The following is a 60,948-nucleotide window of genomic DNA, read 5'->3' as shown; positions in this document are numbered from 1 at the left end:
TTTTCCATTTTTTTTATTCCATGATATTAAAAGCAATACTACATACATAGTTCTTCTTGGAGTTCTAGAGTGATTAATGACAAAGGTTTGAAACGGCAAGGGTTCTTCCATTCTTAAGAGAGACGTGACTGAGGTCGATCACTTAACCGTCTTTGGAGATTATCCAGTAGTGTTATATTCCAAGAAGTATTATTAGTTCAGCTTTAAAAGGGTACTAGCAAGGACAGATCTGAAGAAGTTCTCTACTCTGATGGGGTAGCAATCTCTTTCTGTAGCAGCTGAGCTCCAGCATACCTGCAGTTTGACCATTGCAATCACTCCTACCCGGTTAGAAGTTCAGAAATACTAGATTGCTAGGTTGAGCCTGGGAGCAGGGCCAGATGGGCCTGGTAGATTATAGGAGAAGCCTGGCATAACATGGAACTTGCTTTATTGGTTATTTGGTTAATAACTGGTTATTTCAGAACCAATAACAGCTGGCAAAACAATGTTTACTACTCAGATCAACAGAATGCTGACTAACTGGCAATCAGGAGTGCCTGGGCAGTGAATATGGGGATGCAATTTTGCAGATTTTTGTTGGATACAGTAACATAAAATGGTTATTTTCCTTTTAGGCTGCAATAGTATTTTAGCAAACTGTTACATGTAGACAGTGTTCCAGTCTTTAAAACGTGAACCTTGGGACACCTGTTGTCCCAAGTGCCTGAGGCAGAACTGCATCATCAGCCCAGAGGGCACTGGGTGCAGAGATGGGAACCTTCCAGGGTTTATTGGGGGTGGATCCCCTGCAGTAGGGGAGAGGGCAAGTGAGTTACACCTTACCCCTATTGCCCTTAAGGATCCAGGATGCTAGGAAGTCAGCTTTGCACTCCATTACCTTAGAGAGAATGGAGTCTTTAATGACAGACTCAGCTGGCTTGCATGGTTTTGTTTTGTTTTGTTTTGGTTAATTTATTGCATTTACAATGTTTGCAAAGTCTCTTGTAAAGGATTCAGAAGTCGAGGAAAACAAGACCGTTTCGGTTAGGGAAGAAGAGGAGAAAAATGCAGTTTGGTTCTCAGTGCTTTGATAAAGACAGCTCCAATTCTCGCTACTACGCATGTGTTTTCCCCCCTGGATAGGGGCCACCTCCTGCTCACCATCAGTGCTCATGACAATCTGGCTTTATTCCTCCATCCATTATACTATAGCCAAGTCAGTCTTATACCACTTCTGGACATAGTCAGTGTTTTCTGCATGATGTTTAGCATGCCCTCAGTACAGGGTGGACTGAGTTCAAATGAACTTCAGGTTTTGGTTGACTGGTTGCATTTTTATCCTTATATGCTCAAGACAGCACATATAATACTCCCCTCTGATTGTATCATCATACTAACCCGTCGGGGAACTTGGACTGAGAGAAAGGGTTCAAAGTTCAAAGTCATCCAGTTAGTTTCATGGCTAAATGGGAACTTGGATCTTCCCAGTCCTAATCCAGCTCTTTTATCATTACACCAGACTAGTTCTCTATCATGTTCTCTTTCCCCATCATGCAAGGAACACTGAATCACAACAGCAACTACAAAAGTTTGAGTTTTAGTGCCTAAATTATCTTGACTTTCTGTTCTCCCTTTGCACCATTTCCTTTATAAATTATAAACCATTGAACAAGGAACTCCCTTGGTTAAAAAGCTGGTTAATCCCTACTGCATTTTAGGCATTCTAGATCTTAATACAAACAATAAGAACAGGGCTGGTCTCCCCATGTTCCATGGGGAGAGTCATAGAATAAACACTGTCACAACAAAATGGCACTCCTTCCACTATTGGGAAATAATGATTTCCCAGAAAACAGGAGACTGTTCCAGGGACCTCTAAGTGACCCACATACCTTTATGGGGGATTCCCAACTGCAGACTCTGAAAAGAACACAGGGCATCTCTTTTTCCATTCACTGATGCTGGCCTTCCTTTGCGTGTCAGCTGGATAAAGAAAAGAAGTGCTAACATTGTTGCTGCTGCTGCTGCTGCTGCATGTTTGAAGGAAAACTGAGGGTTCGGGAAATTGAAATGCAGCACGGAGGAGGGTTTTCCCTCTTAACCAAGCAGAGCTACCCTCCCAATATTTATGCAAGGCCTAGTGGAACTCAGGGCTTCAAACTACAAGAGTCAAGGCTTCACATCCTTATTTTCTTCTGAAGTTTGAGCTTACACTTCAAACATATGCTGTGTTGCCTGCATTTCAGCTCCAAGCCAAGAGATTCCTGATTTAATTCTTGGGCAGTGCTTGAAACTGAGTGATGAAAATGTTGGTGTGAAAGGATAGTCATAGTTGTTTAGCCCACCTGTGAACCATCTCTCTCATAAATATCATGGCCAGCATGTCTGTCACATGTACATCTACTTTTCTAGAGGTTAAGAAGTGCAGTCAGTGAGTTTCTAACAGGGACGTGAGACTGCTAGGGGGTTGTTTTGGTGGATGGGTTTGCTGACAACAGAGGCTGTCAGCATGGCATGGTGGACGTGCCTGCTGAGGTAAAGGACCAGGAAGAAAGTAAGCTAAGAGAAGGAGAGGAGAGGAGAGGAGTAAAAACAGCCACCCAAAGTTAAGTTTCCGAATGCTCAGGAGATGTCCAGGAGAGAGAGTAGATGAGGGAAGTGAACAAAGTATACAGTACATGGTGATGAGTACATTATTGAGAGCAACTGATCCAGCATGCAAGAGATGTGGAAGGAGAAACAGCCAGAGCAAGGACCCTTGGGGGAGGGGAGGAAATAGTAACAGGTAATAGAATCTTGCAAGTCAGAAAGCTCTTTTCCCCCTCCCCTGCCTTTACTTTCCAGAGAACTAGGGAGGGTCCCTTCTGAGATGCTTTCTCCACCCCATCCCTCCTTTGGACTCTTATTTCTCTTATCAGCCTGTTGTCTAGGCTGTGGCTCTTCGTCCTGTCTCCCAAGGTTATTCTCACAGCCCATTAGGCATCTCTAAAAGAACCTGTGACGTACTGTGGCAGGGGTAGGGTGGTGTGACCCTGGTGAAGATACAAACCAATAAAGGAAGAATTTAATTAAGACTGAACTCCCACAGCAAGAGGGACAGAAGTAAGCCTCTATTACTTTCAGAGTGGCTTGGGAGAGATTAGAAAGGGGGAGGGGAGGACAGCCAAGCCAGTTAGTATTATGGCTCACAAACCTAGTGGCTTTGGGGAGAGGAAGCAATAAAAAATAACCAGCAATAGTATGGTGATGGATACCATCTCAGCTGACTGGAGGAGAGTGCTAGAAGCTGTGCTGCATTGTCAAAACTAGTGGCAAAAAGGGGCATAGTAACAATGGGAGAGGGGTGGGGAAGGACTGCTGGAAACTCTGTCCTTATGATTGTCGTGGGACAACAGACTTCATATTTCATTCATACTTATTCATGACATTCACTATCATATCTATTACTGTACAGTACTGTATTGTTGTTTTGCGAGCTGTTCTGATTTTTTTCCTGTTTCCAAGGAGTTATACAACTACTTTACATAAATAAATCTACAGAGAATAACTTCCTTTTGTTACCTGGACCCTGTTGCCACTCCTGGAAGACTGAGATTCAAATTCATTCTCAGCCATGAAGTTTACCTTGGACAAGCTATTATTTTGCAGACTAATCTACCTCGAGGGGATATAGTAAAGATACAATAGGGGAAGGCATTATGCACACTGGGCTTTTATGAGGAAGGGCAGGGAAAAATGTAACTAAATAAAATTCTCATCACTCAATCAAATATGTGACTAACAGACCTTGCACTCATCAAATAATGAACATTACTCTGTGAACTGGTCCCAAGTGATAGAGAGGTAAGAATTTGCAGAATACACATGCATTTTGAGTTGACCCATTAGAATCTGAGCATTATTCTAACTGAAGCTGAAATGGATCCCAAAGTCATCAAGTCCAAATCTTGATTACATGTAGAATCAACCTAGGCATATAGATAATGGTATGTCAGTAGCAGAAGAACAGAGTTGATGACGGTGTGTCAGGCTCTGCCTGCGATCCAGTAAAGACACAGACACTAGCGTAGGCTTAGGTTCTGGCTTTATTGAGGAACAGAGTGCATGCCTTTAAAAAGCTGAGAGTGAGGGGAGCGTGCCGGAACGGGATTTAAATAGCCCGCGCCGGTCAGCGCTCCACCCCACCTTATTCCAGGTGCGTCCCACAAGTCCCACCGGTTCCGTCCCTGTCAGGTGAGAGGTCGTTAAGCCCCTCTGCGCCCTGGGCGTCACCTCGATCGCCTTCCTGAACGGTAATGAGTCATTGCCGGGCGATCAGGCTCTTAATCCTTTGACAGCTCGGGCGCGCCTCTCTTGTTGTTTAGTCAATTGCTTGTTGGCAACTTCGTATCGCTGTCTTCCATGCCGCCGGTCTCGGTTGTTACTTAGTTTCCTGCACCTGTTGCTTTCTTTTGTGTTTCATAGTTGCCTTTGCCTTAATCCGCCAGGGACCCATTTCCCTGCATTGTCATGCGAGCCGTTGCGATGTCACAAGCATCGCAACGGTGATCATGACATACTGCCCCCCTTTAGGAAATCGCCGAGGGTTTGGAGGGATAGGCGGTATGGAAGATGCGGATCAGGTCGGGAGCCTGAATGTCACGGGCAGCGACCCACTCAGGGTGTGGGAAGTATTTCCATTTGACTAGGTACTGGAGGGAGCCCCGCAGCTTGCAGGAGTCTAGTACCTCCTTGACCTCAAAGTGTTGCTGTCCGTCTAGCATCACTGGTGGGGGGGGGGCGTGCATGGGTGCCACCGGGAGGGGTCACTTGCCGGCTTAAGTAAGCTGCAGTGGAACACCGGGTGCAGCCGCTTTAAATTATGGGGCAGGTCCAAGCGCACCGTGACTGGGTTCACGATTTGTGTCACCTGGAATGGCCCAATAAATTTGGGGGCCAGTTTCTTAGACGGTTGCAGTGATTTGATGAATCTGGTGGATAGGTAGACCAGGTCCCCTACCTGAAACATTGGTTGTTGGCACCAGTGTTTGTCCGCTAGCAGTTTGTATGCGGTTTGCACCTCTTTAAGTGCGTCCTTGATGACCGGCCAGGAATCTGTGAGTTTCGCACCCCAATCACAGGTGGCCACTGCTGGGGATGGGGGCTGGGGTAGCTCAGGGATGGGGACGAACTCCCGACCCAACACCACCCCAAAGGGGGTTTGTCCTGTGCTTTGATGTATCTTGTTGTTGTATGCGACCTCTGCAAACGGGAGTAGGTCCACCCAGTTGTCCTGGTGGTAGTTTATATAGGAGCGGAGGAATTGCTCCAGTGTGGCATTAAGGATCTCTGTAGATCCATCCATCTGGGGATGCCAGGAGGTTGACAGGGCTTGCTGGGTACCTATCAGTTTCAAAAAAGCCCGCCAAAACCTCAAGGTAAATTGTGTGCCCCTATTGGTCACCAAGCGGGAGGGGCAGCCGTGGAGGTGGTACACGTGTACCAGGAAAAGTTTTGCCAGCTGTTGTGCTGATGGGATCGAGGCGCAGGGGATGAAATGGGCTTGTTTTGAGAAGTAGTCTTTGACTACCCAAATGACCATTTTCTTTTGGCTAGGCGGTAAGTCCACAATGAAATCCATTGAGATTTCATCCCAAGGGCGGGAGGGTTCAGCCACGGGTTGCAGCAGCCCCTGGGGTTTACCAGCTGGTTGCTTGGCCATCGCACACACCAGGCAGGACGCCACATACATTTTGACGTCCTTCCTCATCAAGGGCCACCAAAACTGTCGCCGAGTTAGGTGTAGGGTTTTCAGGAACCCGAAGTGACCAGCCTGTTTGCTGTCATGCGATCTGCTAAGGATCATTGGTCTTTGTGAGTCAGGGACATATAACCTTCCCTCCGCCCATGCGAGGTCCTGTTCCATAGTTACTTTGTTAGGGTTGGTGAGGAGCCAGGGGTCAGATTTTATTGCTGTTATAAAATCTGCCCGTAGCCCACCTGGCATCTGTGGTTGCCTGCGCCTTGGGGCGGGTTGCGCCAGAGTCGCTTGCAAGGGGGGGGCAGGCTGTCCCCGAGCGTGTCCCCGGGTGACAGCTGCCAGGCCCAGCTGGGAGTCAGAGAGCACAGTCCCGACGATGTCGGAGATAGGCTCCGCATCCTGGGGTAGTCGGGAGAGTGCGTCTGCAGGAAATTCTTTTTTCCTGGGATGAACTTCAGCTGGAATTTGAACCGGCTGAAGAACTGAGCCCAGCGTATCTGTTTGGGACTGAGGCGCCGGGGCATACGGAGTGCCTCGAGATTGCGGTGGTCTGTCCAGACCTCAAACGGGCAAGTCGCCCCTTCCAAAAGGTGACGCCAAGCCTCCAGTGCTGCTTTAACTGCAAAGGCTTCCTTTTCCCACACGTGCCAGCGCCTCTCTGTCTCTGAAAATTTCCTAGAGAGATAGGCGCATGGCTTCAGGATTCCAGCGGAATCCTTTTGCAGTAGGATGGCCCCAATTGAGAAGTCAGAGGCGTCTGCCTGCACCACAAAAGGCCGTTCGGGGTCCAGGTGGGACAGGATTGGCTCTGCTGTGAACAGTGCTTTTAGCCTGTCAAAAGCGGTTTGACAGTCGGGAGTCCAGTTAAGCACGGCCCCTGGGTTTTTGACCTTGTGTGTCTCCCCGACGCCTTTGGTCTTTAGTAAATCGGTTAAGGGCAGGGCAATTTCTGCAAACCCCCTTGCGAAGGACCTATAGAAGTTCGCGAACCCAAGGAAGCTTTGAAGCTGGCGCCTGGTGCGTGGGCGTTCCCGGTCAAAACTGCCTGAACCTTCGCGGGGTCCATTTCTATGCCCTTGTCAGAGATTCTGTACCCTAAGTAGTCCAAGCGTGACTTGTGGAATTCGCACTTGGACAGCTTAGCGTAGAGTTTGGCTTTTCGGAGCTTAGCGAGAACTTGTCTCACTAATCTCTCGTGTTCCCTCTGAGTCCTTGTGTAGATTAGGACATCGTCTAGGTAAACTAATACTCCCTTGAACAGATGTTCATGCAGCACCTCGTTGATGAGTTGCATGAAGACCCCCAGGGCCCCCGCAAGACCGAAAGGCAGTACCTTGTACTGGAAGGAGCCCAAGGGACAGTTGAATGCCGTTTTCCACTCGTCCCCCTCCCTGATGCGAATTCGGTAGTACGCTTCGTGGAAGTCGAGTTTGGAAAACACCCTTCCCTTTGACAAGTGTGCCAGCATGTCTTTTACGAGGGGAAGGGGGTATTTGTTGGATAGGGAGGTGGAATTTAATCCGCGGTAATCTGTGCATAGTCTCAGGGTGCCGTCCTTCTTTTCTTGGAATAGGACGGGCGCTCCAACCAGCGAGTTTGCCAGTTCGATGAAGCCCCTGGAGAGGTTTTTGTCCAAAAATTCTCGCAGCGCTGCCAATTCCCTCTGGGTCATGGGGTAGATTTTGGGCTTGGGTAATGGGACGTCTGGGACCAGTTCGATTGCACAGTCCATCTTGCGATGGGGGGGGGGGTAATTGGTCCGCCTCCTCCTCCCCGAAGATGTCTGCAAAGTCCGAGTATTGCTCCGGCAGTCCTTCTGGGGGGGGGGGGGCGTGGGTTTGGTCGACGATCTCTGCCCTCCCCACAGTCAGAGCGAAGGATTTCTCCTTTGTTGGTGCTTGGTAGACCCCGGCCTCGAACGTTATAGAGCAGGTCCTCCAATTTATGCAGGGGTTGTGGCGTGCTAGCCAGGGGATCCCCAGCACCACTATGGGCTTCCCCACCGGGGTTACCACAAAGTCTATGGACTCCCTGTGGGTGCCCATTTTCAGGGTGACCTTTCTCGTACCCTGGGTTGCCAGTCCCCCCCCCCCCCTGCTGTGGAGCTGTCGAGTTGTCGGAACACCAGCAGTTTAGGGAGGGGGGAGCAGGGCAGTTTTAGTGCAGTGACAATGTCTGGGTGGATTAGGTTTCTGGAGCACTCAGAGTTCACCAGAGCTTCGGCTGCAATGGCTCTAGATGTCATGTTCATCGTTCCAATGGTTTGAATACATCGTAACGTTTCACATGTCACTTTCCTGTTCCGTGTCTGTCATTTGCGGGGAGGGGAATTTCAGCCATGCCAGGCTGTAATCTCCTTGCTGTTCTGCAGGAATGTATGTTTGGGTTATGACATGTATTCAAGGTTGCTTTCCCAGGCCGATGTGTGACGGTTGCCAACACCTGGGAGGGGGTGGTTACTATGGTGGGGTGAGGGGCGGGATTGGGTTTGAAGAGAGGGTCTTTAGTTTGTATTTCGCGCGCTTTGGCTCATTCTCAGCTTTCTCTGTATTTGCATACTATTCCTTTAATAAATCAGTTATCTTTAAGCCCGGGCTTGTGAGACTGAGTATTTGGGATTAGGCAACCATTACACTAGAGCTGTAAGTCAGTTCGATTTTCCCTGCCAGGATGGAGCAATCTTCACTCACCCTGGGGTTGTCACGCCCCTCCTTTACCACCTGCCCGGCAGCGCTGCTTAGGGCAGGTGGGAGGCGTTTCCCGCTGGCTGCTCCTGGGCGTCAACCATGTCCCCTGCGAGGTAGGCGTCTGCTTCCTCATCCAGGGTCGCTAGTGCTCCTGTCAGCCATCTGGGAGGGTTGGGCGGCTTGTGCGGCACCTTCTGTGTTGGTCTGGGCGGGCGATCCATCATCCTGTCCTTGAAGCATTCAGCTGCCTGGAGGCCCGTCTTCTCACACCTGGCACATTGCCCACGGGCAAACCGCCGTTGTTGCTCTGCGTCCCAGGTTGGGCCCGACTGTGGGACTGGTCCTCTCCCACTGGGAGGGGTTCTGTCGTTCGTGGTTGCTAGCATGAAGGTGCGCTGGGTGTGCTCAGCCTTTCCGGCCAGACCAATCCACCCATGTAGGGAGTCTGGGTCATCCCTATAGAGTGCCCATTGTAGCACCTCATGGTTGAGGCCATCCTTGAACATGTCAATCAAGGTGGCCTCAGACCATTCCGGGATTTTACCCGCTAGGACCTTGAACTCAAGAGCGTAGTCTGCCACCGCTTTTTTCCCTTGGCGAAGACCTTTAAGGGTACTCTTGGCCCTTTCCTTTGCCAGGGGGTCTTCAAAGTATTGTTTGAGCGTGGCTAGGAAGTTGTGAAAAGTGGCCAGGGCTGGGGCTCCGGACTCCGACATCTGGACGTACCAGTCCTCAGCCCTGCCTTTGAGTTTCGTGGCCACTGCTGAGATTTTGGACGCTTCCGTCTCGAAGCAATGTCCATACTGGGCCATGTAGTTCCTGGCATTCATCAGGAAGAATGACAGGTTCGTGGGGTCTCCGTCAAACTTCACGGGGAAGTCCTTGGCGAATCCCCCAACTTGCGAGACCCCCACTGGTGGGTGGTTAGGGATGACCCCCACCAGGCTGGGACCACGAAGCCCTGCGAAAGAGTCCCATGCTTGGCCCCTTCCTCTCGTGGTTGTCGATGGGGTGGGTAGGGTGCCCCGATCCCCTCTTGCCCCCTGTGCAGCAGCAGTCTTTGTGAGTTCGCTCACCACCGATGCCATGGACTGGAGCATGTGTTCCAGGGCTCGTACCTTGGCTTCTGGGGTGCTGACCCTGTCCGGTATGCCAGGGTCGTCTGTCCTCAGTGCTGCCGGTTGCTGCCCGATCGGCAGTCCTGCGACTCCTTGCTCGGGCATTTGGGGGTAGTGGAGTCTCCAGGTGGTGTAGGATGTCCCTGTCTGGGGTCCTGCTCCGCCGTCCCACGTGAAGAGTTGTTGGCCCCTGACTTTGTCTTCCATCGGGGCTCTCCAGTCCAGGCTGGAGCTCCAGGTCTGGAACTGGGGTGCAGTGTGGGCAGGGAGGGAGACCATGTCCCATCTCGGGTGCGCCGACTCTAGCAGCTGTCGGGTCGTCTCCCCCTCTTGCGTTGCATCCTTCGCGCCTCCGGTGTGAAGCACCAACTCCATGGCCGTCCCCGGTTCCGTCATCACCGGTGTTTTCTCCCGCAGAAAAAAAAAATTTCACGGTGGAGACTGGCGAGGTTCATTTTTGAGACTCTCAGCTTTATGTCAGGCTCTGCCTGCAATCCAGTAAAGACACAGATGCTAGCGTAGGCTTAGGTTCTGGCTTTATTGAGGAACAGAGTGCATGCCTTTAAAAAGCTGAGAGTGAGGGGAGCGCGCCGGAATGGGATTTAAATAGCCCGCGCCGGTCAGCGCTCCACCCCACCTTATTCCAGGTGCGTCCCACGAGTCCCACTGGTTTCATCCCTGTCAGGTGAGAGGTCGTTAAGCCCCCCTGCACCCCGGGCGTTGCCTCGATCGCCTTCCTGAATGGTAATGATTCATTGCCGGGCGATCAGGCTCTTAATCCTTTGACAGTTCAGGCGCGCCTCTCTTGTTGTTTAGTCAATTGCTTGTTGGCAACTTCGTATCGCTGTCTTCTGCGCCGCCGGTCTCAGTTGTTACTTAGTTTCCTGCACCTGTTGCTTTCTTTTGTGTTTCATAGTTGCCTTTGCCTTAATCCGCCAGGGACCCATTTCCCTGTATTGTCATGCAAGCTGTTGCAATGTCACAAGCATTGCAACGGTGATCATGACACAGTGGTAGTGCCAAATTACCTACAAAATAATGCTCTAGATTACCCACAGAAGTCAATTAACTCGTTAATTGCTATCATTCACGAGATGATAATGTGTTTTAACATAAAAAGTAAACAACCAATCCATCTCATACAAGGAAGATGGAAGATCAAGAAAGATGTCAGCTGGGGGAATCCTGGGTGAAGGTTAGATTGCCGCTACCTCAATTAGGTGTGATTTAACATAATTCTGCTGTGGTTTTGCTGCAGCAATTAACATACAAGCCCAGGCATTCTAGTGGAATGACTTCCTTCTCCTCTCTCATATCATTTTCTTCTTCACCTCAGGCAAATGTTGAGAAACTGCCATACAAAACAGAATGAGAGAATCTTCTGGCATCTTAAGGAATAATCCATTTATTACGGCCTCAACTTTCATGGGCCGGGCAAGGCTTATGCCATAACAAATTAAAATCTTTAAAATTTCATAAAGCTTTGTTCCTAGAGATTAAGAGCACAATGGCTCTTAATGGCTCCAGGAAGAAGAGTTCCAGGGGCTGAAAGACCAGATCTTCTCCCCTCTGAGTTCAAGAGGCCAATGTTGGAGGGAGAAATACAATATTTGATTTTCATTCCCAACTTTTCACCAGTCTCTCTCTCTCTCTCTCTCTCTCTCACACACACACACACAAACACACAGCATATGACTGCAAGCAAACTGGGCAGGACTGAGGGACTGCTGGAACCTACTGTATATCTCTGGGACCATCCACCATGTCTCCAGCTCCAATGCAATGTGGCCTATTTAGAGCTTACCTAAAATTATTTGTCTCCCACTGTATCCAATGAGAGGAAAGTATTTTTTCAGCCAAAAGGAAAACACTTAGCTAGGTAAGGATGGTTGGAATACTTGGGCCAAATAAAAGAATTGCTCTTTATTTTGGTGACCACTCTGGAAACTGTCATAGTTAAAGCCTTCATCAATGTTCATGCAAAGCAGCAAATATGGAACAGTGAAGAGAAAGCATTTTGCTGAAGTTCTATGGCCTTGGGGACCAGGACCCAGATTGGCTGGATTTCCCCCAGCCCCACCCACATTTTCAATAAAAGTGTGTGCCACTCTAGATAAAAGACACTCCTCCCTCACTTCATTTCTTCTGGCATGATTGCTATAGATGCAGTGACCATACATCCTTTATTATAAAGGGCAGTCCTTTATTCCAGAAAACTGCCCTTCAGATTTATTTATTTTTCAATAACTCACTTTTGTCCTTTATTTTGGTCATTTAACTTTTATCGTACAAATGGAACCACTTAATACACAGTCTGTCCCATTCATGTGAAAAATATGGAAATGGAATTGTCTTTTTAAAATAAATTTACATATACTGTTTGTCATGCCCCCGTCTATGCAGAGTAAAGCACTGACGCTGATTCGTGCGAGAGCAGGTTCAGTTTTATTCTTTACATAGTAACGGTTCCGAAAAAAGCTGAGAGTGACAGGAGCGCGCCGGTGCGGGGTTTAAATACCCCGCGCCGGTCAGCGCCCCCTCACTCAGGGTTACGTCATCCCCCCTTTGTCCTGCATGCTGTCTTGCCGGTAGGTGAGGGGTTGCGAGGCCCCGCTGGTGCTCCGGGATCGCCCATCATCGGTTTCCTTATTCAGCCGGTGATTGCTGTCAGCTGGGCGATCTCCGTTGCGCTGGTGCTAACAGCTTGGGTGTGCCTCGCGATCCGCTTAGCCTTTGTCTCTTCTTCTTTCTTCTTTGTGAGCTGATGGCTGCTTATCTTGAGCCCCTTCCCCTGCTTCCTCGTTATTGTCATGTGTGCCATTGCGCTGATGTCTTCAGCTCAACGGCACTCATGACACTGTTTGATTTTAGATATTTTTATTAGTATATGTGTTTTTGTAATTTTTCTTGTTTTGCTCTTGAATGTTCCTTTGTAAAGCAAAGTTATAAACATAAACAATTGCAATTTTTTATCCTTACGAACCTTTTTCAGATTTGCCTCTTTTTCAGGTTTGTCCTTTATTTTTTCCAAAATATGGTTCCTGTACCTACACAGCATTAGGTCCAACCATTTGTCTCACTCTGGATCAACTAATTTGCATAAATACTCTCTCCTCCTTTCTCACTGTCAAAATAGATTGCATCATTCTAAGAGCCTGCCATTTCTATTTTATTAATCTGAAGTATACACCGTGTTTCCTTAAAAGTATTTTTAAAGAATAGCATGCATTTAGCAAAGACAACGGATATAATAATACAGAAAACAGGTGCATGTGTTCAGGATGAATCAATAAATTTATTCTGAATAAAATATTTTCATTTTGTGCAACATGGACAACAAATACCAGAGATAACTGGAATTTTCCAAATCTTGGAAAGTGGTTTAAACATGGGGTTGCTAATTAAAAAGTAGTATTGATACAGAAGAACTATTCATACAGAATACAGAAGAGTGGGGGGGAAATCCTTTTGTTCAACTATTGTTGATTCCTGGATTTTGTTTATGTGCATACATTAGGGTTACCCACTGGGATAGATTTGAAGTAATCTGCAAAAACATTCCAGTCAAGACTCCCTGAATACTACTGAACAAAATGATATTGGACCTAAGTTTTTTGGTTTTGTTTTACTGTTTTAAATAATGCGTTCCTCCATGCAGGTTACATAGGAGCGGATTTTAAAGCATACTGTTAATATCTCCTACCCATCAGCCATTAGATAGTATAACTTTTGTGTAAAAGACCGGCTGTTTATCAGTGTTCAGCAAAATCAGGAGAGTCCTGTTTCTGGAATAATTATTACTGAAGAAAAAGAGAAATGGGTGTTAAGATTCTCCAGATGAGATGTGAGAAACCATGTTCTTCGAGTCACACCATTAAAGTTATATAGTCACCAGAAAAACAAATACACCATAAAGATAACATTGGATGAAGAGCTGAGTTTTAATGTAAAGTTTGTATTAAAAATGCACATATTAGTAAAAAATTATGATGTAACTTACATAGAAATAGATAGCTATAGGTTGTTTCTCGAGAGCTCATATCCACTGGGATTGTCCTAACAGGCAGGAACCACGCTGAGACGAGGAATAAGTCTCAAGTGTTTTATTACTGCTACATTAGACAGAAAATCCTAACAAACTGAAGAAGCGTGGGAAAACCCATACAGATAAACCCCAAAGGTTAAGGCGGGTCTGATCTGTGTCCCTTTGAATGACTGCTCAATTCCTCGCTAGTATGCATGTATTTTCCCCCCTGGATAGGGGCCCCCTCCTGCTCACCAGCAGTGCTCATGACAGGGATTTTCCATTTGTTACTAGTGGCATTCAGAGCATGCCCTCACTTAGTTATAAAGCTCAGTTAATAGAGTTTTGAAATGGTTTTTGGCAACATAGCAAAGTCTTTGAAAAATTGCTAATTCATTTGCCCCAAATATCCTGGTACCCCATTAATTACATCATAGATGAAGTGAGCCATGGTGCAGATGTAACGATTGCCTATCCTAATAGACTCAGACTCACAAGCAGGAGCTTAATAATATCTGGTTTATTAAAGAATAGCATGCAAATACAGAGAAAGCTGAGAATGAGCAAAAGTGCGCCAAATACAAACTAAAAACCCTCGGTGCAAACGTAATCCCTCCCCTCGCCCAACCGTTTCAAATTCCCCACCCCAGGTGCTGGTAACAAGTTCTGCCGATCTCCTGGAAAGAAAACCTTGAACACACTGGATAACCCAAACACATTCCATTCCACTGAATACAGATAACAAACCCAGCAGAAGGAGTCCTCACAGCCCCTCCCAAATGGAACACGCGTCAGCAACCTGACATGCGAAACATTACGATGTACAATGCACGTTGAAACGGTGAACATGACAGCAGATCCTTGTCCAACCATTTGGGGAAACTGCAAGACCTATGCCAGCTGGAGAAATGACTATACTTTATTAGCCCCTAGGGGATTTCTTTAACTAAGACTTCGTTTGGGAAGAATATGAAGTCAGAATATTAAGACATGAAATGAAATTACCTTCCAACTTCCTTAAAGCATCACAGATTACAGTTTTATACATGTGCAAATTGTATTTTCACAGACATATAGTGCAAAAGCCACAAGTCTATAAAGGAAATACATGTAACCATGACTATCAAAGACTACTTCAGTTCATCACAGTGATTTAACGAATCTTCATTCAACTTCGACCTGAAGAGGTAGCTTCCAAACTTCATCCTCCTCGGATAAAAAGGTTCTCCCCATTTCTTCTGTAGAAATCCTCCCCTCACCCCAAGTCTGTCAGTCACTGGAGTTCAGAGGGGGCAGAGAGGCAGCTTCAGGGTGTGCAATCAGTTCACATGGTGTCCTCCCCATGCTCATTGGTCTCTTTGTTGCCCTCTTGTAAGTGAAGGTATGTCTGAGAACACACTCATAGCTTGCTTTTGTCACCGCTCAACAAAGGGCAAGATCACTAGCAGCAGGACCACCTGACCACTACAAGAAACCCTAAAACACAGCTGGAAACTCCTGAGTTGGAAGACATTTGTGCATAGAAAATGCATTTTTGTTATGGAATGAGAATCAAGTCAGCTCGTCCTTGAAGGCCAGAGCCAAATTTATGCAATAGTAGATCAAGCAGGAATCACATTGTCAGTGCCTGATAATTGTCTGCATGATTCTTTGATGCTGCATAGCTCAGGTCAACGTATGTTGGCAATGGAAGTACAAATAATAAAAAAGCACCTGCTTTGCTCCATTTTATATTTGGAAAGACCTTCTTTTCAAGTTGGATCTGTAGGAAAAGTCTGAACCATCACCTTGGAAGGAGAAACTATGAAAAGCCCTCTGAAACATTTCACTCAAATTAACTGTGGTTATTTTTGGCTGAGTAGAAACTTTTAATATCACTCTGGATTCTACTTCAAGCAAATCTTGATCCTTTCTTAGGGATACACGGTACTCTTTGGAAGAATTTTGTAAGGCTTTCATCTGCTAAGTTAGACTTAAAGTTAGGGTTTTATTTAATTAGGGTGCTTCTTTTTTTTTTCCATATTGGCTTTAAGCAAAATTCTGAGACTGTATAGTAGCTGTCAGACAGGACCAAGAGTGATAACAGGCTTGATTCCAAGCCAGCAAAAATAAACAGACAGCTATATATTAATACAAATAGGTTTGTAAACCTTTTCTCCACTCCACTCCCCAAGGGAAACATTAACGGAATTCTATTCAGCCAAGAAAAAGGTCCTATCATATTGGCTACAAAAATTCTACCTGGGATAAAACCCCATGTCACCTATTTAGCTTAAAGTGCATTGGAATCCTATATCAAAAAACAATAACCTATTCTACCCCTTTCAGTGGAACAGTACAGGAAAAGTGATAAACTGACCCTCAGCCTCTTAAAGAGCTTCTGGAACGCTAGGTGTTAGCTGGTTTGCAGAGTTTACCATTTTTCTTGTTTTAATCCAAATTTTCCCCAGAATTGGTCCTTCAGAAAAACCGTTTGGTCTAGTGGTTAAGGTGCTGGGCTAGAAACCAGGAGACAGTGAGTTCTAGTCCCGCCTTAGGCAAGAAAGCCGGCTGGATGACCTTGGGCCAGTCACTTTCTCTCAGCCTAACTCACCTCACAGGGTGGTTGTTGTGGGGAAAAGAGGAGGAGGAAGGAGTATTAGGTATGTTCCCCACCTTAAGTTATTTATAAAAAATAATAAAGGTGGGATAAAAAAAAAGATAAAGGGAAAAGATGAACTTAGAAAGACTGAAGTCATCCTGAACCCTGATATCACTGCCCCTAAATCCCGCCAGCTACTGGAAGAATTTGTGAAACAGCACAAAGCACCAGTAATGTGACCAGTCACTCAAGAGTATATCAGACATGGTAGACCTCTTCTTCCAAAGCATGATTCACTTCCCCACAAAGGTGGCTGAAGGTGTTGTGCCGCAGGATTTGCCAACCACGGTGGAAACTACTCAGAGTAGTGCTTCGTGAGACTGATGGAGATGCTTCTTTCTTGAATTGGAAAGGTTCAGCTTGGCGTAGTTTCCTAGAAAATTTATCAAAATCCACCTTGTCCTGGTTTTTAAATGCCTCTGCATAGCGTAACATCTTCTGTTTGCTGGAATCCAGACGCTCTTCCACTCTGAAAATGAGAGAGAATAAATGCAATGACTTTTCTTGTTTGTTTATTTTAGAGACCACCCAACTCCAGATGAGTCTGGAGTGGCTTACATGATAAAATAAAAGGCAATAAAAACAGAAAGGAAAATAATGAAAAAAAAAATCCTAAAAGGACATACGCCACACTCACCCCCAAAATCACAAAACTGACATGCCAGTTTTAGGCAAGAACCTTCATTATGAAGGGAACAGGTTCAAGGGCCAGAACTAGAATAAGTGATCAACGTCCCTCTCCAACAAGCATTAGAACTCTGGAGCCAGATTCCAGGTTCTGCTGCCATCAATAAAGCTCTCTTATCATCCAGGTCTCCAGGTCTTGAGCCACAAAAGTGATGGTTTGAAGCTGGGACCCAGTTTTTATAGAACAACTTGGGAATGTGTGTACACCTGCCTGAAGGGCATGTAAATCTGGACTTTGTGATGGTTAGGCAATTTGAATCTGTAAAGTAGAAAGCTGTAATAGAGTTACTAGACCTGGCTTGTATTACTATCTTCTGCACTTCACATTCTAGTGCCAGCCTCAGTTTCTGTTCTTAGCTGGAATACATAATTTCCAGACTGAGATTTAGTTATGATATTCCCATATAGAATCACAAAAAGCCTATGTTTGAAAAGCGGGCTATCAGTTTAGCCTGAATAGGCTAGTGGTCTGAATCTGACTGGTATAAACAGCTTCCTATGTTCCTATCAGTCAGGTACCCAGACATGTTTTAACTAATTTTATTAACTACACTGGAGTTTATTCCTGTAGGCAATGATACAACTAGGTAAAAGGAGTTCACCTGAGAAACCACTTGTCTCCTAGCCCATACTCTTGCCCACAAATACCAGAGCGAGGCCAAAGACATCGCGGGAGTTTCCGTTCAAGCATGACTGTAGTAGCAACAACCTGCATGAAAGCAAGGGATTAGTTCAATCCTGCCACAAAACAAAACCCAGCACTGATCAACTTGAAAAATCTGTATTAAAAAATAAAATGGAAAAACAGTTCAAATTCATACTTAGATTTAATTTATTAGAATTAGATAGCCGAAAGCAAAATGAAAAAAAAAAAACAAAATCATACAAATGGGACCAGCCACAAAATCAAAAGCAACATTCTATTTTACAGTACAATATTCTGTGAGCTACAGAATCACAGAAGGTCCAAGGAAGGTCCAAGTGTTATTTGGGAGTCCTGATCATCCCCTGGCTAGGTGATTTTACCGTGCTGTATGTGGGGTCAGCCTCTGGATCATCCTGAAGCAACAAGTGGTCCAGAATGCGGCAACAAGATCATTGGTGGGTCAGCCCCATCCTTGCACAGTAACATCTCTCCTGAAGTTGCCTCTGGGCCCAATTCAAAATGCTGATAATGACCTACAAAGCCATGTAGCTCTGTGTTATATCAGGCACAGCTTTGTCAGAATTGAATTCACCCATCTGGTGAGAATATCTCAGGGAGGCCTGTGAAGAGTTCCCCCTCAAGTTGAAGTCAGGGGACGTGGACAAGATGGCAGCTCTATATCCCCTGATGTTTGTAAAGCTCTCTCCCTCATGGGATTTTGATGATCACTGGACACAGTGCATTTTACTAACCCTTCAATCGTAGTTAAATGTTACTGGTGTCCAGAGTCTTTTGATTTGGGTAGGTAATAAAACTGTTAATCAATAAATTCTCCACTGTGGTGGAGGCTATAGCCTTGATTCAGATTTTCTAAAGGAAAGCTGAGTTATGGGGAAATGCCCATAATACAATCTGCACACTGCCTCACAACACAATTTGCCAAACCCTCTCAGCAGCTAGATGCAGGCTAATGGGGCTCCTTCCACTTCAAAATCATGTTCAGTGGCAAATGTAGTCGCATTTGAATTGGTTTTCTGTTTTAAAGAGTGAAGTAACTCTGTCTTTACAGTATTTATTTCATATAAACTAAGTTAAACAGGTCTTCACATTTGTTTGATTTTGAATGCGCTGAATAAATACTGAATTCTGTTAAAACTGCAAACTAACAAGTTAAATAAAATAAAGTTTCATGTATAAGAATTCTCATTGAGATGTTCAAATTGTAGGCATATCATTTCAAACTGAAGATGTCAGCTCTGTATCCCCAGCCATACACAAGAACACCCTGAACTTAGAATAATCCTTTTGTGCGTTCCAAACTCAGAACAAAATACTGCATATTCTGAAGTTTTGTCCTGAGTGAGAGTGTTCTGTGATTGATTAGTTTCTTTTTAAAACTCCTCCAAACCAAGAAATCTGGTTAGCTAATATAGCAGACAAAGGCATTATTCCTGCTGCCTTTAGCTAGAGTTGGCGGATGGAAGGGAGAAGGGGTGAGGGAGAATTAGTTAAGCACATGTTCTGAGATTAAGTTACAGTACATGTTAGCCCCTAGGGCAATTAGAGTTGATGGGTGGTAATAGAATATTGTTGCCCTGGGGTGTCTTAGACATACGTTATGCAACGATTGTGCATGTGCACTTCGCTGCTATACTACTGAGCTTTCAGATTGCCAAATGCAAACATCAGGTTGCCTTGATGGTTTGTTGAGATTTGCAGTGGGTTGCCAAGGGCAAAAAGTGTACCCTGCTCATGTGCATTAAGTATATGTATATGTATCCCAGAGAAGTATGTTTTTGCTTTTGATAATGTTATTTACGGGCTGTGTTGAGAAGAATCTATTGCTCTTGATTCCTTTCTTGAGTTAGTTCTGTGACTGTTGTGCAGATCAGTTCTGAGGCTTCTGTTATGTGTTATGGGAGTTCTTTAAAAAATCAAGTGGTCAGTTTTTCTGTGGGCTTGATGATAGGCACTCAGCATGAATTACTACTCTATCTAAATGAGTGCTCCTAGGATGAAAAATAAGGGATAGAAGGGCTTGCTTTGAGTTTCTTTGTTCCCTATGTCAGAACAGTCAAACTGATTCATATTTTACTGGTTTTTGAACACAGCCCTCTCAAACTTCCTGATAGAACATTCTTATTAAAAATGTTTCATTTTCTCAAGCTCAAAACAATTTTCCCCCTTTCATGCACACGCCAAGAAATCAAATGATTTTCTAACATATAAAATAATTATCTGTACTTAAAAAAACTATTTTTGGGGGAAAAGGGCAAATTAGACCTTATTTTCTGGATGGCTAATTAATCTGTAACAGAAAAGAATCTGAATGACAGAGCATGTTACCACATGAACTGGCATCTGCAGTCTGAAGCATAGGGCTGTCTCAATAGGAATGAGTGGGGGAGTAATCCTGGCTGTTTCCTTATTAACTGCTGTACCTTGGTTTTAGCTACAATTATTCAACAAATAATCTCAATATTATTTTGTGCAATTATGAACAAGTTGAAAAGCTTTTTCGGCTAATAAAACTGCACATTGCCTATAAGCAAAAAGGAAGTGGATTTGAATGTGATCTAATATGTTTACATGGAAGTGAGTTCCATCATGTTTGTTGTGAGCTAACTCAGTGTTCTAGACAGGATTGCAGCCTTGATTCCAGAACCTGTTTGTGAGGTCTTTAGATTGTTCCTGGACTCAGTTCTTTAAACATCTTTAATCTTCTTCCCTCTTGAGTAACCATACATCCTCCAGTGGGAGGAGGTGGGTGGTGACGAATCTGATTGATTGATAAATAAATAAATAAATTGGCAGATCTGTATCCTGAATTTTTTCATTTACACCTGCAAGTCTGTATGCTCAAAAGTACACATTCATTAAATGAGATGAAATGAGTTAGAATACAGAGCAATTTAGTGTCTGCCTCTAGCTGAGAGTGATGATGGTATAGCTTATTGTCAACGATGCAGAACATAATTACTTTAAGAAGAGAGAGCATTACATTAGCTCCCAGCTAACAGCAGTGGCATCCATAACAAATCTTTGTAGTATAAGCACACATCAGTATTACAATTCTATCTTAACCTAAACTAGTTTATTTCATGATCATGATTTCTTCCAAATATATATTGAAGAATTATGAAAGACTAAGAATTCTAGATTACAACACCCCAGTCCCTTTTAGAGTCACAAACCCCAGAAATGCTTCATTAGGAGCCATGGCAACTGCTCCTAATGAAGCTGCCAAATGGTCTAAATTTCCAGTGCAGACATGTCCAAAGCAAGAACAGATGACTTCTCAATAGACACTGCTGTACTGCACAATAATAATCTCACCTGTGCTCGCCAAAGCTCATCCCGTTCACTAGCTACTCGCCAATGAGTGTCACCCATCATGGCAATGAGCAGGTTGAGCATGAGCAAAGCAGCAATGATGGCAAAAGCAGCATACACCACACTGTACATGAATGGCAGATCCACATCATAGTTGGCAGGTCCATCTATGATGGTAAGGAAGAGCTCAAAGGTACTGAAAAGAGACATGGGATAATTGTAGAATTGTCCCAAATTGCTTGGATTTTCTGTTTGGAAGATGATGTAGAAAGCTGGTGATGAAACAAAAATGAGCAGTCAGCTACATATACATACACACTAACTCACATACAACCAGATAATGTCATCCCCATCTTACTCTATTCCTGTTCTTTCAACCACTCTGCCACTAGAATCTTTTAATTCATTAATCCTCTTTCTGCTGATGTCTTCTCTGTAAGTTACTTATCCTGAAAGTTAATAGCCTCTCTTAATTCTCATGAAAATTCTAAGACGGGCATGTAAATTCATTTCTTCTCTTCCATAGCTTGTGTGAGCACATCATGACACCATAGTCAATGCTGTGGAAGTCTCACAAAAACAGATGAGAGGCAGGGGATTTTAACCATGTGATATATAAATACAGATATGAATAAAAGGAGCAACAACTACCATTAAATGTGTTCAGTAGGCAACTGTGCAATAATGTATTTTCTAAAAAGTTATGGAGCAGCCAGAACAACAGGAAGGCTCAGGGTAAAGCATCATTTAAAACAGTGGCTTTTAAACTTTGTATCTTCAGGACACTCTGTTCATAAAAAGTTATACAAGAAACCTCAATACATTGCTTATAGAATCTGCAAAAGTAAGAACCATGCTGGCTTGGAGCAAAAAATCTGTTCCAATTTTAACAATGGCCACCAAGAGACTGACAACAATCTCTTCTGCTGTTTATCCCTCCCTTTCTTCCACTAATATTTAGGAGCATATTGCCCCAAAATTATAATGCATTTTGGGATGAACTTCCTGTTCAAAGAAGACACCAGCCAATATTGCTAAGCTAGTGTATTGTCCAAATTCACGGAACCTGAAAGCTGGCTGGGTGACTTTGGGCCAGTCACTCTCTCTCAACCTAACTCACCTCACAGGGTGGTTGCCCTGGGGAAAATAGGAGGAGGAAGGAGTATTAGGCATGTTCGCCACCTTGAGTTATTTATTAAAAAAAAATAAAGACAGGATAAAAATAAAATAAATAAACAAACAAACAAACAAACATATGCCCAGCACTTCCATCTGCATGGCAGAGAAAACTCAGCAATGAATAGCAAATAATTTATTTTTTAGATAGCATTATCTACTAATATTGATTTCTTGCTATGGCACTCCTTTAAGCTTCCATAAAATTCCAGGGTTCTCATGAAAGTCACTGCTACTATAAAAATGTGGGTATAATTTAAAAAAAAAACCCCTGGAAATAGAAAGAAAATGAGATTTTTCACTGGAGAAGAAACATCTCTTCATAATAAGGACATTATAAACAGATTCTCAGACTACACATTCAAAGAATACTGGAATGATCGTGGACCTTCACATCTTTCTTTAGGTCTCACCTGAGGCAAAGCCAAATATCACAACAGCCATTAGCCCACAGAAACGTATAAGGTCCCCAAATATCATCTGTAGAAAAGATAGAAGAGAATGTTGTAATATCTAACTTTTCCCCAGCTCTACTTTTCCCCATCCACTGTTGTCTGACCTTTAAACTCTCAGTTCCAATTACTGGAAAAGATGCGCTTCTGAGAGAAATAGAATTCTCTCTCCATTTCCATTTCAGAATTTAGTTATATTTTCCTTACCTTCTGTATCATGATGGTGAAGGGCCCAAGCATCTGAAACCCTCGTGCAAAATACATGACGTTGCACCAGCCCAACACCAGGGCAAAGGACATGGGGACCACTTCTCCTTCTGTGCTTGTCAGTCGCATTACCATGGTTATCAGGATCACACAGGCATATGTGATGCTGTAAATGAAAAGTATAATTAAGTGCACATAACTAAAGATAATCCTCAATTAATTAATTAATTAATACAACCTAAAATTAATTTATAGCAGAATTGAGTCCCTAAAATATAAGCAAATGATACATGTGAATATACAGTATGCTGATGTGTATTCATAGAGTGAAGAGAGAGTCCCTTTATTCCCTTGAGCTGGAGCAAGGCATTTCTTCTGAGAAATTGATTGCTGTCGATTTTAATGCATTCAAGATTTATTTTCTCAAGTTAAAACATCTGCAGAATTTCAAATTTCTCAGGAGATTCAGCATAGCTTCTTGGGTTGTGCATCTGATTTTGCCTGAAATAAAATTTGGATGTGGGGATTCCTCCAAGTATTTGAGGAATGTCAAAGGAAACCAAAAGACTTAAAAAAAAAACCTTAAGGAGATAATGAAAAATGAAGGGTAGCAGAAGACAGCCCCCATAGATAGAACTTAAACAGATGTTAGGAAACAAAAACTTGCAGAGGAAGAAATCCAGGGCTGAAGCAGTTAGAAACAGAAGAGAAAAATGGTGAGAGGAAAGTAACAATGGCAGAGTATGTATTAAAAAAAAAGAATATTTGTGACTTTTGGAGATTTGGACTCTCACATTATTATGTGGAAAGGTCCTCCCAGGACGGTTTGTCCAAAGTACTTTGTGGCTCCAACTCTTAGAATATCTGGAATCTATAAAAATGAATTACATATCAAAAGCTTATAATCATCAACCAGTTCAACTGAGGGCTGAAATGACCAACATGCTCAGTCCACTCCTAGAAATTGACTCAACATTAGCCAAGGAAAAAATAGAGAAAGACCCTTTATGAGGACAATGCCTTTAATACCTGATACGATCTATAAAGGGAAACCTATGCACTACAATGAGTAGCAAGCAAAAATGTCACCTATTTTTTACTAGTCAGCAACACCCTGATAAGTCAGTGATCTAAACCACTTGCTAAGCTTTTTATTTGTGTTAAATCAATGGTTTTGTAGAATGAGGACATTCAAAAGAGAGGTATTTAAATACTGGTGATTAAACAGGCAAATGGTGAAAAGATGCTAAAATTGGAGAAGTAGGGTAGAAAGACCATGTGTTGGGGAAGAAGCAAAATATAATTTAAATTGAAGGGTTCAAGGAAAGTTAGGAAGAACTAGGGCATGAGATGAAAATGTATTGGAGGGATATGCTCCATAAAGGGTACAATTTTAAAATATAAAATGGTCTAAGCCAGTAAAATTTAGTAAGGCAGTGATTTTAAGAAATGAATTCAAACCATAATATTGATCAATTATTTTATTATATGCAGATCCTGCTAACAGTTACTGGCTATGTTCCTCCCCAATCAGCTCATCTGTAATTATTTAGTTTAACCAATTCCAAAACTAACTTTAACTCTGGATACTTCCCAATAGGGAAGCCAGAAATATTGATAGTGTTTGTAGCATCATGTTTTTTCAAGACAGTTACGTTGGTTTCAGATAACGCATGATTCCTTAAGTATACCTTGTCAAAACACAGTGTCTCTCAAATGGCAGATGAAACTGCCAAACTAGTATTGGTATACTTTAATGAAGTTCAGTTCAATAGAGCTTTATTCTTTTGTCCTTACCTCTAGGAGTAAAATTGCCATGGCTCCTATCACTGTAATCAACTCCCCCACCAGCCTGAGTTGATCCTCATATGTCAGATACGATTCCTAAAGACAGGAAGGGACCCTCGTTAAGGAGAAAGTCCAGACAAACGTGGAACTGGTGTCATCCAGACATTTAATTTAGTTTAATTTAGTTTAATTTTTTATCTTTTGGCAGCATTAAACTTTGCCTTGATAGTAAAACTGTTATTGGAAAGATGAACCACAAGATGGCCTTGCACAAGTAACATGCATCCCTCCTAAAATCTTTCCTGAATACAGAAAACAAATACTGTATGCCAGTGAGAGAACTAGAGTAAAATCTTTCCTATGCTACCTTGATTTTAGCAGGGAGTGTTGTAAAAAAAATAATAAAACTAATTTCAATTTTCAGACTGAAGAGGTACAGCCCAATAACCTCTATTGCCCATCAGAACATCAGGAAAGACCTTCTTTCACATTTTCATCTTTCAAGAAATTGTATCTATTTGTCTTTGGATCAGACAATGACACTGTAGTTGGAGATGATTCATTCCAGAAAGGCAAGTGAAAGCCAGAGCTTCACTGGCAAATTTAGTGAAAATCTTCTCATTTTTAAGGGGTTCTTAAAAGTGTGGCAGCCTTTTTCTTCATGGCCTCTGGAGTTAGTCTATTTATATAATTGTAGTGTTCATTTTATAATTTAAATATAGACTGCACCCTGGACCTCACTCAAAGATGTTAGTTAGGTTGTTTTATAAATGTACTTTAATTTTGTCTTAAATTTTAATTTATCTATTATCTATTAAGATGGATTGATATACACTCACTGAGCACTCTGCTTGTACTGGTCTACGACCATAATAAATTGAATTGATTGATTGGCCTCTTGGAGCATTTTCAAAAAGAGTTTTTGCAAAGTTTAAAAAATTATTTAACTTTGTCAATTCTTCTGTACTGCGTTTTGAAGAGAGTTGTTTTACTATTTGCCTAGATTCATGGAGAAACCTGTTTTTACAGACCAGTGTACCTGCAGGGTTTTCTGCACAAGGATGGTGTTATCCCGCATGTCTGTCTGATTGTCTGGACGATTTTTCAGTGGTCTATAAACACAGCACATGGTGAAACAAATCATATAGAGGACATAAAATAGAGCCAGGAAATAGAAATAAGGACGCCCGTATGTGTTCCACTTCAGGTTCACAAGTTCCTTCACAGGAGTAATGTCTAGGATACGACGAGCCTGCAAAGAAGAGGCAGAAAGGAAAACTGGGATTTAACTGTTGAAGTCCCATGTTTCAAAAATCTGACACAGGTGAATTGATGTCCTAAGAAATAGGTTCTTACAAAATTATCTTAATGTTATGTATTGGGGGCATTTATATACCACCTTCCACAAAGAACTCCAAGGCAGTATTCCAAGAAAAAATGGGGGAAAACATCAAAAACAGGACAAACATGTTTGAACGTTAGTTCAAAAGAAAGCATATTCCACAACTGGAGAGCAGTTGGGGGCAAATAGCTCTTCATGTGCTCCAGAGAAAAATGTGCATCTTCTTTCAAAAGGCCGCTCCTGAAGATCTTAAGAGCTCAGCAGGTTCCTAACAAGACATGAAGCTTTAAAGATGCTTTGAATTAAGTCCCCAAACCACTGGCAAATCGTTGTCTTTTAAAATCAGAAGGATGTAATCACTGGACAAAATAATGAAACTGATTTTCATTCTGAACTAAAGTCTTTGAGGAAAATAAGTTCTTTGTAAATATTTGGCTGATAGCTTCAAAAGGCGTGAACACAAGAGCTATATTAAATTATTGATTGCAATGGGACAGCTTGTATTGATTAATGGGATTGTGGAGTGGGGAGGTTTTACAGTACCCAGACTTTCTTTGTTTGCTTTCTTTTAACCATGGATTTTTTTGGTGGTGACTATCCTTTGCCGTACATAATGCTTACATTTCCATCCCTTTTGTTACGCTGTTTCTGGTACATTTCTGCCTAACATCTAGATTGTAAGCACTTTACACCCACGCATATTCAATCCATACCAACAAAAAGAGCTATATTCAATAATACCTTTTGCAAAAACCGGCACATCAGTAGCAATGTATATTTAGTCAATATACACAATGTCAGTATATGCTAGAAAATGACCCATAAATGAAAAATCATGTCTCCGGAATTTAAACTGAGTAACCTTTAGCCCATATTCTTATTATACCCTTCTGCAAATGAATGTGGAATTGATTAAAGGGTCAAATAGTTCAGTCCTTTTAGCCAGTTTTCTGCTTGAGTCTTTCTAAAAGCAAACTCTCCTATAGCTTATCCAAATATTTGTGTACTGACAATCTTCAGTGTTTTCCAATGTACGGCTACTTTACAGTTTGTACCTATTAATAACATTGCATTAGATTGATCTACCATTTCAATTGCACATCTTATGGTAAGAATTCAGCAACTGTTAGATAATTGATCTATTTGTGAATTAAAGAGCCCTTTGTCACATACCTCATCTAGCAAATTGGTGTTACCTTTGAAGCCTTTTTAGCATAGTTGGTTTGATCTGTAAAGATACCACACTTTTTCACCAGGGATATCCCCACTGGGGTTCAGTTTATTATAAGTTCCTCTATTTCTCTCAATATTTTATTGATTGTAACAAGTTAATACGTATTAAAGTCTCTCCCCCATACATCTTCAGATCAACTGCTTGTCTATATGTTGCACTGATCAGCCAATGATAGATAAGGGAAATCTGGTCTTTGGTAATATTAGATTGAGCAACCTAGATTTTCCAATTATTCTATGATCTCTTTCTGCCTCCTTAGGAATTTTATAGTAATGATTAGTTATTTCTTTTGAAATCATGACATTCAGGATACCAGTGAGAAAACTGTATTTTGATAGTTTGATTTCCATTTCATAAATTATGTAAAATATCCCTTTCTTTCTATGCATCTTTAAAATGCTTTTTAAAAATGAAGAAAAACATAAAACCCCTTTTAGGTTGCTGACATTTTAAATCAGTAATTGATTTCTATGAGCCACACTGTGATCTTGGCAGCCCTGGGCCAGGTGGCTAACTCCTCCAACCTCTAACATTTACTTTAAGAGATTGGAGATTATTTATTTCCTGAGTCCCACTCTGACCCTGCCTTCTGATCGGAATTTGTTCTTATTATTTTATTGCATTCAAATGTCTATTTATTTGTATAACATTTAATTCATATCATATTCAATATGGGTAATATTGTAGGGCCTACAATCTGACATTTGTATATTGCAATCATATTACTTAGCATGATCCATTATTTTATCATCCTAGGTCTCCTGAATTCAGGGAAGGCAAACTGGCAGATCATTGGTTTATATGGAATTGCTTACTTTAAGAATCATGCCAAACCATGGCTATGAAACTTAATTAAGTTTGAAGTAAAATCTGGATTGCAAAGCCATAATTTGCCACTGACCAATAAACAGAATCAGAAAGCCTAACTGGAGGTATATTTTCTAATCACAGTTTGAAATGGCAAATTATATGATTGTTGCTGTGCTGCTGGAAGTCCAAGCACCATTACGATCAGAATCTTAACGGGATGGATGATGAAAGCCATCTTGTGACTTAGAATTAAATGTGAGTCAACCCAGTATATCATTATTTGGTATGATGCTAGTATTAAACTAATTGGATCATTCACCTTTATTCTGCATTAGTTTTAGGATTAACTTTGATGTAACCTTAGAGAGAGAAGGTAAAATATAAATGTACTGCTGTTAAGAAGATTGAAGTCACTTCTTCGTTACTTTTTCCTTCTTTTCTATCTCTTTTTCTTTATTTTTGTCACATTTCTATTACTTTATTTCTCTTACCTTTAACTTAAAATTTATATTGTTTTTACTCTGTGGAAAAACTTCTTTAATAAAAACTATATATGTAAAAAAGAATTTTAGGGTTAACTTACTGCATGCCATACTATGGATCAATAAAACAAATATTATTCACTGAACTCAGTCATACTTGTAAAATGTACATCCTTTGCCTGACATGAGAAGAGGGGGTGAATTGATTCTATTTCAAACAAACAAACAAGTACGTTTGCCTGCTTCCGATTAAAATATTAAAGGATATATGTTGCTGAGTTCACACATTATGCTAAGGGGTAATGTGGTTTGCTTGTTTTTTTTCAGAAAGTCCTAACTGAAACAAACCAAGGCTTATGGCAACCTGTGAGTCCAACCAGTACAGAGCTATAGTCATCTATGGATAGTATCTGAGGCCTGTAATGACAGTCAGTGATCAGTCCTAAACTTGAAATTGCATAGAATGGTGGAAAGATTAACGTTTCTTTTAAGATTTGGAATGATCCCAAGTGCATAAGGAAGTATATAAGAAGGAAGGACATTTGGAGTATATTGCCTCATTACTCAAAGAGTGCTACCATCTGTGAATTTTAACCAAATCCAGCCTTTTTTTTTCTGATTATGTTTATGGTTCAAAGAAATCAAGTGATGTCAAATGTCATCTGTAACCATCACAAAGGTAAAGCTGGGAATTGCTGTTATAAAGTCAATGAATGACCCTATTTTGTGTAAAAAAAAAAAAACAACTTCCCATATAACACACAGGCCATTAAATTTAATATGACGACTGCCAGATAGCATATGCAGAATCCAGTGAGGTTAACAAGGTCTTGGTAGGTGAACAATTTGTCTCCATGAGAATGGACTTGTTTTGTCAATTACAACCAAAGGTGGAATGAGAAATGACAAAGTGGCAAAGCTGACTAACAATGGCTTACTAGGATTTGAGACAGGAGTGATTCTCATCAGCACTTGCATCATGCCAGGGTTTAAAGCTGGGAACTTCTGAATTCAAAGTAAATGACCTATCTCTGAGCTACATCCATTGCCATCAAACAGAAAGAGGGGGCAAATGTTTGCTTCTTCATCAGCTGGACAAGAAGTTCCTAGACGATGCAATGTATATAAACATCTAGGAAGAACATTCAAATTCCTTGTTCAATAATAGCAGCAGTCATCGTTCTGCCCAAATAAAAGTATCTGAGCTCCACAGTACCTCTCTTTTCTTTGTTGATACAACAAGTTCTAGAAAAGATTGGTCTTCACCCCAGGAGTCAATTTCTGTAAGGTCATAGAGAATGGTGGTAGTAGGCCCCAAAGACCACATTATTTGCTTGCGCTTTTGCATGAGATGCTGGAACATCTGAAGAAGGAAAACAGCACAAGATTGCTTACAACAGATTGGTGATGAGATTCAGGACTAGAATTTATTTAAGAAGCCATTGAGTTTGAAAAAACTTCAAGTCTGGATGTTGGAATTGGGATGAAAATGCAGATTCTAAAATACACCCAGAGTGGTTTAAAGGGCTACTAGGTTTTAGGATCCAGAACTCACTGATTTTGCCACCTGGACTAGAAACTGGGAGACCTTGAGTTCTAGTCCTGCCTTAGATATGAAGCCAGACCTTCTGAATCGGGCTTTTAGTCTTATTAGTATTTAGATAGGTAACTGCCAGGGAGCCCAATATAAATGTCTAGGACTTTTCTGAGGACAAAACAAGATACTGAAATAAATTATATCCCTACTTTTTTTTTCAGAGTCTCCCCACAGAGATCAGTTGGGTTGTGTGCTCACCACAGTGTTACCCTCAACTCCAGCCAGTTTGAATGGAGTGAGGCCTTCATTGTTGGGAATCAAGTCCAGAGGTTCCAAATTCCCTTCTTCTTTGTCATAGGAGAGGATGAGATTATACATCTGGCATGCAAATGTTCTGTTTGGTTGAAGAACTAGAATGTGAAGAACTGTGTTTCCTGGAAATGAAACAACGTAAGGACTATACTCAGTCAACTGCAGAATTGGTTAATACTTGCTGAACTAGTCCAGCTTAGTAGTGTCTCACAAGCATTATTCAGATTCAGTTATTTGCTATTTTATAATTGGATATAAGTTCCAGTGCTTGATTAACTTATGGACTTACGATTTTAAAAATGCCCCCATCAGCCAAAAGTTGTATTATAAGACAAAGAACGTAATTCCTCTTGATTATAGTTAGATTTGTAGACATGTAATCTTTAATTAGACCTCTTCCACCACCAAATTCAAACCAGGTATAGTTCCTTATTGTTTCTACCAAAAACAACCCATGTTTTTACAAGAAGGTGTCCTGGAATAAGTTGACGGTGAGCATCTTACCTAGAGAATCTTGTGCCCTGATATCAGCTCCATTTTCAATTAACAGACGAACAATTTCCTCATGGCCCATACAGGCTGCAAAAGATAAAACATGCTCCCCTATGGAAGAATTTGAGAGAGAAAACAAAATTAAAACAAGGCTCAAGCAATGAAAAAAAATCTGTTCTCAGACTCAGGATTAGGGTTTGCTATTTAGCTGATTCCATTTATGTCTGGGGATCAATGAACAAGGTGTCCTTGATCAATCAGTTTTCATTAAATAGTGTTCTCTTGTCTGGTACTTTTATTACGACAGCAACTGCCTTCATAGGAAAGCCATTCCTCTGCATGCATAATCTAAAACCAACATATATTTTTAGAAAAGTAAAATAATGAGTTGAATCATTATTTAGGGTTTACTGTAGTGGGATTTAAGACATTATTTCAAGGACTCCTCTTTAACTGTGGAGTCCTTGGTGCTCTCTGAGCCTTGTTTTCTTGCAGACATTTCATTGCCAGGCTAGGCAACATCTTCAGTACGAACAGGGAGTGGGCCTTGCTCTCTGTTTATATACTGTCCAGCTTGTGTTGGTGGAGGTGTTGTTCTTTAACTATGATTAAGCATGGATTCATCCCATTGTGTTTATTCATATGCAAATAATATCAGTCTACTAAGATTTCTTTACTAAAGGGAGAGATCCATCAGCAACAAGAAGGATGGGAAAGAACTGTTCAGGAATGGTGCTGACTCTGTGGAGCACTAACTTTCTTCTGCTAATCAAAGTATCTCTGCCCTCAGGAGCAGCAGATGGAATCATACCAAAATAGAAGTGATGTGAGGAGTTATGCCTGAAGAAGTGTCCTGTAGCTCGAGGAGTAGAGACGTGAGCCCCCTTTTTCAGCAGACATTTCACTAAATGTACATTTTGATTAACTGCTGCAATGTGGAGTGCTGTTTGTCCTGCAATTCATATTAAAAACGAATTAGGACACTCTTTGTACCCACTGTTGGCTTGTTTTCAATTATGAAATGCTAACAAACTAATTGACCAACAATTTTAGATCTGTTTTTCAACAGGGAGTTTAGAAAGAACATCTTTCATATTCTGCAAAACTTCCCTACTTGACAAGAACGAATACAGAGAGTTCAGACAAACACTCAGTTTGAAATGAAAGCCAAAGCTCTGGTTAAACTAGATAAGTCATTAACCACATCTGTGAATCCTATGATTGGGATTCCCCTCTTTTAAATTCATAGCCACAGGGCAAAGATCACATCTGGGACTGCAAGTAGAAATAAGGGGTTTTTAAGCATTTCCTTCTTTATCTCTGCACTGAAAATCCACTTCCTTATGCAGTTGCTCTTTGCTGCAAAACGTAAGATTTAGGGGAAAATTTTAGCTTTGATACAGATTTTCAGGCAGCAAATAATTCAGGAAAAAGGATAAAAACATTCCCATTCTTACTATAGACCCAGCTTTTTTTCTGTGATCTATCTTGAATTATGATTTAAGGCCCCCAAATTCCTAATATACACATTATAATACTGCATATTACTGTTCAAACATTTTGTTCCCATTATCATTTATTCTGTATTAGGATTTGAGATCATGAGTATCTGCAGCAAGAGCAAGAGGGGCCAAAAATCATGTGTTACCATAAACTCCACCACTAATATAGTTTCGTTTGTGTGACACAAGGATAAAAGGGCAGAGCTTGCATCATGACATTGCACCCCAAGTCATTTTGGCATCATGGTTAGGTATGACACTTCAGTTTGAGTTCTCAAATATTTTAAGTGTTTGCTCTTGATATACTCCTTAAAATTTATTTATTATATATTTTTTTAAAAATCCAAGCTCAGCTCCTTAATTTAATAGCGATCACCTTCATAAAGTGCTGATGTCATCTTCTCATTGATGAGTTCTGGAGCCACTTCCAGAAGAAAGTCAGCAACTTCTATGCAATCATAGAGTGCAGCGACATGGAGAGCGGTCTCCCCAATTGCTCCTGTGCAGAATAATAAAAACACAAAGGTCACCTAAGAATGAGCTGTTAACAAGCAAGCCATGGTTGTTGATTCAGACATCTGTCCCATATACATGATATATGCACACAAACATGTTGTTGCTGTTATTATCAACAACAGCCTGAATCGATCAACTATAGGATGAAGGCCTCATTATTGAGGGTTATGGACTATAATCTACCATGTTGATCCAGTGCAGGTTGGCAAATAGATAAGTTGAAAAACATCTATCTATCTATCTAAAATGAAAGGGAAGGAGAGAAAGTTTGGCTTGCCTCACTCATGGTTATCTTTTAATTTAAAATTTAGAGCTTGGCAAAAAGGCCCAAAAGAGAAGTAATGCTCTGTGATGGTGGGGTATTCCATCTTGCTGTGCTACTGTAAGTCAGGGCACTGTGGCTCAGCTGTGAACTGTAGCACCATTCCTCCAGCTTGCCACTGTCTCTTCTCATCCAACTGCAATAAGCATGCCCATGGGTGTTTACTAGACTTGGGTGTGTTCTAAAGGATTGCAAAATCTTCAGTCACAGATTGTTCCGACCCTGGAATGGACTGTTCTGAGTAATCTAGGAAGGTTCTGTTTCCAAATATCAATTTTGTACCAGAATGTTCCTTGAGGAACTGTTCTGCACACCTCTAGTGCAGTGTTCCACAACCTCATCAACTTTAAGATGTGTCGACTTCAACTCCCAGAATTCCCCATGCTGGCTGGGGAATTCTGAGAGTTGAAGTCCACACGTCTTAAAGTTGATGAGGTTGAGAAACACTAATCAAGGGCGTATTTTTTACACCAGAGTTCCAGAATTTCAAGACAGAAGCATTTGATATATTATATAAAATATAATAAGAACAATAAGAACAATAATAATATATTTATATTCAATGCAGGAATATTAGGCAATAGTTTTGTCCCCTGGGCTATTAGACTTCTGAACTCTTAATAATCCCCTCTTACTTCATGGTGATATATGTTGTATGTACGACCGTGATATTTATTAGGAATAATGATTAGGGGAATGGAATGGTAAAGAATGTATATTATATATTAATTTTTTTTTGTGAGCCAATTGCAACGAAATTTCTTTTTACTGTGCACCTTGGTGTATAGTAGAATGACAATAAAAGTTTATTCTATTCTATTTTTTTGTTCTATTCTATTTTAAAATTTGCATCTCAGTATATTTTCATATTTCATATTCTCAGACAGGGAACATTAAATATATAAAGAGGTAGGTGATTTATCTATAAATAAATTCTCTTTATAATTTTTTTTCCTATACATCCTTTTGTAATACTGATTCCAGAAAGGGGGAAAGTAAGCACCAACATTCTAGCATAGAACTCCTTTATATATTAATCTAATTTCATTGTCTAATGAATCCTCTTATTAAAAGTTCTGTTGCAAAAAAATGCACTAATTGTTGGAATATAGAGAAGTACTGATAAGGTGGCGCTGCGGGTTAAACTGCTGAGCTGTCGATCGGAAGGTCGGCGGTTCGAAACCGCGCGGCGGGGTGAGCTCCCGTTGCTCGTCCCAGCTCCTGCTCACCTAGCAGTTCGAAAACATGCAAATGTGAGTAGATCAATAGGTACCGCTTCGGCGGGAAGGTAACGGCGTTCCGAGTCGTCATGCTGGCCACATGACCCGGAAGTGTCTATGACAACGCCGGCTCCAAGGCTTAGAAACGGAGATGAGCACCGCCCCCTAGAGTCGGATTCGACTGGACTTTACGTCAAGGGAAACCTTTACCTTTACTTACTGATATGGTAAAAAGCAAGTAATGCTGAATTGTGCATGGATTACTTTGACATTCCAGAATTTTATGTGGTATCTAAGATGCATATGCAGATATGCAAAATAGGGGCATGCTTACTGACCATAGCTGGTATGGTTGGAAGAATGATGTCAGGCTGAGGACAGAGAGAGAAATATGTATACTTGTATAATCCACCAAGTGACATGGATAGAATATGGTGAATTTGTAATAAAGCTCTTAATAGAATGAATTATGTACCAACAACATAATGTGAAAGAAGAATCACATCTGCATGCACATCTGCACATACGTACTGCAGAAGATTAAAGGATGAATAGATTAATTCATTTGATTTTAATGCAGCACTTGCTAGTTCAAGAAAATTCTCTCTTCGGAACAGGTTTAACTACCTCTTTGATAAATGTCACATGAACCATCTTGGATTAATTTCCTGAGAGCCTGGATGTTGTTCTCCTTGGCAGCTACGAGAAGAGGAGATTCCCATATCCTGTAGGGGGAAAAAAATCCACCAGCAAGAAAATTACTCTTGGAGATTGAAAATTATAGCATTAACAGCAAACACAATCTTAATGAAAAGATAGGAAAGGCATGACCAGGAAGTATGCTTATAGGCTATTTGAGAAACCTGACAACAAAAAAAGAAAGCAAAAACAGTAATCAAACTGAGAGTATCAAGATTCTATCAGATTTTGGTGTTTACCCAGAATCATATGGGGGCAGCACAAGGGCAGATAAGAAAGATGCTAATTTAAAAGAGTTAGCTATAATTCTAATATAATATACTGTATAATATAGCTATGAATTGTAACAGCTATAATTTAAAAGAGTTAGGTATAAAAAGAGAGACAGTTTGGTGTAGTGGTTAAGGCATCAGGTTAAAAACCAGGAGACTGTGAGTTCTAGTCCCATCTTGAGCACAAAGCCAGATGAAAATTTTGGATTATCATGAAATGATGACAAAAAAAGGCAATATAATACCATGGAACCTGGAGAAATCTGCCTCTGAAGCTCCAAGTTCTACCAGTGCAGAGGGCAGGGATAACAAATTACCAGTCTAATTAACTTTGAGAATCTAGCAGAAGGGGATTACTGAGAGTCAATACAACTTGGACTTTTAACATCTGGAAAGGCTGTGGAGAAGATGAGAACAGAAGGTCACTTTTCTTTTAAAGAGATAAACCAAAACTACTTTCCTTTACAAGAGAACAGGATATAGCTTCCTTGAAATAAAATTAAGAAATATTTATTTATACATTCAGTTTTTACATAGGTATGACTAAAAAAAAAACTGGGCAGATAAAATAGGTTTCCACTCCTCAGCTGTGATTTCCAAAGGATATGAGAAGCCCTAAGAGTTCATACTGTAGTTAACTTTGCTTTTTGGACAAAAATAAATAATAAAACACTGATACCAAACACACATGCCATGGCTTCTTAAATGAAGAATGTTGTGTAGCATTCACAGCATGAGGTTCTTTGTCAAGGTGAACTTAAGCTGCCTCACCCAAGCCTACTAAAAACATTCACACTTTTCCTACATGACAGTGAGTTGGGGAAGAATAAGACAAAATGCAATTCTCTCCTTGAAACTAGTTTCACTATGGGTGGTGTTCATAGAGTCTGACTTCGCTACTGGTGGTTGTTATCAGCAATGGCTCCCCTCTCTGGGAAATCACCCTGCTTCCCATTCCTGAAGTCCCTTCCTCTGTGCAAAAGATTATGGGTGACGTCTGTGTATTAAGTAAGTAAAACACATGATAGGAAATATTTTATTTAGAACCAAGTTAAATGGGGAAAAGACTGCTAAGAAAATTGGTGAGGAGGCACTGATCTCACAAGGGAAATGGCACCTGGGCAGAGCAATTACTATTTCATTCCAACATATCCCTAGGGTGAACTAAAAGCCATGAATAACTAAAGCAGGCAGTAGTAAATGCCTCTCAGTCTTCTCCGGGCATCTAGTGTTCTTTGGGCCAGAGCTGTGGTGGGACCCACTGCCTGACCTCCCACAGCCTTGACACCCAATTCACATAGACCACCTCTCTTCTCCCTCTCATTGCTTATTCAGCAGTCTCCTTCTCTTTCTTCTTGTATGCTACCCATGCGTCTCCAATTATTTCTTCTCTCCTGTATGTCATCCAGAAGCTGCAGCTGCTAGAGAATGTGGTAGCCCAGGCAGTGATGGGTATGCCCCAATATTCTTAGGTGACTCTGATGCTTTGGGAGCTCCATTGGTTGCCAATGGGCTCCCCAGTGCGATTCAAGGTGCTGGATGTCACAGCTCTAGTCCTGGTTATCTGTGAAATTGCTTCCTCTGACATTCATCTACCCATCCAACTATATCTCATAGAGTCAAGTACAGTATATGCAGGTCCCATCCCTGCGGGACTGTCATCTGATGGGGCCTCGGAGGTAAGCTTTGTCCATTGCTGAACTTCGGTCTACTTCATCCCTCCTGGGCTTCCAAAAACTTGTAAACACTTTCTCTTTCAGCTGGCACAGGAGTGGGGTGCTTTATAATATGCATCATTCATGGCTTAATTATATAGATTTTGTTTTTGTAAGCATTTGGGGTTAGGGGGTGTTAAATTGTTTATTGTTAGCCACATAGCGCCTCCAGGAATGGCTGGCAAAGAAGGATAGTAAATAAACAAACACACAAGCAAACAAACCTCCTGTTTGACCTTGCCAGTGGCCAAGGACCATTTGCGTCCTGGACATTAAAAGAAATGAACACTGCAGAGGGACAATGAAGCATTTTTGCTACCATATTTTAATGGAAGAAGAGGAAGATGAGGAAGACGAGGAAGAGGAAGAAGAGGAGGAGCAGGAGGAAAGGTCCCTTGAGTCATTTACTGACTCCTTGGGGAACGCCGCTTTCACAAACGTTTTTCTTGGCAAACTATACAGCAGAGTGGTTTGCCATTGCCTTCCCCAGTCAGGGGATGAAAATTGTTTAAATAATAGATTTATTTATTTGAAAAGCAATTTATACCTGCATTTGAAAGCATAAAGGACTGTTTAGGAAAGGTGGTATTTTTAAAATTGGGGCTCTGAATCAAGAGAACAGGTAAATTCTCCCTCAAGTTGATCTTGACTCCTGGTGACTTCCTGAATACAGCCAGGCTGTTTATCCAGTAACAGTGCAGAAGTGGTTTGCCACTCTCTTCTTCTGGAATGATTTTTTTCACTACCAGTCTGTTTATGTATTTATTTGCTAGATTTATATCCTGCCTTTTCTCCAGAAGGCAGCTTACAAGGGGTTCTCCTTTCATTTTATTCCTGAAACTGCAGTTTTTGAGGTAGGTTAGAACGCAAGAGAGTGATTGACACAAAATCATTCAGTGAGTTTTCAGGATAGAACTGAATCTGGATTGCCCTAGTTCTAGTCCAGCACCATAAACACTATAACTACCTAGCACAAACTAGCCTACAGAAGTGGAATTTCCTGTTGTTTTCCCATCTGTCAAAATCCAACCTTGTTTTGCTTTCAGAGATCAGCCACAATAAACTAGAATCGCTATCTGGAGCTGGGCAAATTAAAAGAAGAGTAAAGAGTATGTACAATACACTTGGCATTAATTGCTGGAATGTTCCACCTTAGTTTTCATATGTTCTTCCAGAAAGATTTCTTTTGTATACTCACAAGTATGAGCCTTCTTCTGTTTAACTTTCTGGAATATGGCCAGACAAACTCTATGGCATCACATATAAATATAAATATCTATAAACCAGGATTTTAGTATACAATGTGACATTCTTCCTGGAGCAATTAAAATCACCTTTCCAGCTTTTAATTGCTTTTTAACGAGTTCAAAAAACCAAAACAAACATCAAGTGTACTCAGAAAACTGACAGCCTTTGGTCTGCTAAGGATGAATTCAGAGAAATACTTTACACATGACTCAACCAACTTTTTCCTCTGAAAAGTCTCATGCCCCAAAATATTGAGAGATGGAGAATATGTTGGGGAAAGATAGTTTAAGTATTAGAATAGAATAGAGACTCTCTGAAAAACAAGTCATCTTCCTTCTGTCTTCTCATAGATAACTTTTAATCCCTAATTAGGACTTAAAGAGACTTAAATATTAGACCCTGGCAATCCGCAGTGGCAGACTTGGCTACAATCAAAGATCCTTACCTGACATTCATTTCTAGACATCCTGTCAAATATTACAATTTGTATTCAAGGCAATAATAATCTCTACCCTATGTCACTGGAGTAGTTCTAAAAAGTGGAGAAGCAAGTGGGTATCTTGTTTTAAAGGAATATTGCTTTTTAAAAAAAGGCAGTAAGACTGAATTGATAAACATACAAATAAAATCTTTCACCTTGCTCTTCCTATCACTGAGAGACTTGACTCCAACACTGAAAAGATAAATTGATGGTCCCACTTAATGAACTGAAAACCCAATGTTATGTATGATTTATGAACAAGCTACTTAGGGATGTAGATTACATATGGACAATTGTAACGAAGTATGGACATTCTTCATTTAAACTGTTGAGTATGGTTTTATATGCATATATAGAGATATGAGAGAGAGAGAGATTTCTTTTTCTTGTCTTTTCTTCTTTTTCTGTTCTGTTTAATTAAAGGCCAAAACAACAACACACTCGAACTCTCACAAGTAACATCTTGTGAAATTTGAGGGTTGTAATATATAATATATAATACAGTTCAGAGTTGTATACTAGACCAAACTATGCTATATAGTTCTAAAATTAAGGGATTCATCAACAATTGTGTCTTTTCAGGGAACTCATCAATCAGTGTAATTTGCAGGCCAGGAATGAACTACATCTAGCTCCTTGTATCACATTGTCCACCCTCTGCTAGCAATTTGGTAGGCCATGGGATTTCTGTGCTCTACCAAGATCCTAATTAGCCATAATTTGCCATTTAGAAATAACCCTACATATCTAAGGTGGCCCCATAGATTCTTATCTTGTAGGTATTTCAAGAGCATCTGTGAAAGTGAATAGGTTACCAGTTATAATAGCTATAAAACCTCAAATAAATAAAAGTAATTGTACTGATGAGTTACTAATTATAGAAACTATGGACAGTTCCTGTTTGATGCTGGCATTCTTCTTCCCTCCCCCAGGGGTAATCCGTAATCAGATTTATGAAGAACGATTGTATCTGAAACTCATCTACTGCTATAATTACCTTGTCTGGAAAAAAATAAGATTGGTCATTTGGAAGACCTTTCAAATAAAGAATTGGAATATCCTATGCAAAAATTCAAACTGGTAATGTAAGAGTCTAAAAGAATATTATGCTTCTTAAACTCTTAAAATGGAATTAATTCAGCCAAAGATTTTTCCCCCCCATGTTTACAGAATACTTCAGAGAATGCTTAGAAAGGTGGACTTCCAATAGCAAACTGAAGACAGCTCCGTGAAAAGAGGAGCCAACGACTGCAACTGAATGAAGAGCCTGCGAGTGGACTGGCTCTTTGTAATTCCTCTCTGGACAAGGAGGGGACTTGAGATTGCCCACAAGTGCTCCATAGAGTTGCTCCTCACAAGGAGACTGCAAGAGAGTGGTCTCCAGTGAGTTTAGAGCTTGTTAACTGCTTTTCAGCTATTAGGGACCTTTGGATCTACAAGTCTGAAAACTCTGGCTGAGTTTCCTTCAATCCTTAGAGAAAGAAGTTTTAAATACAAGTTTAAGGATTTTCTTTTAAAATTCTGAAATAAACAGCAAAAGGTTGATTAAAACATTGATTTTAGAAAGTTATAAATGGACTAAGGGTCCAGATAAATTTAAAATAAGATTTTGGAATTAATTATAAAGAATCCTTCCTGTGGGAAAGTGCTTTTGTTTTGAATTCTTAAAAAAACATAAGAGTTTAAAAATTGGACACTAGAGGAAAGTAGAAGGAACTAAAGATTACAATTAAAGGAGAGAACACTCAGACTCAACTTACTAATACAGAATGAAGCAAAACTATTTATTTATTTATTTATTTATTTTCTATCATGCCTTTATTATTTTTATAAATAACTCAAGGCAGCTAAAATACATAATATTCCTTCCTCCTGCTATTTTCCCCACAACAACCACCCTGTGAGGTGGGTTGGGCTGAGAGAAGGTGACTGGCCCAAGGTCACACAGCTGGCTTTCATGCCTAGGGTGGGACTAGAACTCTCCTGCTACACCTGATTGGCTCTTGGGCTGAGAGAGAGGGACTGGCCCAAGCTTACCCAGCTGGCTTTCATGCCTAAGGCAGGACTAGAACTCTTAATCTCCTAGTTTTTAGCCCGTTGCCTTAACCACTACACCAAACTGGCTATTTTAACATTGGACATATTGAAGGCTATTTTTGAAGAATGGACCCAGAAATTAATTTTAAGAGTGTCTGCCTCTATAGATAGACTGTGTTTAAAAGATGCTATGGAAGAGGAACAAGTATTACCTGACATGATTGAACTGAAAGTGGATTTAAAAATGACAGGCTAGAAGAATGAAATGAAAAAAGATGTTATTCTAGACATCAAAAGAAACTGGCTGATGTCTTAATAATTAAAAGGGATATACAAATAACAAACCAAGAGAGTGACCTGGAGAATTTTCTTCTATTGGATTTACAAAAGAGGCTTGTTAAAGCTTTGAAGAATTTTGTTAGAAGGGACAACAAAAAAATGAAAAGAAATCAAGTTCTAGGACATTATTTGAAGGGACTAAAGTTTAAGTTTGTTAGAAGTAAAAGGAAGAAATACAAAGTTGGTTTATTTGATCAAGATTAAAATAGATACGTTGTTATCTCTGGTAACCTTAATGGAATTTTGCTGACATCAGGACTGAAGTGATGCATTATGGATATTTTTATAGATAAGAGATGGGATATGGGAAGAAGAGATCATTTGTTTCATTTTAAGAAGTGAAAAGTTAATAGAATTGTTTATACTTGTTGTGATACAGGGGGAAGTAACTTCTTTATATATTTCTTTTCTTTTTCTTTACTATAGTCTTGTTTTTTCTTTCTTTTCTATTTTCCTTTCTATTTTTTCTTTTTTCCTTTTCTGCACCTTCTATTTTTCTTTTAATTTTTTTTAGTTTGTACTAGTTTTTATTGTTGTAAATTGTAATCTTTAATAAAATTACTATATAAAAAAGAGAATGCTTGGAAAGGCCAGCTATCAACTTCTTTATGGAAGTATAAAATGATAGAAGAGACACTTATACATATGACATAGACTTTTCTTATTATTGTCTCATTTTGGTCTAATATCCCTGTTTGTTATTTCAGAAAGAGATCAATGTGTTATTAAATCATATACTGAAAACTGGGAGTTTATTTTGTTGTGATGGAAGCGTAGTACAGTTCCAGATTTACTGTCTTGGACTGATATATGTTTGCTCTTTAATTATAAACTGTCTCTCTATTGACATAATGGAACGACTGATCAACATTATTCCATGTGGTTAAGGTTTATTGTTATGTTTAACATCTGAGCTATTTTATATGTATTATAACATGTATTGGCTTTGTTTTTTCATTTTTTTTCTTTTTTATATCATTTTGTTTTTTTCCCATTTTTTGAATACTGAAGTAACAAATGTGTTTTAAAAATAGGATAACTGGAATCCAACATCATCTCATATAATGCAATTATTTGCAACTATGCATTAGTTGTGATATGGGGTTGTACTGAAACATGTACAGAACACTGAGTGTTACTTTTATAAATTACTCCTATAAATTTTGCAGTAACAGCATCTCCCAAGGAACATGACATCATTATATCACATGTGTCCTTTTTTACAACCTTAGTTGATGGGAAAAGAAAATAAACAACTGAATCTGGATGTCAACATGTAAAGTTGAGTAACTTATAGGTATTTCAGTTGCTCCCATTGTGGAGAAACAGTGGCATTCAGGTCCCATTCATGAGAAGAACTTTTTAGAAATCCATTTCAGGACTATATATCTAGATTCTCTGACCTGGCACCCTCCATGAGTCAGGACTACATTTCCCAACTTTTATCATCTCTACACATTTGGAATTGCCACATTTGAGAGGGTTGTTCTGTACAGGTAGTCCTTGTTTAGCAACCACAATTAGGATTGGCAACTTGGTCATTAAGTAGTCAAGTAAAACTGCAACTGTGCTTATGATCTTACTTCAGTTTTCCTTTGCTTTACAGACCTGAGAAGGTCATAGTGCAAGGACTGTGAATGGTCATATATGAGGCAATCACTAAGTGAGGTCTACCTGTAGTATGATTGTTTGCACTCTTCAAATCAAAAGACACAAAACCACAAAACCGAGGACAGAATGCGGAGTAAATAGATGGAGATATACTGTATATGTGACCTTGTTGGGGACAGTAGAGGCATAGTACCTCAGTGCAGTATAGGCCAATATATTTTGATATATTGTTTGCAAGTAACGCTAGTTTAAATGGACCTTGATCTAATCCTGCAAGGCATAGGGTGTACTCAGATCACTTAAATATCAGGGCATGGCTAATTAGTGTTAGCTGATCCTGAATTTGCATTTTAAATGAGATTTCTAGTAAAAATAATCTAATTTTAAAATCTCACCACAAATAAAAATAATGTGCTTAATATTTATGATGGAAATTATCCTTAATAAAGGAGCTAATGTGTGGTGACTTCAGCAAAGGATCGTTACCTTGTCGTGGTGCTGGAACTTGAGCACCTCAATGATGCCATGAGCTAAACCGTGAAGGGACACCCAAGACGGGAAGGTCATGACAGAGAGGTCAGACTAAACGCGATCCCTGGGGAAGGTAATGGCAACCCACCCCAGTATTCTTGCCGTGAAAACTAAATGGATCAGTACAACCAGAGATATGTCGATATACCATCGGAAGATGAGACCCCCAGGTCGGAAGGTGGTCAAAATGCTACTGGGGAGGAACAGAGGATGAGCTCAACTAGCCCCAGACGTGATGACGCAGCTAGCTCAAACCCGAAAGGACGGCTAGCGGCCGACGGTGCTGGTGGTGAACGGCGAATCCGATGTTCTAAGGATCAACACACCATTGGAACCTGGAATGTAAGATCTATGAGCCAGGGCAAATTGGATGTGGTTATTGGTGAGATGTCAAGATTAAAGATAGACATTTTGGGTGTCAGTGAACTGAAGTGGACTGGAATGGGCCACTTCACATCAAATGACCACCAGATCTACTACTGTGGACAAGAGGACCACAGAAGAAATGGAGTAGCCTTCATAATTAATAGTAAAGTGGCTAAAGCAGTGCTTGGATACAATCCAAAAAACGATAGAATGATCTCAATTCGAATTCAGGGCAAGCCATCTAACATCACAGTGATCCAAATATACTCCCCAACCACAGATGCTGAAGAAGCTGAAGTAGAGCAGTTCTATGAGGATCTTGGAATTTTGCCAAGACAACTCAATGTGCATAACAAACACCCTCTTCCAGCAACCTAAGAGACAGCTTTATACATGGACTTCACCAGATGGACAACACTGAAATCAGATTGACTACATCCTTTGCAGCCAAAGGTGGCGGACATCTATACAGTCGGTAAAAACAAGACCTGGAGCTGACTGTAGTTCCGATCACGAACTTCTTCTTGCACAATTTAGGATCAGACTAAAGAGATTAGGGAAGACCCACAGATCAGCTAGATATGAGCTCACTAATATTCCTAAGGAATATGCAGTGGAGGTGAAGAATAGATTTAAGGGATTGGACTTAGTAGATAGGGTCCTGGAAGAACTATGGACAGAAGTCTGCAACATTGTTCAGGAGGCAGCAACAAAATACATCCCAAAGAAAGAGAAAACCAAGAAGGCAAAATGGCTGTCTGCTGAGACACTAGAAGTAGCCCAAGAAAGAAGGAAAGCAAAAGGCAACAGTGATAGGGGGAGATATGCCCAATTAAATGCAAAATTCCAGAGGTTAGCCAGAAGAGATAAGGAATTATTTTTAAACAAGCAATGCGTGGAAGTGGAAGAAGACAATAGAATAGGAAGGACAAGAGACCTCTTCCAGAAAATTAGAAACATCGGAGGTAAATTCCAGGCCAAAATGGGTATGATCAAAAACAAAGATGGCAAGGACCTAACAGAAGAAGAAGAGATCAAGAAAAGGTGGCAAGAATATACAGAAGACCTGTATAGGAAGGATAACAATATCGGGGATAGCTTTGATGGTGTGGTCAGTGAGCTAGAGCCAGACATCCTGAAGAGTGAGGTTGAATGGGCCTTAAGAAGCATTGCTAATAACAAGGCAGCAGGAGATGACGGCATCCCAGCTGAACTGTTCAAAATCTTGCGAGATGATGCGTTCGAGGTAATGCATGCTATATGCCAGCAAATTTGGAAAAGACAAGAATGGCCATCAGATTGGAAAAAATCAACTTATATCCCCATACCAAAAAAGGGAAACACTACAGAATGTTCAAACTATTGAACAGTGGCACTCATTTCACATGCCAGTAAGGTAATGCTCAAGATCCTGCAAGGTAGACCTCAGCAATTCATGGAGCGAGAATTGCCAGATGTACAAGCTGGGTTTAGAAAAGGCAGAGGAACTAGGGACCAAATTGCCAATATCCGATGGATAATGGAAAAGGCCAGGGAGTTTCAGAAAAACATCTATTTCTGTTTTATTGACTATTCTAAAGCCTTTGACTGTGTGGACCATAACAAATTGTGGCAAGTTCTTAGTGGTATGGGGATACCAAGTCATTTTGTCTGCCTCTTGAAGAATCTGTATAACGACCAAGCAGCAACAGTCAGAACAGACCATGGAACAACGGACTGGTTTAAGATTGGGAAAGGAGTACGGCAGGGCTGTATACTCTCACCCTACCTATTCAACTTGTAAGCAGAACACATCATGCGACATGCTGGGCTTGAGGAATCCAAGGCTGGAGTTAAAATCGCTGGAAGAAACATTAACCATCTCAGATATGCAGATGATACCACTTTGATGGCTGAAAGCGAAGAGGAACTGAGGAGCCTTATGATGAAGGTGAAAGAAGAAAGTGCAAAAGCTGGCTTGCAGCTAAACCTCAAAAAAACCAAGATTATGGCAACCAGTTTGATTGATAACTGGCAAATAGAGGGAGAAAATGTAGAGGCAGTGAAAGACTTTGTATTTCTAGGTGCAAAGATTACTACAGATGCTGACTGCAGTCAGGAAATCAGAAGATGCTTAATCCTTGGGAGAAGAGCAATGACCAATCTCGATAAAATAGTTAAGAGCAGAGACATCACACTGACAACAAAGGTCCGCATAGTTAAAGCAATGGTGTTCCCTGTAGTAACATATGGCTGTGAGAGCTGGACCATAAGGAAGGCTGAGAGAAGGAAGATCGATGCTTTTGAACTGTGGTGTTGGAGGAAAATTCTGAGAGTGCCTTGGACTGCCAGAAGATCAAGCCAGTCCATCCTCCAGGAAATTAAGCCAGACTGCTCACTTGAGGGAATGATATTAAAGGCAAAACTGAAATACTTTGGCCACATAATGAGAAGACAGGACATCCTGGAGAAGATGCTGATGCTAGGGAGAGTGGAGGGCAAAAGGAAGAGGGGCCAACCAAGGGCAAGGTGGATGGATGATATTCTAGAGGTGACGGACTCGTCCCTGGGGGAGCTGGGGGTGTTGACGACCGACAGGAAGCTCTGGCGTGGGTGGTCCATGAAGTCACAAAGAGTCAGAAGCGACTGAACGAATAAACAACAAAAAAATGTGTGGTGAATTGGAAAGACCTGGAGTTTTTCTCATAGTCTTCCTTTTACATCTGACACCTGTCTGGAATACCCCAACCCATGCCTTCATGTTTCATCAACTAGGTTAAATGTTCATGATAATAATTAGAACAGTGTAAGTAGCAACTTTAGCAGCCATATGTTTTACACGGATCTCGCCACATCTTTCAGAAGGAAAACTGAGAACAGAATTAGCAATTCAAAGAGACATGGGATTACTATCATTTCCAAGTCCACAATGTTTTCCATTGGGCAATACAATTACTTTCAACAGCTTTACCATATAGAGATAAGCCCAGTGTAAATATATACCAAGACTCACAAGTTTAAATCTCATTCCCTCAGGAGCCATCAGTTGTTATCCACGTGTAATAATTATCACTAAAGGGCAAACTGAATTTACTGAATTACAGATAAAAGCATCTCCCTTTCTCTAGGCAAATTCCAGGCTGATCCAGCTCTAAAGAATAAAGCAGTTGATTCTATGCTTGCAATTACCCCGGGCTCTTCATTTTAATAACCTTGTAAACAATTCAAATGGAAACCAAAAGCATAGTCAAATCTGGAGGAGAGGACTCGCCCATATCAAAATCTTTGTAAACTAATTCAAATGCCTGGTATCGCCAAGTATGCAACGGAATCTACATCTGTAGGAAAGTAATGATTTTATTGCCCCAAGTGTGGAGTTAACTGCATAACTCTTGGCTTTGGCTTTGCATTAGGCAGACCATCCCAAACTCACAACAATACAATTCACACAGCACGTTATAGCGCTGTACTGTGTATAAGCAACAATGATTCAAGTTGCCTACCTTTGGCCTGGTAAAGTGCATTAGTTCATACCATAGGTGGAGAAATAAAATTTGGAGTGGAGGCACGGAGGTGCCAAAAATAATAGTTGTCTAAAGTCTAGCATTTTGCAAATTCATTCTACTTCGTGTGTAGTAGACCAGTTTTAAAGGACTCAAGAATTCTATTATACAATGGTATCCTGATTTGAAACGTGAAATTGCTTTGAATTATACCTGTGTAGAATAGCAGCCAAAAATAATGGCCAGGAAAAAGGTCAAATCAGTTCAATGGGATTTAATTTTGAGATGATATGAACAGGAATAGGCTGAAACACACACATACACCCAATACCTATGTCTTTAAAGTGGTACAGAACTTCAGAAGAGACCATTAGCCTGTAAGCAAAGAAGACTTACATCAGTGGATTCACAGCCTTTAATAGTGCAATTCATGAATCACGGTATTAATTGCTAGCTCAATTCAGGATCTGCCTCAGATTAGTAATCCCAAATGCACTGAAGTCAGGAATATAAGCTTTGCAGTTCCTATTAAGTAATGAATTCCTTACTCATTACTTAACTGATTATTAAGCCTAGACATTTTTATACCTGAGCAGAAATGCAAATTTAAATTTCAACCAATTACAAAATGGCCCATTCCAAAATGGGAATGGGAATTATTTCAAAAGCCAAACTGTAGCTAAAAGCATCACACTGAATGGTCTAACTCTAATATCTATATTAGTTGTAAGCTTCCCTGACTTTTCCATGTTCCCTTGCCTATATATTGTATTTAAAGCCATTTTTTAGCATAGAAATATTTAAAATCTGATTAACCTTATTCTATCCCAGCTACTGGATGAATGGAAGCTTTCTGGAAAATACTAACACTTCAATAATACTCCAAGCCTGAAATATCCCAACAACTACCGCCTATGTACCCAGAGAGGTCACTCAGGTGCAGTGGCTACTTTGGATAACCAATATATGATGTCATATGTTGTCTTTGTAAGCAGCCTTCCCCAAACTGGTGTTTTCCAATTGTGTAAGACAGATTTTTTTTCTAATTCTCAACTAATGTTGGCCATGAAGGCCCACCCACTTTGGCCGATGTAGATTTTTAACTGGTTTTATTCATACCAAAGTTTCTAACATGACTCCAAAAGATGCTTTCACAAGAAGTTTGAACTTGTGTTTCATCCACTTTCTGATGTGATTCCATCAAGTACCAAAAATTTATGTTCAATTCAAAATACGTTTTCCTCCATCCTCTGGACTTATATTACATTCCCACCCATCAGTTGAGTTGGGAGAGAAAAGGCATAATCATTCAGAGTGTTCTTTTGCACAAACCAATTTCTTGGGATTTGGAAACTATGCAAAGACACAGCCCCATAAAAGATCTGCACTTGGGTTGTGGCTGCTTTTCCAAATGCAAATAATGTTCATGAAATGCCTGAGATACCCTTATAAACATTACATGCAATAAATACTTTGAAATCCAGGATGAAACTGTCTACCAGTTCTGTATGGACAACCACTGGCATCACTGTAAAGCTTTGACCATGAAGCAAGGGTCACTCTGGCGATTACAAACTTGTTTTATAAAAATGTTGATAAACCAGTCCAGAGCTCATTCTTTTATAAGCAACAGTAAGAGAGTCATCTAAGGCAATTGATTTGGGACAGTGCTAAGCAGTTGTTCAGTTCAGATTCTTTGATATTGTGACTGTAATCCAAAGTGATCAATCTGGAAGTAAGCGTTCTTAAGGTCAGTGGGGCTTATTCCCAGATAGATGTGTATCAGATTGCTCCTAAAGCATTTGCATGCCTGAACAGATTTTTGATGCAGCCCCAGCACATCACAAGGATCACCTCTGCAACATCAGGTTTTGGAGACAAGTTGGCAGAAAGCTTTGCTATTGCAAAGGTTTCATTCTGTCAGTGTTACAAGACTCTTCATTCGCTTTCCCTGGTGCAAGAATGACCTGGCTTCAGAGATGCAATTACAGCCTTGGGCCAGAGCAGCTGTGGCCAGAGAAGGACTCATCCAGATCCAAAGAGGAAGAGCAGGATCAGAATCCTGACTTGAACGATTTGCACAGAGAGGGGGTGTCGTTTCTGAGCGCTCCCCCAGGTAACAACGAACAAAGAAAGAAGCCAGCCTTCAAGGAAAAAAAGTTTTTTTTTAACCTGGAAATCGTCAAAAAAGAGAAAGTTTAACGTCCCTATCGTTTCTCTCCTGCGCTAGCTAGCTTTCCAGATGCAGGAAGATACAACGGTTGAGGCTTCGTCGGTGGGAGAGGAGGCGCGCGTGCGGGCAGGGGGTGCCGCAGCCTGGAGTGCGCTATCCTGCCCAAGTGTTCGTTTGCCGGCGTGACTTGATTTCTGAGAGCCGCCCGCGCAAACGCAGCAGCAGCAGCCCAACCCAAAGCCCGCTTTTACCTTTTCAGCTGCAGCAGGTATATCTCGTCCCAGCTCTGCTGCCCGCCCTTGGTTTGGAGAAAGAGCTGTAAGCTGCAACTCAGCCTCTTCCACAGAGCGCCCAAGCGGCCGTTCGCATCAGGCGCGGGCACCCCCATGGCTCTGCTTTCTCTCCCTCCTTCCGCCCTCCCGGTTGGCAGCGCGACTGAAGCAGCAGAAGCCGCCCCCCTCACAGCACCCTGGCGCCAGAGTGGCTTGCGTTGCCCACTCGCTCAGGCTAATGGCGCTGCCCTGAGCCGCGACGACGACGACTCTGCCGGGTAAAGGAGAGAAAGAGCCGTCTTCGCCCGTGCGGCTTATCCCGCGCGCCCGGTCCCCTCGCCAGCCCTTCGCTCCTTTTCCCTCTCGGCGTCGGGGTTCTCCGCCAGAGTCACGCTTGTCGCCGGGATCCTGGCCGAGGCAAATATAGGGACAGGCGCTGGAGAAGGCGGGGCAAAGCGTGACGCGCGCTTTTCCCCCTCCTTCCCCAGAGTGGCCCTGGGTCGAAGAGTTCCTCTAGTCAGTCGGCTGTACCTCCCGGGGCTCGCCAGTGTCGGAGGTTGCCCAGCTGCCTCCTCGCAGCCCCTGGGGGAGAACTAGCACCCGCGGCCATGAAGAACTTTCTCAGCTACCAGAAGATGGGCTGGGGACAAAGTGCAGAACTGGCCCGAAGCGTTCATCCAGCTGGTTCCAGAGTGGAGGACTAGGCTGGAACGAGCTGCAAAAACCCCAAGGACTGCTAGAGTTGTCCGCATCTCTTTGGGCTATCCCGGGTTTGGCAGCCCAGATATAGGACCCCTAACTGGGTGACCTTCAGCTCTGGCACCTCACTCTTCTGGGGGGCCAGTCCTCCTCACCCATCTTTCTGGAAGATAAAAGAAAGGGGGGGGCATAGCAAGGAAAAGGGAAAGACAACTTCTTGCAGGAAGAACCTGCCTTGAGAAATGGGAACCAAATTCCATATGCAACAGCAAAGCTGGTGGCTCTTTCCAAGAGCAACCACTACTTCCGCCCAGCACATGCCTCACCTTCTCCCTTCCCCAGACTATTATGCCCAGCAAATATAGTCCTCCAAAGAATAGTACAATGATGGTAAACCAGCTGACCAGATAGACAACTTCTGCTTCCTCTTTTTAGTTATTCTCCTGCCCCCTCCCTGTAAGGATGTAAGAGCTGGGTGGTTGACCCCTTCAAAGATAGATAGATAGATAGATAGATAGATAGATAGATAGATAGATAGATAGATAGATAGATAGATAGATAGATAGATTATCTATCATATATCTATCTATCAATCTATCATCTATCTATAATTTTTATTGAAATTTTTTTGCAAACTTAAAAGTTACAGAAAAAGTAAACAAGTGTAGATCCAGAAAAAAGAAAGGAAAAAAGAAATATTTAAAGAAGCGATTTCCTATCTTCATAGCAGCAGTTACAAACAATACTGTTTCTGCCTCCCAAATTACCTAACACCCTTCAGTCTACTTCTCAAAGGGAGAGGACAGGTGAAGGGGTCAGAGGCAGCACTGGCTGCTCCATGCAATCTTCCTGCCTTTGCCTAATTATTGCTTCTTTACTGCCTATTCCTCCTTTTCAATTCTGCATTGTACAATCTTATTTTCTCCAGATGGCTGAAGCAGCAAAGGGAACATACACGGGCAGCTATGAGCCACTATCATTGTAGAGTTTACTATCTCTGTAATCTATGAATGGTAATAAAATGTTTGCTTTCTTGCAGTTACTTCTTGAACCTGGCTCTAGGCTGACTTGGAAATTTTAATTTGTAATAATGGGTCTGTGGTTAGAAGTACAGAAACTTGCTAGTGAAGTAAGAACATTGCACAAGCCTGTGTCCTGAGGGTATGCCTGTACACTGTGTGAACCTCTTAGTTAGTGGGATGTGTGCAACTTATGATGGCTTGAAAGATGGTTTTTAGATTAGAAATCTTAGCTTGCATAAGATTTCTGCTTAGAATAAACCTGAACATTGGGTTTGTGGCATACTGTTCAATGTCCGACAAAAGTGACTGCATGGTTACCAAAGGTTGTAACAGCCTACACATACCCTGTCAAATTAGAAAACATGTGAAAGCTTTGATTGACCAAAGCCATGATGAATTGCAGAAGCTGGTATATGGGCCTCTCTGATGATGACCATAGCATATTGAAGACTGTGGCCTGAAATAAAAGAAGAGGAATAAATGGTAACAAGCACAAATTAGATTAAATTAGATTAAATTAGATTAAATTAAATTAAATTAAATTAAATAGGAAGGAAGGAAGGAAGGAAGGAAGGAAACATTAAACATTTATGAACTGAAAAGAAAAGGAAAGAATGTTATAGAACTGAAGTAAGGTGGTCTGCATGCATAGACTGGAGATTTTTAATTAGATTTTTACAGCACTACAATCATGTGACTGTTGGCAGTATAATAAAAGAATAATCAGTAATCAATATAATCAATAAAACAATTCAACAAAAATAAACTAAAACAAAGCCATATATCAAACAGCAATGGCATTTTTCAACTTGTTAAGCCCTCCAGGAGATTTTAACTTAATTTGGGGATGCTAACAAGGTTGGGGCAAATCTAATTTCCCAGGGGAGACATTCCATCATGGAAGGGCCATTACAGAGAAAATCTGACTTTGGCACTCTGATGTCCTGATAATGGGGGATTACAAGCCATTTCACCTGGGATATTCCCTATGAATGGAAATGAAGGTAAGAGATGTAATTCTTAATGAAAGGGCTAAGATGCATATCAAAAAGTATGATCTGCTGTCTTTTAGAATGTTGTGCATTCTAGAAGGCTTTTGTAGGTTGGTATGATACCCTAAATGGCGATAATGGGTTAATTCTCATATTCTACTAATCATGGCCTAAAGATATTTCACTGACTGCAGAGGACTCATCCTCATGACATCACTTTTCTCCCATTCCAGTCCACTAGGCAGTCTAAACTCATCTTCAGCTGTTCTAGCATTAAAAGAAGTGTTTTGTTTCTTCACCCAGTACAAGCTTGCCCTACCTACAACATCTAACTGGTAATGTTGGTAATGATCCTGTCAATGACCAGGATCTGCATGGTTCCTACTGGCCACTTAAAATTGCTGTGGGCATGCTCGCTCCCCTGTGGTCATCAGGCTCTGGCGTCCATGGCTATTTAGGCTTGGACTCCAGGGAAGACCAGACATCTGGTTTCTCCAAAGGCATCTGTCCACGTAATGCTTGACTGGTATTCTGCAAAATGCTGTTCAGGCATTATGCAGACTTCATAGGTGCATGGGTGTGATGCTTCAATGGAAGCACCTAAACCTAATTGTGTTTATAGTGTTGCAGCTGTCTTTTGAAAGGATGCTAAAAAGGAAAAAAAAATCTAGGTGCACCAGTTCAGGTTAGAAAGCCAGGTTCTGTCAGCTGGCTGTTGCTGGTTCTGTCAGCTGGCTGTTGCTGGTTCTGTCACCAGTAAGTGCAGTATAAGTTTTCCACTGCATCTGCTGACAAGAGGTTTTGCATGGTTGCATTTTTACTAGCTTTATTAGTTGGGGAAGGGGGACACAGAGTGCTCCAATTTTGCCTACTCCAATGGAATTTGCTCCAATGGGCTACTTCCAAGTACTGCTGGCTGTGGCCACTTGCCTCCAGCACTGTCTTGCCCTTACAGAGATGTATGGATGTGGGTGGTGAAACTGATAAAGCGTTCTGACTGTTTCCTGCTTTAACCAGTATTTCTGGATGCAGGTCTTGCACTCTTCTGGAACAGTGCTGTATCTGTGTCCAAAAATAGCCCAGCTAACAGATAAAGGGAGTGGGGGAAGAAAGTTGGGGTGAACTGCAAGGGCCCCCTCTGACTCACCTCATGCCCCACCAAGGCCAGCCTATTTTGGACAGGATATGTATGTATTCAGAAATAGTAACTGGTAGTGATCAATCACCTACACAGAACAGGCAGCAACTCACGGGGGCAACTTGAAAGCTGTCTAGACCCCCTGTTCCAGGCAGTCATCCACACTTGCCCAGTCACACCCCACCACTTGTTAAAGACACCACTTAGTGGTTGTTCTTCCTATTGGCGTACTGTACTGTCAAGTCAAGCACTGGACATTACTGCAGGCATCTGGCTGTGCCCAAATTAAAACAACTAAAAGGATGATGTGGGAGAAAAAAAAATTCACAACACTTTCAATAAATATGATATAGGAGAAAATTGATAGAGTTTTTAAAGGTTAATAAAAGAACTCCAAGCAGCTAACAACTATCTTGCAAAGTAGAAGTGTGAACCAAAAGAGAACTTGCACATTAAGCTTAATTACATTCAGAAAATAAATTCAGTCTTCACATAGTAGTTAGATGAAGAAAAACAGAGATAGCTTACTTTTATTCAGTGGATCTGGATACAGGTAGATTCATACAGTAGTGGAAAGTACTTAATCATCGCTGGTTTTTGTAGACACATTTCTATGGAAATAGAAATGTCTGCGTGCAAGTGAGATGAAAGAAATGAGAGCTGCATTCTGCAGCACCTCCTGCTTGCAGGTGTGCCAGAAGGGTAATGGAGATTGTTAATTCCCAAACCCAAGAAGAAAAAGGAAGTGGAAATCAGGTGACCCACAAGCACAATAGAGATGCATTTACTAGAAAGACCCCCTTATGCTTATGAGACAATGCTGAGTTGACTCCTAATAATTCCAACAAAAACGTTATTCTCTCAGGTGACCTGAATTTATGGTTGTGAATAAGATGGGAGAGTAGAAACAGTGAGTGAACTGTCAGAGATCTGAGAATTTATTTATTTATTTATTAAACTTTGTAATCTATTCTTCTCTAATAATTTTGAAACCTAATGTCAAATAATAAACCATAAACCTGCTATGACAACAGTAAAATTAAAACTATATTAATAAGTAACAATAAATAGGATGATGAAAACAACAAAGATGAAACTGAAAAATAGTATATTTAAAAACTGTCCCCATGTCTCACTTTTAATCTCCAAATGCCACCTTAAAGAGCCAGGTTTTATTTGCTTTTGGTGGAGCTTTGGTGCCTTATGGATTTGGGGGACAGCTGTAGAAAGGACCTCCCTTTCTCCCCATCCCCCTTTTATCTACCAAGGAGGGGAAGCCTAGAGCACCTTTTCACAGGATGATGGAATGGAGCAGGTACAGTCTTTCTGGAACTGGCAGTTCCCCCAGATACCTGGATCTAAGCCATGTAAAGCCCAATAGATAATAACCAGCACCTTGAATTGTACTTGGAAACAAACCGATAGCCCACACAGTACCCACAGTATCATTGTAACATTGGTAAAATGGCTCTCACCTGCAAACATATGAGCCACTACATTTTACACCATCTGAACCTCCTGAATAGTCTTCAGGAACAGCCCCAAGTATGGTGCATTGCATAGGTCAGTTTCAAAGTCATGAGGGCATGGGTGACTGTTGCTAAGACCTCCCACTGCTGCAACTGGTGCACTAGCCGGACACAGGCTGACTGGCCATGGGCTCCACCTGCTGCCCTAGTGGGAGCCAGGAGTCCAGGAGGAACCCTGAGTCATGGACCTGCTTCATTTGGGGGACTACCATCCCATCCAGAGATAGAGACCACCAGAAAGCCCATAGGCATCTGGACAAACAGCAGCTCAGTCTTGCAGGAATTCCATTTCCACCTCAGAGTTTCCACAGCATCTCCTGCTTGAGCCAGGGTGATGTAGAGCTTGGTATCATCTAGATTTATTTGATGATGCCTCACCCCAAACCAACAGATGACAGTGGTTTCATATAGATGCTAAATAATAGCAGAGAGAACACCAAGCCCTGTGGTATCTCATACTGGAATGACCATGGGCTCAAGCATTCCTCTCCTATTACTGATAAGAATTATACACTTGAGCGGAACTACTGTAAAATAGTGCCCTAAACTCTTAAACTTCGTAGGCAGTCCAGAAGGTATTGTGGTTGAGAAGTGTGAAAGGACCAAGAGCAGTGCCTTCTCCCCAACCATATCCTGTTGGAGTTAATTCACCAAAAGCAATCAATGCCATTTCCGTCTCATATCCAAGCCTGAACCCTGACTACAAATGGCCCAGATAGTCTATTTCTTCCAGGGGCTTCTACAGCTGCAGCCCAACCATCTTCTTCATGACTTTCACCCCAAAGGGGAGATTGGAATCTGGGCAGTACAGTAGCTGGTTAGCATGGCTGGATCAAGAGATGGCTGTTTCACGTGGGGGTACACACCACTCTTTTCAAGGGGGCAGGAACCATTTCTTCTCTCAAAAAGGCATTAACCACCTCCCTAATAGAGCAGGGCAGCCCACATCTGGCTATCCAAAGGAGTCCCATGGGGCATGATGCAGCCTACAGAGGACCAAGCTCATGGTACTGTGGAAGCTGTCCACTTCATCAGATGCTACAAGCTTAAAAGTATCACAGGTTGCTTACAGAACTCTGCCTCTATAACTGTACTCGATTCTGTCAATGTGGAGCCCGGATCTGAATGAACATGATCAATTTTATCAGTGAATATTTTGCAAAATTGTCACAGCCTAAATGAATGAGAGTAGCAGCTGATTGGTGAATATTTGCTCAAAAATGGTCCGTTTACTTCAGATGCATGGATTTGAAAATTGAGTTATCTAAGAGTAAAGTGGTTGTCTTTTGTAAGGAAAAGGGACAGAATAATTCCAAGTTATACATAAATGACGAAAACCTGGAACAAGCAAATGAAATTGTGTACCTTAACTAAGGATGGGAAAATGGAGATGTGCAAATGCTGATAGAAGGGTACTTGAATGTACCTTACCTGTTGAACGGAATATGTTTGTAAAAAACAAAACTGAACTAAAATGGCTTTGTATAAGAACAGGCTTCTGCCTACTTTGTTACATGGAAATGAGAGCTGGGTATCTCAGGAGAAACAAAGAATTAAGCTGAATGCAGTGGGAATGGACTACTTAAAAAGTGTTTGCAGTAACACAAGAAGAAATAAGGAACACACTGAATAGGTGTGGATTTGGTTTTGGTTTTGGTTTTGGTTTTGGGTTAGGCTTATGAAACAATTATATTAAGATCATATGCTGTGGGGAGAACAAATGAGGATCATATCTGCAGAAGGGGAAGAGCAAGAAAGTTGAGATTGGGTGGACTTGATGAGTTCCTCAGAACAAGAGGTGAAAAATTTAAAGAGCAAAAAGCAATGTATGAAATGGTGCATGTATGTTGTGAAAACAAGGATGGTTTGCAAGGATGGACTGGTATGGAGAAATGTGGTGAATGAGGTTGGTATAAACTAGATTTAACTGTATTTCCTATTCATTCATTCATACACACACACACAGCTTACTCTTTCTTATTCCTTTTCTCTGTTTTGCATAGTAATATTAAGCAACACCTGAGTCTTAGGAAATGTAATTTATCTCTAGTGAAGCTAGTCTTTTTGCCTGCAAACATTCTTGGCACAAGACTTTTGGTATCACAGAGCACTATCTACATGTTGAATGCTGCCCTATGTGGAAAATCTCTTAGAAAAACAACCCAAAAATTAGTGGACTAGGCTGCAAGATTTTTTTCCTGATTTGTTAGGGTTTTTGCTTATAGAGATAGTTTGTTTTTGTTTTATTTAACACGTGGAAGAGCAGTCAAGATTTCCCAACTGAAGTTATACAGCATAGTCTAGTCTATGACTTCCAACATCTGCTGTCTCCTAGAACTGCATGGGTGACTGACTCCCAATCTCCTTCCAGCCTGATAGAATGATGTAGCAGGCAGGTCTATGATATGGCTAGTTTGGCCATGGCTGGAACCCTGAATGGAATTAGAAGGGCATTGGGCCCGTTGAATACACGGTACTTGCTTATGAATAAATATGCCCAAGGTTGCTATGAATTTGCCTGATTTCTCTCATCTTATCCACTCCTGCAAGCCAACCCAGGTATACAGAACAGCTTTTGCAGCACAGATTTTTCCTGGGCCTTCACTTGCCTGGTACCTTCACTTGCCTGGTATCTTCAAGAAAGACTACCATTTCCTTCATCTAATCATCTTAACCAAAAGCTGGCAATACTGGGAATTGTAGGATATCACTCTGGGAAAGATTGCTTTGAATGGTATCTCTATTCATCCCCAAACTGATTCATTTGAATCAGTCAAAGGAGCAGATTGGAAATGGATTTTTATACTGCAGAAAGGGCTGAAAATAATACAATGAATGCATAAAAAGGCTGAGTTCTTTACATAGGAAACAAAATGCCAGTGTGCTGGTGTAAACTGGGGAATATTAACAACAGTACTTGTGAAAAAGACCTTGGAACTGTAGTTCATCATAAACTAAATGTGAGTCCTCTGTGTGAGATGGCTGCAAAAAAAAGGCAAATTCAGCTTTAAGCTGCATGAACAAATTGTTCACAAATATTACCTCCAGTGGAGTCCTTGGTGCTCTCTGAGCCTTGTTGTTTTCTTGCAGACGTTTCATTGCCAGACGAGGCAACATCTTCAGTGCAAAGAGGGAGTGGGCCTTGCTCTCAGTTTATATACCGTGGCTTGCCCTGCTTGTGTTGGTAGCGGTGTTGCTCTCTCCTTGGGAGTTCTTTGATTGGGCTGTTGTTTGCTGCTTGGTTGATTGCCTGAGTTAATAGTTCCTTGATTAGGGTGTATTGTGCTGTTTGATGGTTCATCTGGTGTTAATCCTAGCGTTGATTTTTGCATATCTGGGTGTTGATTGCTGGCAAGGGAGTGTACTGGTCTTTCGGCTTTTCTATTGTCTCTTCTGAATGGTATGTAAATGTTGTTTACCTCTATGTGTCTGTTGATGGCTGCTTTGTCTGAGTGCCAGGCTTCCAGGAATTCTCTGGCATTTTTGGATTTGGCTTGGTTTAGGATGCTCACCATTTCCCAGTTGAAACTGTGGTTGAGTCTGTCCATGTGTTGTGAGATTAAGGAGTTCTCATTGTGTCTTCTGACTGCTAGTTGGTGTTCGTGGATGCGCTTGGCTAGTCTTCTGCCTGTCTGTCCTACAAAGTGGCTGTTACAGTCTTTGCACTGTATGTTGTAAATAACTCCTGTTTTTTCTTCTTGGGCTATTGGGTCTTTTGGGTTGCTTAATATGTTTTGAAGAGTTTTAGCTGGTTTATGTGCTACGGTGATGCCATGTGGTTGTAACAGTCTGTTGGTGGTCTCTGGGATGTTTCTGAGATATCTTCTAATGAAAGCTTCTCTACAACTCAGAGCTACAAAAACACACAACGCCACCCTTGCCCAGATCTCACTGATCACAATGAAATTACTGTAGGAGAACATCTCAGAGGTTTCCTCAGCATTCATAAATTTTACCATCTAACTCAATCATCTGCAGTGGACTTCCAGTGTATGGAAAGACCAAATGCGTGTATGCTAAAGCAAGAAGTAGAAATAGCTTTAGATATTGCTGCTGCAAATTTGGGGTGCCTTTGAAGATTAGAGAGAAGATACATTGCTGCTAATGAAGGCCAGCTTGCCTGGTGAATTTAACTTTCCCCTTCTTTTTCTTTTCCAATGCAACACTCCCTTTGCCCTCACCCCATCTTCATCATGTCTCTCTTCTTTTCTGCTATTTCTGTTGGAAGAAAGGACAAAAATGTATGGGAGTGTACTACTATACTTCTCTGTAAGAGTAAGAATGGTTAGTATATGCAGACGGTGTAAAGTTCTGACACAGTTGACTCAATAAAATTCTGACTCATGCATCCAGATGAAATGCAGATTTCAGATTTATTGGTGATGTGTACAGATGTTAAGCAAAAAGCCACGACTAAAAAAGTTCTCACACAGCTACCTGATAAAAGACACATAGGCACGTCAAAACCTCCTCCACACTCCCCCCCCTTTTCCCTTAACAGTCCAGCATTCCACTCCTGGCTGGCTGGTACAACCTTGGGTTTCTTCTCACTCTCGACAACTCCCCCCCTGCCATCTGGAGCTTGAGATTTGTTGCTTCAATGGCAGAGAACACAATCAACAGATCTAACAACTTTTTTTAAAAAAAATTTAAATACTTTATTAGAAAGCAAAATAACATAAACAACATAATACATACAAATACATATAACAATGAACAAAGAGAAAAGAAAGAAAAAAAGGAAAAGGAAAAAAACAGTAAAGCTTATTAAAAAGTGGTTTCCGACTAGCTAAATTGTGATTTTGGATCTATAGTTACGTTCTCTTAACTTCTTCTCTATTTTCAATCTATGTCACCCCTATTTCTATTTGATTAAGTGTTTAGTTGCTAAATCCTATATACATATAGTTATTTTTTGCATTGTCCTTATATAATTGAGAAAAAGTCACCATTCATTCTTAAAATCGTCCATATTTTTATCATTTAACAGGTCCGTTAGTTTTGCTATCTGGGCCAAGTCCATTATCTTAATTATCCATTCTTCTATTGATGGGGTAGACTCTTCTTTCCACCTTGAGGCGTAAATAATTCGTGCGGCAGTAATCAAGTACAGTAGGAACTTTCCATGTTTTTTTTTCTAATTCTTCTTCCATTAGACCCAGTAAGTATAATTCCAGTTTTTGGATTATGTCCATTGCCAACATTTTTTGAATAACATTGTGTATTGATGCCCAGAATTTTTTTGCTTTTTTACAAGACCACATGTGATAAAACGTACCTATTTCACTTCTACATTTCCAACAAGCGTTTGATGTATTTTTAAACATTCTTGATATTTTATCAGGAGTTATATACCATCTATACATCATTTTGTAAAAGTTCTCCTTCAGATTATAGTTCAATGTAAATTTTAATCCTCTAGTCCACATCCTTCCTGTAAGGATCACCTTGTCGTGAATAACTCGCAGACGCTGAGTTACGAAAACAGTTTCTGGGTTTATTCAGAACAGGTACAGTTCAGGTAAAAAGCCGAGAGTAGCGCGGCATTGTAACGGGTTCAAATATATTACCTTGTCCCCACCAGTGTTCCTCCCCCCCCCACCTACTAACTACTTCTCCTTTTCCCTATGACTAAGACTTCCTTTTGTCATGTGGGTGCTGCCATGTTTTGCCCCATGGCAGTGCACTCGTGACACTTTCCTATTGGTCATACATAATGTTATACCCGAAGTTGTTTGCCCATTTATTCATACATTCTTTAATTTGCTTGTTTTCCCATTTTAATTGTAATAACATTTTATATATCTTAGCTATAATATGATCAGCATCAGTACAAAATTGACTATCCCACCATGTTGAATCTTTTCTGAATTTGTACTTCTTCTCATCTAGTTTAAACTGTTCCTTCAGTTGTATGTAGGTAAACCAATGGCAAAGGTGTCCTTCCTTTTCTAACTCTTCTCTTGTTTTCATGACATATTTATCCCCTTCAAGTTTTAATAGATCTCTATATCTCAACCATTTATGACTTTCTATATTTTCTATATTTTCTTTCTATATTGAGAAGACAGGACACCCTGGAGAAGATGCTG

The 60,948-nt window shown here is 41.1% G+C and overlaps 1 protein-coding gene across 1 annotated transcript; it reads right to left on the bottom strand.

The window, feature by feature from the left end:
• Positions 1-16,390: 16,390 nt before the first annotated feature.
• Positions 16,391-49,592, bottom strand: TRPV5 (transient receptor potential cation channel subfamily V member 5). Its single transcript, XM_063296673.1, has 15 exons — positions 49,456-49,592; positions 34,878-34,975; positions 32,569-32,691; positions 31,502-31,642; positions 30,703-30,801; positions 30,145-30,320; positions 29,566-29,712; positions 25,521-25,733; positions 24,491-24,577; positions 23,488-23,564; positions 22,694-22,859; positions 22,448-22,514; positions 20,862-21,130; positions 17,482-17,588; positions 16,391-16,661 (listed from the first exon to the last, which is right to left on the bottom strand). The coding sequence occupies exons 1-15, from the start codon at positions 49,590-49,592 to the stop codon at positions 16,391-16,393; spliced, it is 2,178 nt and encodes a 725-aa protein (XP_063152743.1).
• Between the last annotated feature and the right edge of the window lie 11,356 nt (positions 49,593-60,948).

Source organism: Candoia aspera, chromosome 2 (genome assembly GCF_035149785.1).
Source record: "Candoia aspera isolate rCanAsp1 chromosome 2, rCanAsp1.hap2, whole genome shotgun sequence".
In the NCBI taxonomy this organism is placed as follows: Eukaryota; Metazoa; Chordata; class Lepidosauria; order Squamata; family Boidae; genus Candoia; species Candoia aspera.
Note: the sequence above shows the minus strand (reverse complement) of the source record. Positions and strands in the feature narration are given on the sequence as shown.

Coding starts and splice junctions, on each gene's coding strand:
- TRPV5 (XM_063296673.1), bottom strand. CDS start 49,592: ATGGGGGTGCCCGCGCCTGATGCGAACGGCCGCTTGGGCGCTCTGTGG. Junction 34,976..49,455: donor TACCTGCTGCAGCTGAAAAG/GTAAAAGCGGGC, acceptor TTCCCCCTACAG/GATATGGGAATCTCCTCTTC. Junction 31,643..32,568: donor GACATCAGCACTTTATGAAG/GTGATCGCTATT, acceptor TATGAATTGCAG/GACAAACAGCACTCCACATT.